This window comes from Arachis ipaensis, chromosome B1, assembly GCF_059453495.1.
Source record: "Arachis ipaensis isolate K30076 ecotype BB chromosome B1, ASM5945349v1, whole genome shotgun sequence".
Taxonomy (NCBI): Eukaryota; Viridiplantae; Streptophyta; class Magnoliopsida; order Fabales; family Fabaceae; genus Arachis; species Arachis ipaensis.
The window spans coordinates 135,660,369-135,732,457 of NC_142436.1; the positions used below are offsets into that span (position 1 = coordinate 135,660,369).

The window sequence follows — 72,089 nt, forward strand, 5'->3', positions numbered from 1 at the left end:
TTAGTGCTTTGCTTTACATCTAATAAAGCATGGTTTCTTATGCATGAACTTGAATCCTCAGGACAACTATTGATTAAGTGCACTAAACCTTGCATGTAAATTACAATGGGTCTCTAAGTTTGGTGTGCCTGATGGCACTCCCAAATCTTACTCAAATTAAATTCCATCTTTCATTCAAGGTGCACAACCAAACATTAAGTTTGGTGTTCTTTTTGAACACAGTTTATGAAAAGCAAGAAGTTCCTCTGGATTTCAAAATTCATGACAAGTATACCATTCACATGTTTTAATACTTTGGTTTCAATTACTTAGGGTAGTAACTTTGTTTAGAATCAAAGAGCCAAGGTGACTATGATTTATTAGAATCATGCACACTCATTAAGGACAACCAATATGGATTTCATGTCATCAGGAGACTTAACCAAACACTAAGTTTGGTGTCCAAATAATAAGTGTGCATACATGTAGAAGTCACGGCTATAAGCTCATAAAGACAAGCATTGATTTACATGTGCAAATACTATTCATAATTCACATGGACCGAAAAATGATAGCAAATTTGTTTGTTTGTGCAGGTACAAAAGAAAAGACAAAAATGGAGGAAAAAGACAAAGGGAGGTACGTGCTTGGTCAAAAAGAAAATTCACAAATCTTTGAAACTAACACATGGGAAAAGGAAGTTCTGCAAGAAAAGAAAGCTACATGTACAACCTAATGCACCCAGAATACTTCCAAGAAAATGAAAAGCAAATCGTCCTTATCCACAATTCATATATTTACCATCAAGCCACCCTTCACAAACCACCCTAACCGTCCATTTTTCACTCATGGGCACTATAAAGAACCACTTGGGGAACGAGTCCCACACCACCAATTCTCCTTCATACACATTTTCCTTCATCATAGCATAACTATCTCTTGCCGAAAACAACCTCACCACACCTCCAACAACACTTCTTGCTTCACCTTGTCAACTTTAGCTTGTCACTTACCAAAACTAAAAAAACCAATGGCAGCTTCATCTAGCCACAAAAGAAGAAAAGACAAGCAGCCAATGGAGGAAAACAGGGAATTCGATGCATGGAGATACAGATCAGTGTTCCATGAGATTCAAGCCGAATGGATGAGACCTAAAACGGTACTAGCTGAGGTTCCCTTTGACCTTGAAAAGGATGAGTTCCCAGGTGTTTGGGAAAAGATCAAAAAGAGGAAGTGGGAGCTCCTAACTAAGCCAATCACTAGAATCAACATCAACTTGGTGAAAGAGTTTTATGCAAATGCAGTAAGGGAGGATCAAACCAAGAACCCCACATACAAAAGCTATGTGAGAGGGGTGGAAGTTGACTTCAGTCCCAAAGCAATCATGAAAACTCTTGGCCTGAAAAACATACATTTCAGCCAAGCAAGTTATGAAGAAAGGATGATAGGAGAACCTGACTATACAACTATTGCTGAAGACCTTTGTGCCATCAGAGCTGAATGGGTGAGAAAAACAAGAGGGGCTCCAAGAGTCTTGAGAAGGGGAGACCTAACACCTGAAGCTAAAGGGTGGTATGCAATAGTTAGGAGATCCATCCTACCCACTGCAAACTCTTCAGAAATAGTCCCTAAAAGAGCCATCTTGCTACATTGCATTATGGTTGGAGGGGAGATCAAAGTTCATAAACTCATTGCTGAACAGATACAAGAGTTTAGTGAGAAAAGTGACCCTGAATCCTGGCTTCACTTCCCTAGCACTATCATTAGACTATGCATCGATGCCCAAGTACCACTTGAGGATGAAAGACCTAATTGGCTATATCCTGGACTGGCCATAACTGCACACAGAATGACTCTTGGCCCAACTCCTCCAAGACATACAAGAAGAAGAAATGAAGAAGGGCAACAAGTGGAAGCCGAGCAAGAAGCAGAACAAGAAAGACAGGAAGGAGAAGATAGAGAAGAAGAGCAAGAAGAGCAAGCAACTCCTGAAAGAAGACAACGAATTCCCAGAGACCCCATGGATATGAGCAGAATGCAGGAAATCATGGAAGGAATGTCTCAACAATACATGAGGTCTCAGGAGAGACAAGAGGACTTTCATCTAAAAATGATGGATATGCAAAGGAACTTTGAATCAAGATTCTTCGATCTGCAAAGGGAACAAAATTTACACTTACAGGAATCCTTCAGCCACATATGCCAACACCAAGATGCCAATGTCTTGGCAATCAAGGAAGCCACCACTTTACAGAATGCAAGATACTCAGTCCAAGCTGATTACAACATCAGTTCGCAAATCAAGCTTAACTACATAGGGGAACATCTACACAAGATGGACCCAGCATTCCCAGCTTATGATGAGTATTTCAAAGGGAGGAAAGAAGGAGAAATAAACAAGGCAATGATCCTTGAAAAAGGAGTGGAAGAAACGATGAAAAAGGCTGGATTTTGGAAAAAGCTCATCAGAAAAGACAAAGGAAGCACAAGTGGTCAAAAAGAGGCAGGAAGCAAGAAGAAGCAGGATCCCAAGAATTAAGAAGAACCAAGCAATAAAGAGGTGGTCTCGTTCCTTAATAATCAAATGATAATTGGTGAATTGTCTTTATGAACGTGTTTTCATCATAAGTCATTTAAGTGTTATGTGGAGTTTTTTTTTATGAGTCGTTTTTTAGTATGTGTGTTTGTTAATTGCTTTGAATAAAGTGAATGCCTAGATGTTTGGATATAACTTCACCTTCTTAAACAAGTGCGTGCCATGCTTGTTCTGTTTCCAAAAAAAAAATAAAAGAAAAGTTTGAACAAAAGTAACTTGGCTAAATTAGTGACAAATCAAGTAGAATTAAGTGGTGGTATGCATGCTTGATTGTTTAGTCAGATCACTAAAATTAGAATGTAGAATTATCATTTTTATGTAGAAAGTGAAAATTGTCTATGGATCTTGATGAATAAATGTCTTTGGCCATGAAAAAGAAAGAAAAAGAAAAAGAAAAAGCCACGGAAAAAGGCAACCAAAAAGCAAAAAAATTAAGAAAATAAGCTAGGTACCAATGGTTTGAACTTCTGAGACAAATGCCTGTGGTGTTTATGTATTAAGGATATGCTTGGATGAATAGGTTCTGAGGAGTGTTTCAACACTTGGTAACTTGGGTTAACTAACCCGGGATTATCAACCAAAAGTCCATTATCAAGAGCAACCTAAATACAAAACATTTAGTCACACAAAGAGGTGCTGGGCACCAATGTCTCAAGAAGAAATGTGAACTAAAATGCCTAAAGTGGATATGTGTAGTGCACTGATAAGAAAAGGAAAATGCCAAAGGCTTGTGCAACACATGACACTAAGCAAACAAGGAGCAAAGGAGCTCTAAGAAAAAGAAAAGAAAACAAAGAAGAGAAAAGTGCCAAAGACATAAGAATAACAAGAGGCCATAGCAATGTTTGATGGATGCAATGAAAAAGTGATAATCCTACCTGATAAGTATGAAAAAGTGATGCTGCAACTTTCTGCATAAAACCCTTCTGATGAACTTCAAATGCTTGCTAATATAGCCAATGTAATTGCTTTCTGTTTCATACTTTCTTCTCAAATAACTCAGGACTTGCTTAGGGACAAGCAAGTATTAAGTTTGGTGTTGTGATGCCAAGGCATCATAGGCTAGTTTCACTAGCATTTTTCTGTTAGTTTTAGTTGTTTTATGCATTTTCTTGAGCTTAAAGTAACCAAAAATGGTTAAATGAAGAACAAAGCAATGAACCATCCAAACAATATGATTTTGATGCAAATTCCATGAGTTTTAGTTATATTACTTAAATGCTATGAATGGAAGATTTCTCATGAAATTTTGCAAGACTTTGATGCAATTGTTTGGATGATTTCAGGGAAGAAGAGGCTAAGCAAGGAAGCAACAAAATCAATAAAGGAAGCTTGAATATCACATGTGGAGTTTAAGTTCCAGTTTAAGCCTAAACTAGAGCTTAAACGCCAAAAATCATGAAGGATAAGAAATGCTGGAATTGAAGTTTAACCTCCAGTTTGACCTCAAACTGGAGGTTAAACGCCAGAATGAAAAGCCTCACTTAAGGAGCATTCCACGTTTAACCTCCAGTTTGACCTCAAACTGGAGGTTAAACGCCAGAATGAGTATGCCACCCAGGGAGGAGTTCCACGTTTAACCTCCAGTTTGACCTCAAACTGGAGGTTAAACGCCAGAACCAGGAAGAGTACCAGGGAGCCATTCCACGTTTAAGCTCCAGTTTGACCTCAAACTGGAGCTTAAACGTGTTCGACAGCTTTTCTACTCCAGGGTTGCTCTCTCCATTTCCACGTTTAACTTCCAGTTTGACCTCAAACTGGAGGTTAAACGTGTTCGACACCTCCAGGGCTACCATTCTAAGCTTCCACGTTTAACCTCCAGTTTGACCTCAAACTGGAGGTTAAACGTGTTCGACCTCCAGTATGCCTCCACCCTTTTCCACGTTTAACCTCCAGTTTGACCTCAAACTGGAGGTTAAACGTGTTCGACCTCCAGTATGCCTCCACTCTTTTCCACGTTTAACCTCCAGTTTGACCTCAAACTGGAGGTTAAACGTGTTCGACCTCCAGGGCTGCCCTTCCTATCTCCACGTTTAAGCTTCAGTTTAACCTTAAACTGAAGCTTAAACGTGTTCGACTACATGACTCTCCAGGGCTACCTTCTTCCATTTCCACGTTTAAACTTCAGTTTAACCTTAAACTGAAGCTTAAACGTGCTTCTACAAAAGGCCTCACTGGAAGTGTCTGGCGTTTAAGCTGCAGTTTAAGCTTAAACTACAACTTAAACGCCACTCTTGGAAAAGGTTTCTGGGCCAAAAATATTGTGAGTTAAGTTAGTCTTTGAGCACAAAGATTAACTTAAACTTACTTTGGTATGAAACCCAATTGAATATCATGGTTTATGGGATTGGGCCTGAAGGATTGATGAGTTTGAAATCTCAATTTATTGAGTCATGTGTCATTATTTGATTATCACTAAGTTGGCTCAATAAATGTTACAGGATTTGGATCAACAACCTCATCAAGATTATGGATCATAAACCCAAGGCAAAAGGAAAGCAAGGAGAGGCCTCAAAGCCCAAGAAGCACAACTGAAGCTCAATATAGAAAGTGTATAAATAGGATAGAAGTTAAGTTAGAGGGGGGATTGAAGGGGAATCCAGCCCCTGATGGGAACTTTTACTTTCACTTCTAGCTAGTTTTCCTTTTCTTTGTAATTGAATTCAGAGCTATGATTCACTAAACCCCCTTTCATTGGGTTAGGGAGCTCTATTGTAATTCAATGAATCAATAATAGTTTATCTTCTTCTTCAATCTTTTCTCTTGAATTTTGTTAGAAAGCTTCTCGATCTAATTCCATTGAGTAGTTGTCTTGGGAAAGAAACTACCCATACTTGGAATCCTTCGGAGCCTTGGGAAAGGAATGGAGGATTCATGCTAGAGAAGCTTTCTCACAGTGAATTGGATTGGGGTTTGGATGGATATTGTGACATGTAATCCTACCAAATTGTGGTTCATGAAATTGTGTGGTATAATCAGTGATCAAGCATCATCTCTTCTTATGAACATTTAAACCAAGGGATTGAGAATTTGTTTGTTTTTAGAGAGAATTGGTGAGCCAAGGGATTGGGATCCAATCATATAAGATTGCCAAGCAAAATTCAATGAATGCATTGGTTGAGGAAGAGATATACATGTTTTGATTCGGAGATTTCAATATCTCCTAAACCCAATGAATTCCCCATTTCTGATTTCCACTTTCTCTTTACATTCTGCAACTCAATTCATGCAACACCCCCATTCCCTTTTAATTTCAGCAATTTAGTTTCTGCTCTTTAATTCATTGCAATTTAAGATTCCGCCATTTCAATTCCTTGTCATTTACTTTTCCCGCCAATTTTACATTCCACAATACTCATCTCAATCTTGATTCCGCTCAACTAGAACACACTTCTAATCCGAATTGCTCACTCAACCAATCCTTGTGGGATTCGACCTCACTCTATTGTGAGTTTTTACTTGACGATAACCGGTGCACTTGCCGGAAGGAATTTTGCCGATCGTGCAATTTCCTAAATCGTAGCATAACTAGTTTATGTGCATCAAGCATATATCAAACCCAGCTCGTTGGCTGGTCCTGAACACAAGCCCTCAACATATCTTCTAAGGTTTGGATTGTCCTCTCAGATTGGCCATCTATTTGAGGATGGTAAGCTGTACTCAAGCTTAATCAGGTTCCAAAAGCTCTCTGAAATGCACCTCAGAACCTTGAAGTGAAACGAGGATCTCTATCAGAAATTATATTAGTAGGCACACCATGAAGTCTCACAATCTCCTTTATGTATAAGCATGCTAGCTCCTCAAGCGTATAGTTCATCCGAATTGGTAGAAAATGAGCCGAATTCGTCAGTCGGTCCACAATCACCCAGACAGCATCAAAACCAGCTCTAGTTCTCGGCAATCCCGATACAAAATCCATCGCAATACTCTCCCACTTCCATTGCAAGGTACTAGAAGGTCACTGATGTTCAAATTTCACCTTCTGACAAGTTAAGCACTTTAAAACATATTTTGCCACATCATTCTTCATACCAGGCCACCAAAACATAGCTTTCAGATTATTGTACATCTTAGTGCTCCCCGGATGAATAGAAAACTCGCTCTTATGTGCTTCCTTCAAGATATCTTGCCATAAAGTCCCTACATCCGGCACACAAATCCTACCATTGAACCTCCATAACCCATCATCATCCCATGATACTCTCCATCACTTCCCTTGTTCAATTGCTGGCCACACCTTCCGCAACTCCTTCTCGTCTTGCTGAGCTTCTTCAATCCTAGACTTACAGTCACTTGAAATTTGCAATTGACTCAAGCACAGAGTTCCAAACTCCTCTCTTACTCCCACTTTCAAACTTTCGAACGCCTTTAGCAATTCCTTCTCTCTAACCATCATGCAAGCCGCATACAATGACTTCTGACTTAATGCATCCACCAGAACATTCGCTTTTCCTGGATGGTAATTCAGCTCAAAATCGTAGTCTTTCAGGAACTCCATCCACCTCTGTCGCATATTAAGATCTTTTTTATCAAAGAGATATTTCAAGCTCTTGTAATCATAGAAAACTCGAAACTTAACCCCATAGAGGTAATGTCTCCACACCTTCAATGCAAACACAATCGCAGCAAGTTCCAAGTCGTGCGTCGGGTAATTAACTTTGTAAGGTCTCAACTGTTGTGAGGCATACGCCACCACATTCCGATGCTGCATCAGCACACACCCCAATCCCTTTAGTGAGGCATCACAATACACCTCAAATGGTTCGTTCGGTTCAGGAAACACCAATACAGGCATAGTGGTCAACTTTTGCTTCAACGCTTGAAAACTCTCCTCGCACTCAGAAGTCCAGACGAATGGCGCATCCTTGCGGGTTAACTTTGTCAGTGGCAACGCTATCTGAGAAAAGCCTTTGATGAATCTCCGATAATAGCCAGCTAAGCCCAGAAAACTCCTTATCTCAGTTACTGAGGTCGATCGTCCCCACTCTATCACTGCTTCCACCTTAGAAGGATCTACTGCTATCCCCTGTTTACTCACTACATGGCCAAGAAACTTCACCTCACTCTTCCAGAACTTGCATTTAGATAACTTGGCGTACAATTTTCTCTCCTTCAGGATTTACAACACAGTCTACAAGTGCTCGGCATGTTCTTCCTCGGTCTTAGAATAATTAGTATGTCATCAATGAAGACGACAACAAACTTATCCAAGAATGGGCGAAAGATTCTGTTCATATAATCCATAAATACTGCAGGAGCGTTTGCCAACCCAAAAGACATTACAGTGTACTCGTAATGACCATAACGAGTCCTGAAGGCGGTCTTAGGGATGTCTTCATCTCTTACCTTTATCTGGTAATAACCGGATCGCAAATCAATCTTAGAGAAAACTCTGGCTCCTTGTAATTGATCCATGAGATCGTCAATCCTCGGCAATAGGTACTTATTCTTTATTGTGACCTTATTCAATTGCCTGTAATCTACACAGAGATGCATACTCCCGTCTTTCTTCCTCACTAGTAACACTGCGGCTCCCCACGGAGAAACACATGGTCAAATAAAGCGTTTACCCATTAAATCTTCCAACTGAGCCTTGAGCTCGGCCATTTCTAAAGGCGACATTCTGTAAGGGGCAATCGAGATTAGCCTTGTCCCAGGCACCAACTCAATCACAAACTCAAGCTTTCGGGCAAGAGGAAATTCATCAATGTCGTCCAGAAACACTTCAGGAAATTCGGAAACAACCGGAATTTGCTCTAAACTTTGTTCATCTCCCGAAACACCCGCAGCTAATAACATAATACCCTGACATTCACATCCAAAATAGCTTATTGTCATAGAGTTCAAATAGTAACTATTCACCACTACTGGTCCTTCTGGCATAAAATACAACGTCTTCTCAGAACAGTCAAGCAAGACGTGATTCTTAGATAACCAATACAGTCCCAAAATGATCCAGACCAGTCATTGGCAAGCAAATCAAGTTTGAACGAAATCACATTGTTGAACCCGAAACAAGACTTGTGGACATCCTAACTTAGTCAAAATGGCTTCATGGGTGGCATTATGCACCTTCAAATCATAGCCTAGGACCACAATTTTTAATCCTAACTCACTAGTTTTTCAAATGCTATGAATGAATGAGTAGCTCCAGAATCAAATAAAGCATTCAAAGTTCTACCGGCTACTTCATATTTACCTCGGATAAGCATATCAGATCCATCGGCAACTATGGTTGAGGTGGTAAACACCCGTCCAGGCTGCTGTGCTCTCTTAGTACATTGCCTCTGCTTCTCCAAACAGTTTGAGGCTTTATGCCCCGCTTTCCCACATGAATAGCACAAGCCCTAACCGGCTTTTCACAGGACCCTCGGATGATGACTGTCACATCTAGCACAAGCTTGCTCATTCAGAGGCTACTTCCCAAATCTTCTCCCAGAGAAATTGTTGTTGTTAGGTCTTCTGAAACTAGCCTGACCCTGTGTCTGCTGTGGTATAAAGCCTCCACGCTTGAAAGTCTGACCCTAGGAGCAAAGCTTCTTCCTCGGTTCTGTTGGAAAGGTCCCCTATGGCTTCCTTTCTCTGCAGCTGTCCTTTTCACACAGTCTTCTGCCACTTTGCTCTTATTCACCAACTTTGAGAAAGTTCTTATCTCCATTTGCCCTACTGAACTGAAGATGTCGCTCCGGAGCCCTCCTTCGTACTTAATAGACTTCCACTCCTCAAAGTCTTCAGGAGCACCTTGACATATGCGGGAAAATCTGCATAGTTTCTCAAACTTGTTTGTATACTTAGATACGGACATAGCACCCTGCTTCAGTTGCAGTAACTCAAGTTCTTTTGCCGTCTTGACAGAATTCGGAAAGTACTTCTTATAAAACTCAACCTGGAAAGCATCCTAGGGAATAGGATCATCACCATGCTGCAGGAGGCGTCGTGTAGCCTGCCACCAATGCAGTGCTTCCCCAGTGAGCTGATAGATAGCAAACTCGACACACTGCTCTTTAGGCACCTGATGTGCTTGCAGTGCTCGCTCCATGGCCTAAAACCAAGTATCGGCTTCAGTTGGATTGGTGGTTCCCTTGAAAACTGGAGGGTTAACCCTCAGAAATTCTGACAATGTCATCAGCCCATTTTCGCCATTTCCCCCATTACCATTATTGTTCATCTGCTGCCCAAGTGCCTCAGCAGTGGTTTGCATAGCAGCAGCCATATTCTCTAATGCCACCATAAAGTTTACCAGGTCATTCATGTTGGTTTTCGGTCCCTGAGTACTAGTACGACCTCTCCCTCGGCCTCGACCGCATCCACGAGGCGCCATCTAGTTTCTATACACACCAAACAATCGATATCAAGTTGATCAGTCTCAATATCGGAAGTCTAGTGCTTCAAAGTCCCAAATGCATGCTCATGAACGTTTATGCCAATTATATCAGTCAGATATCCTAATAGCACATAAACACACACAAAGAGAATGCACAGAAGCATAGTCAGTCCATCCCTCATACTCTACAGGAGCAAACTACTCTGATACCATAATGTAACACCCTACCACATAGAGTCTTATGCTTAAGTTATACAACAGAGGTGGCGAGGTATTATGACCTCTAGAAATAAAATTATATATATAATATTGAAAAAAGATTGCTAACTAGGAGCCCTTGAAGAGAAAGAGGTAAATCAAAATCGTTAAATCGTAAAGCGCAACACTCACAAAGCGGTAAAACAAGCAGAGAAGATAGAGTAAGATAATGCGGATATATATACAATAGAGTGCCAAAATACAGATAACGTTACTGGTGCGTTAGTGAGTCCAAACGGCATCAAAATCACCTTATAGTGCCCCATGTGAGTCCAGAAAGCAGTTTTATTGATGTCCTCCTCCCGCATTCTAATATAATGGTAGCCACTTCGGATGTCAACTTTTGAAAAGAAATCTACACCATGTAACTCATCCAAAATCTCATCAATGGTTGGAATAAAAAACTTATCCTTTATGGTGATAGCATTCAAAGTTCGATAGTCAATGCAAAATCGTCACCCCCCATCTTTCTTCTTCACTAATAAAACTGGGCTCGAAAAGACGCTCTGACTGTCTTTGACTACCACTGTTCGTAACATCTCAGCTACCAAATGCTCCATCTCTTCCTTTTGAAATTGTGGATATCTATATGATCTAATACTTACTAGAGATGCCCCAGGAACAAGGTGGATTGGATGATCTACCTCCCTTGGTAGTGGTATTTGGGTGAGTTTAGCAAATACATCAGAAAAATCCTTAAGTATCCCATGAACAATCTCATCAGTCACTATTGAAGTAGGTGCTACTACCACTGAATTAGATACCTACAAGTGAAACAAAAAGGCAATATTTCCACTGCCAGTTAACATTTTAAACTCTTTAAAATTCAATTCAGCCTCCCTTAATAGTCTTTCCCCCATGAAAATGACCCATTTTTCTTGCACCTTGAATTTCATGAACAACTCCAAGTAATTAATTCAAATGGTTCCTAAGCGCATCATCCAATAGACTCCCAAAACAACGTCTTCTCCTTTTAGGTCCAACACATAGGTATCCACTGTAAAGTTATGCCCTTGCACCAATAGAGAAAAATCATTACACTTTGCAGCACAATTAATTGAATCACCATTACCCACCATTACCTAAAGTGTTAGAGTGAAAGTGAGACTCAGGTTGAGTTTCTTGGCAACTGATCCCTTGATAAAATTGTGAGTACTTCCATCATCAATCAAGATCAGTAACGGTGGGTTGCCATGGGTTCCCCTCACTCTTAAAGTCTCTGGGTGAAATTCGCCCTCCAGGGCATTCAACCTAATGCGCAAAATTTGTTGTTCGCCTTCCATATCATCATCTTCAGAATCAAAATTTGCCACCCTTTCCGGCATTGAGTTCGTGTCGTGCAGCAATTTTGCAAGTTCCTCTTCACCGACGAGGAGTTGATATGATGCCTTGCAATGGTGCCTAGGTGTGTACCACTTGTCACAGTAATAGCAGAAGCTTTTTTCTCTCCGTGCTCAAATGTCGGCGCTAGTCAATTTCTTGACTGCTGGTCATACCCCTTTCAACGTGGGTGAAGTTGTGCTGTTGGAAGCCATTGGTCCTATGGGAGTGGAGTTCGGTGCCGAAGAAGTAAGCTCAGGGGTAGAGTGGGTAGGGTTGAGGGTCCTATTGGGTGTGAATCGGGTCGGGCTCTGGGAGGACATGGGCTTGTTTCCACCACTTCTAAGCAGGCCCAAATGTGATGCATTTTTTCTGCTCATGCAGTTTGGCAATGGAGACTGCCTAAACATATGAAGTAGGTTGGGCTAGGAGGAGTTCACATTTTAGCTAGTCCTGAAGCCCAGCCACAAGAGGGAGATGATCCACTTTTCACTCAACCCATTGACCCTGTTGGTCAATTCCTCAAATTGGGTTTGATACGCCTCCACTGAGCCGCTTTGTTTCAGATCCTTTATGGCGGTGCATGGATCATAGAAGAGGGATTTTCCAAATCTAACTTCCATGGATTCCAAGAAGGTGTCCCAGCTGTAGGGTATGTTATTATTGATGCCCCATCGATACCATGCATACGTCGCCCCAACCAGGTGGAAAGACAATACTCGAATCCGTTGCTCCATCGGTATCTCAAAAGTTTCCAAATATTGGCAGACGTAGAAGACCTAGTCATCCACTCTTCACCGTCAAACATCAGAAGATCGGCAACCTTTACCCTTAGTCGAGGCCATGGTTGTTCTACTCCCAAGCTCATCGCACCAGACTCCAACACTCCATCTCTGGCATTGTCGCCGGTTAGCACATACTCAGAGTTCTTCGTGTTCATCTTCGTGGTGTCACGTAACAACTTCTCTATGGAACGTAACAACGATTCCATTCCAGTGAGACGAATTTATGTATCGGCAATTTGCTCATTCGCCTCCACAGGACCCCGGCTTAGGGTAGTGATTTCTTGCTTATTGGACAAGGTGAGTTCCTCCAATCTAGTCATACGCGTTCCCTCTGCCATGGTGTTGTTAACTCAATGAAACCATCAATAAATAGTGATTTTCACTAAGAACTTCACAATAATCACAGTAATGGCAATTACCAACATTAACAATGAGACATGAAAGAGTATTGATAAGAGTAAAGTACCAAAACTGACCATGAAAGATTATAACGCTGATAAATCAAACCATAAAAGAATTAAAACTAATTTATAACCATGAAAGATGGGGGTTTCAAAAACAAAATTATTCAAATCCTAAAAATCTATCAAAAATCCCTAAATTGTCCCTCTACTTTAACCTAACCGCTCTCCAACTCTATTCACATCTCATCTTCAACGACAATGACGCCACTTCACACCACCACTACAATCTCACTCCCTTCCAATCGAAACCCCAAGATCCTTCTTCACCCACCCAAAATCCATCCTCAACCTTTCCCTCTGAGAAATAGAGATTATGCTGGATCTAAGTCGCTGCACGAGCCCATTAGTTCCGATAGTGACAGCTTAACTTCCAGTAGTTCATCTAGAGCACAGGAATTTTCCAGCGCTAGAGGACAGCGAGGTACACGTTCACTCATTGTTTCGACAAGGTTCTGCCAAGAGGCTAACAACAAGAATGGTGAAAATAGAGTAGTGGAAGTTCCACAGAAACTTCTGCTACCAAATAGAACATCGTTCGATAGTCCTAGACCGTCCTCGCAAGGAGTGGCAAATAGCAAGGGACAAGCTTCTTTTCCAATTCACTATGTAGTTCGACTTGCTTCCCTGGTCACACTCTCGGCTATGCTGTCTTTGGCATTTTATTCACTGTCATCAAGAGGGGTGAATCATGCAAAGGTTAGAAATTGAGTTGCTGCTTGTTTGAGCGACAAGTTCTTCAGGAATGAGCCTTCTGTTCTGAGCTTCGTTGTTGATGTTCTGAGAGGAAAGGTTGGGGATGGGTGGATGAGGAGGGATCTTGAGGTTTCAATTGAAGGGAATGAGGTTATAGTGATAGTGTGAAGTGACGCCAATATCGTTGGAGATAAGGTAGGATTAGAGTTAGAGAGTGGTTAGGTTAGAATAGAAGGGCAATTTAAGGATTTTTGATAGATTTTTCGGATTTTAGTAGTTTTGTCTATGAAACCCCATCTCTCTTGGTTATAAATTAGTTTTAATTCTTTTATGGCCAGATTTGTCAGCGTTATAATTTTTCATGGTCAATTTTGGTACTTTACTCGTATTGATAAACTATGGAAAGAAAACAATGAAAAATATGAAATTGTACTATGTACTCCAAAGAATACTGAGTACTGGACTAACGATTCTTAACCATGATAGAAGATGAGTTACTCCTTTACACTCCTATTCTCCCTTTAACCATGTATTTTCTATTCTGTTGTAACTAACTCACACATCAGCAACGGTAATAATCCTTTGCAATGCACCATTCTCACACCTCATAATCTTTCATCCACAGAGGTGCTTTTCTCACCATTTTGCTAACTGGGTACTCTCTTTAATGCATTCATTCAGGCCATCTTCTTTATCTTTTTGGACTTTCATATTGACATTGTTATTTTTATCTTCCTTAGAAACAAGGATAAATACACATAAATCTTGTGCATCTTCGCAAAACTTTTTCAATAAGGACCTAGTTTGTATTTTCTATCTCTGTTCATGCTCTTCAACAAATTGACATTGAACCTTTGCACACAAACAGAGACCTCGTGCAAGTGTACGGGACTACATAATTGTTTTGCTTAAAGAAAATATACAATTTCTTTATATAGATTCCATGTGATCCTAGTACATTGAATTTAAACACCAAAAGAAACCACAATTTAACATCTAGATGTAAAAACTATAATTATTGTACAAACTACATTTTAACTAAAAAATCATATACAAAGGATATTTAGAATCCCAAATTCAATTAATTACAAAAAAAATACCTTTAAACTTTTGTATTCTTTTTAGAATCCCATGCCATATACAACTTTTGGTAACAAATTTGATTAAAATTTACATGGTATTTTTGTTTTTTTCCACAATATCAACCATAATAATAACAATAGTGAACTTTGACTTCATGATAAGAATTAGTTAGTTTATTTCAAAGCGAAAATTCAAATAGACAATTTGAGTTAAAATAAAATTTATACATGAATATTTTTAATTATAATATCTTGTACAACTATCAGCAAAAATAGCTTCTTTCTTTTACTTCAAATGCACACTTCTTATTAAAAACACACACACATACTTCATGGAATCCTGAAATTGGAAATTAAACTTTAAATGCAACATTTTGGAGCATAATGCTAGACTTGCCCAAATATTACTTAATAAAATAATGCCTTAAAGCTATTATCTCTACATTCCAAAGTTTCGACTGATTCTCCAAAACAAAAGATTTTTGGAAAAGTATAGGTAACCAACAACATTTTTGAACAATGTGTAAACAATGTGAATTAATAGGATTAAAAGAGTAAATTTAATTAGTAGCATTAAATTAGAGTGTAGTGTATTTTCATTTGATTGGTGGTTGTTCATATTGTTCAAAATTTTTATTGTTCCCCTAGCACTCCCCAAGATTTATTTATTCATTATTAAATAGTTTTTCATTGCTGAATGTAACTGTTTCCTTTCATTGAAATCATAGACAAACACAATAACCAAATTAAAAAAAAACGTAATAACCAAAGCAAGTTAGAAAATGAGATGGAAGTGGTGCAGTAAGCAAAATGCATTGAAAGTAATGGACCAAGACAAACAAAACCAAGATTCAAATTCAAATATAAATAGTTTGAAGGGAAAAAAACTCAGCATAACTATCCACACAACCAATCAGAAAGATAAAAAACAAAGAACCTTGTTTGCATAACCTAAATATGAATGTGAGATCCAAATCAATTAACTTCACTAAGAACCATGAATTTTGTATTTAAGAAATGCATTATCCCTAAACAATAAGTTGTTTTTTTCCCTTCCTTGCACATTTCAAGCCAATAATTTGAGTATTTGGTAAGAGACAGTTAAATCAGTTTTCATTCCTCATTTTATTTAGTAGAAAAATTTTATTCTATTTTGAAAACTACCTAAACTATGACTAGTAACAGAGCCAACGTCAGAAAAAATATCGATGAAAGTATAATGTACTACTAAATTATCCATCTTTTTATAGAAAATCAATGAATAGAAGAAAAGGATAAATGAAGCAAAATAGAAAGCAAACTTAATGCAGACTGAAGAGTATAAACACATGAATTAATGAGCATTCGAAATTATAAAGTAAACTGAAATTAAATCTAATATTAGCTATCAATATAAGAAAAGGTTGCTGAATTGCTGTTAATATAAAACATCTTTTCTTTTTAATCCCAACCATTCATCACCTATACTCTCTCCCTTGAATACACCATAAAGAGATAGCTTTACACAAAATATGTATCTAAACCAGGTAAAATGATTCAAATCCATAATACATGTCTTTGATTGACATAAAGCACACCACATATTCTCTTGTAACCTTTTTCCTCAGTATACTTACTTTTACACATTTAGTAATATTAGGTAATAGTCCTATTTGCTTATAGCCATATTGAACTTTATTGGCATGTTGTTGACAATGAGACAAACAGCTACTATGTAAAAGTCTAAAACAACAAACCACCATTTTAGCTTCTAAAACTATGTAGTACTCTCTTGCTGGATTATAGACTTAGATAACTGTTGTACTAATCATAGGTCAATTAAGTTTTTCACTCAATCAAATCAGATCCTAGTAATAAGTAGCAGGTTGTCTATCCCCTGGTAAATCCCTACTAATGGATTCATGTCAGTTTTGTTGTTAGTATATAACACATGCATAACAATTTCATTAAGAATATTGGAATCCATTCAACAAACTAATAGGATCTCTAGTTAGCAACTCAAGAAAACTGTCGCATCATCTTAATCCTTTATAGTTTTCCCATTTTAGTTTAAACATGAATCCTCAAAGAGACATATTCAAAATTCACACTAGAAACTTAGGATCAGAGTCCCTTCACAAACGTAAACTGAAAAAGAAACTTATTAGTCATTTTAAAATAAACTACAAAGCAGCATCAATTGGGGGAACACACTCATTATCTGATGCAAATGATATTTCAAGTTTTAGACACAATTTGCATAACTTCTACAGTTTTAAATACAAATAGTTGGAACTTGGAAGTTGAAATATTCAATTTCCATTTCAAGATATTTTATGAAACCATTTCTATCCTTTGATTCCAAAGGCTATTCATGCAGCAACCTTTTTTTTTTCCTTTAAATAGATCTTTAATATTAATGTCTTAGTAACCAAATACACCTCTAAGGGAAGAAGCTACTCATGTTTAGTTTGTACCCAGGATATAAGACCAAAACTACACTGCATTCCTAAGTTCTGAAAATCTAGAGTGAAATTGCTATAGAAATAAATTATTCATGTCAAATTAAATCTAAACATTCATGGTGTGAGGCTTGGACATTAAGGGCCTAAGAAAAAAAGAGTATGGCAATAGCCAATTTCAAACAATCTAAAGAGAAAAGCAATTCAACCATTATACATGCTGTCAAATGAGTTTAATAAACAGTGGCTTCGAATGAGGATATAAATGCACCTGTACTCCATCAAGAACTTTGTGGTGATGAGCAAAAATTATCATCCTTTTAGAATTCTCTGATCCTGCCTATCAGTGGATGGAGGAAAAGCCATTCACGAAACCCAGAAAGATTTGCAATCCCAAGTTCTTGGACAGAATGGTCCCTTGGCAACATATAGGTGAAAAAGATTAAGACCATATATTCTTCCAATTCAAACAAACAATAATTTCGTGAAGAAGAGAGAGGCAGACAGAGTGAGTGACATTAATGGAAGAAAATTTAGGAATTTGATAATAGAGAATTTGAATAATAGTAAATAATCACCCAAAAAAGGTTGATCCATTGACATAGATTTTTATCAGTTTTCTCCTCATCACTCATATGCTAGTTAGCAGCCCTTTGTAATACATGTCAATTAAAAAGTTTCAATAAAGCTTATAATAGACAAAAACATTCATTCTGGTTGATAATATGAGCAACGTTTGATGAATTTTAAATAATGTAAAAAAAAATACATAGCTAGGTTCAACCGATAATGAAAGTATCGGTACATCCAATCCCGGGAATTAACTCCAGCTAAAGTTCAGGCAAACCTAGTTAAGCAGTTGCGGTTGATAACCGAAGAAAAATAGGCAATTCATTTCAATGGAGTAAAGAAAAAAACACACTAAAACCATCTTCAATAGGCAAATCATTCTACTTTCTATTTATGGCACACTTATCATAAAAGGTAACTCTATATCAGATTTTGTGTCATAAACAATAAATAAGAACTTAAAGCATCTCTCTTCTCTATTAGAAAGAACTAACTTTAGTCCCTATCGTGGTTCTATTTAATTAATTATTTAAAATAATTAAAATTAATGTAATTTTTTTTTACAATAATATTATTAAAATTTATAAATTTATCTTCATTTCTTTAATATACTTCTGAGTTTGTAATTCTTGTTCTTTCATTGCCGCTTGAATTTGTAACTCCTTTTCTTTGACTGCCATAATCTATGTTCCCTCTCTTCTTCTCTTTTTTTTTCTAATCTATTAATTCTTTTTCTCTAACATTCTTAATATTTTACATGAGAGATAACTTTTTAACAACGGATAATTTCTTTTTGCTAAGATCTTTAAACATTTGTTTTTTTTTCTTACTTTTCTCTTGCTCTTCTTTGATCCTTCTGGGCGAACGAGAGAGTTCACACTGGTTTCCTCAACCAACGGTGTTTTTAAATTTGATGATGATGAGTATGCTCCAGTTGGACTAGCTTTGGTTCTCTATGAGCCTCCACTTTGTGTAGGTAGTTGGCTTCTTCATTTTTGTTCCAAACGAAGCATATTCCAATGCCTCTCAAAAGTGTATCTTTTACCATAATTTGTAGAATAAAGTTTATAGATCAACTCCTTTATATCATCAATGTTCAAACCACTCTTTATGTTTTGACTAGCTTGATCGTAGCAACTAGCAAATTGTGCAACTGCCTTGTTAATCTTATACCATCATTTTTTACATGTAACTGCCCTCTTTTTCATGTCGGCACTAAATTCTACACAATAGTTGTGAATTTGATTCCAAATGTTTCGCCCTTTTAGTCAGCACCAAATATAGGGTCAGTTAAAACATTCAATCATGCATAGATCAACATCTCATCCAATGCCAATGTTGAATACTATCTTGCCTATGATTTTTTGTATCATTATTATTGAGGTCGATAACATCTAATCCACGAAGGTTGGCAAAATCTGAAAACTGAAAATTTGGACTAGATTGTATTAAAGTCTGAAGGAATGGGTTAGAAGAGCTACCAACAACAAATGAATCATGTCTCGATGCATTAAATTGAGTTGGAAACGGCAAGGATGTTGGAGTAATATTTCCGATAGAAGGATTAAATATGGATGAAAATAAAAAATGTGGTGTTTATGAATTTAAATATGCGGTTGGAAAATAGAAAATTGATTATCATAAGGATTAAGGAGCTTGAAAATTGAAATTAGAAAGATTTTGTGGATTTGGACCTTGAAATGTATTTGGTAGTGTGAAGTTTTGATTTGGAATTTGAGAGTTTGAAGTTTGAAAAAAGAGTTGAATTAGTTTGGATCTATTTAACAAAAAATAATATCAGTAGAACTTTGATTTCGTAAACTTAAAAGAAGATGAAGAAGAGTAGAAGAAATTGTGAGAATAAAAGTGTATGTTGTAACACCCTACCATACAAAAACTTACGCTATAGTCATAAATCAGATGTGGTGAAGCATTATGAAGACTAAAAAACAAAAATATACATATATTCAAGGAATAATAATATAATTAGGAGCCTATGAAGAAAAGATAACAAAACAATAACTGTGTCACTCATGAAGCGTTAAAGATAAAAACGTTAGATATATAATAAGAGGGGCATAAACATATACAGCAGATTCAGAATAGATACATAATAAGTACTAGTCTCGACCTACGAAAAAAAGGCCGATTAGACAATATTAAAACCCAAAGTATACAAAATATAATCTTGTTTCTCCACAATATAGAACCTCTAAGAGGAATATACAAATACATGTTAAAAAGTGGAGAATAAACATCTAAGTACAAAATGAAATCCAAAAGACAAGTCTTCGCTTTCGCCAAAAGGAGTCCTGCACACTCAGCAAGGTGTGTCACATCATGTATCTGAAAAATCAATAATTTTCACAATAGGTGAGAACCCGAAGATTCCCAATAGGGTAATAATTCTAAATAGAGACAATGTAAAACTACATGAACCCACTAGGCAATCCTAGTCTCCAATTACACAAAGTTCAAGTATAGAGTCTTTTCTAATCTAATCAGGATAAACAGACTAAATCTCAGCTCTTTCCAACACCTCTCATTGTCTCCAATTTCCAATATCATAGTGAACCAGTATTCAGTAATCAATTTAGTAGTAGCAAGCACAAGTAACGAAGTTCAAACACAATCTAGAGCAATTACATCAAATATGGTAATTAGCAGTTAAACAGAAGTAATCACATAAGCAAACCAAATACTGTAAGAACCTGAATTTTCATGAATAAAATAATTTAAATGCCCAAATTAAGTTCCGGAAAGTTAGAATGAGAATTTGATTATTTAAATATGATTTTTGGACTTAGTAGGTCTTTCCAAGTCAGAAAATGTGTTTTCTGCGAAAAATCGTGAAAAACTGCAAACCGGCAGTTGAACCGATCGAACCAGTTTAAATCTGCCCGGTACTGTGCGAAAAAAAGTGAAAACAGTCGAAAATTCTAGAAACATATTAGGAATAAAAAATCGGGCGTTAGTGTTAAAAGTTTGGCCCAAAGTTGAGCCGAATGGGCTAAAAACACTAACGGGTTGGACCGGACCCAAGTTGAGCCCAAGCCCAACATATAAAAGCACATTTTAATGAGCCTTAAGCTCATTTTCAGCAACTCACAAAGAGAGGGTCGCTGGTTATGAAAGAAGAGAGGAAGAAGGAAGTAGCACTATTCATCATCCACTTCCGGGAGCCATAACTTGAGCTACGGACCTCCGATTGACGAGCCGTTTGCAGCCACGTGAAGCTCTCGACAAGCTCTTCCTTTCTATCTAAAGAAATCTGGTAAGATCTCGCATCTCACTTCCCAGTTTCGTGCCCTAAATTTCTACGCGTTTTAGGTTTAGTTTTTGAGCAAGTTTTGTGGTTTTGCTTGTTTAGGTGATCTCTAGTAGCAGATAATTGTTGGATTTTACCCCTAATCTCGTTGGGTAAGGTAAGATTTCACTAAACCCTTGTGTTTAGTTGTTTTATGCATCTTAGGTTTTAATTTTAGTGATATATGTGTTGTTAGTTTGAGCTTTGGTATTTGTTGGAGTTGGTTGAGGCTTTGGATCGAGTTTGGTGGTTTTGTTTTGGTGTTTTGAGCGTTTGAGAATCTGCCAAGGTATGGTTTCGGTTTTCTTTATGTAATATGTAATATTTTTGAAAACTTAGGCTAGTTGACCCTAAGATAGGAATGAATGTTATTGGTGTATGAATAATTATATGTGAATTGATGTAATTGTTGGTTATATTGGATTAGTGTGGTTGATGGTGATTGTTGGGAATTTTGTGTATTGATGAGTATTTATGGTGATTAGTTATATTGGTGAATAATGAGGATTATGAAAATTTAAGGTAATAAGTTAATGTAAAATGTTGTGGTGATTTGGAATAAAGGATATTGATGATTATGATGTGTGATGATGTATATTGATGATGATTTTTGGATATTGAGTCTTGCGGTTGATGTTATGTTAAGGTTGGTGGTTTATTGTTGATGTGTAATGTTGTTGAGAGTTGTGGGTGTGGTTGATAATTGATGAGGGATTGTGGAAATGATATTGATGAATGAAGAGAATTAGGATTGTTTGTGATGATTTTTTATTGTTGGAGAATAATGATTTTGATGGTGTGGGATAGTGTAAATGGGAGATTACTGATGGTTGAGATTGAGGAATGAGTGGTATGAGCTTTTGTGTTGATTTGGTAGTATTTGGATTGTGAGTAGTTTGGTTTTGAAATGAGAGTTTTGGTAAAAGTAAGTTTTTAAGGTTTTTGGTAAAAACAGATTTTTGGTGAATTTTGATGGATCATAACTTGAGCCTCAGTTTTCAAATTTGGTTGGGATTTTTCTTAAATTAAAGTTCATTGAAAACCCTTCAAGTCGATATAAAATTTGCAAAATTTGGATTTTTGTAGAGTAAGTTATGATTATTCAAAATTTGGTGTCAAAATCTGAAATTCTGCAGAGTTGCAGAATTTTGTGATTTCTGGTATGTGCGCACACACAACCCTGCAAGATTTTAAACCTGTGCGGACGCACAAACCTGTGCGTATGCACAGACCTGTGCGTACTCATAGTTAGGGATGGGCGTGCTGTTTGCAGCGCTAGCACAGCTTGTGCACGCACATACCCAATGAGGTTTTACAACCTGTGCGCACGCACAGCTCTGTGCGCACGCACAGCTCTGTGCGCACGCACAAGTTAGGAAAGTTAATGCCTATGCGTACGCACACCTTTATGCGTATGCACACATCATGAAAATCTTCTAGACGTGCGCGCGCACACCCCTGTGCGTACGCACACGTCCTATTTTATAACTTAAACTTTATTTTTAATCTATTTCACTTTCCCAACAAGCTTGTAAGCTTCTGTGACACCATTTTAAGACTCTTGGGCTCAATTTTGGATATTGGAACATGGGAAAGGTCCTAGGAGGTTTAGTTTGGGTTTACTTTGAAAAGTTAGCAAACGGAGGTTTAAGTTTCTGATGTATGGATGATGAGTTAGGTTGATAGATAAGGAAGAGTGGTGAAATTGGTGATTACTGATAATGACTGGAGGAACCGATGAACTAATGAGTTCGGAATGGAAAGTTATGAATTGAGGATAGTTGTGACGAGTATGAGTAGAAGTGTGTTTAGAAGAGTGGCCTCTAAGATTGAATGTGTAATTACAATATGCATTGTTCTCCGTCGGAGGGGCTGTGGCAGTCTCCCGCCTACGTTCGGATGTGAGAGTTGAAGCTGGGCTTCTCACTCACTCATATTTCTCACAACCAGAGGAAGGTGGTAGGGAACGCTCCCTCGGAATATTTCCCTATGAAAGGAGAAGGTGGTAGGGCACTCATCCCTCGGAATTATTCCTCCTGAAAATGATTCGATTTCTCTCTGATTGCAAGGTGGTAGGGCACTAACCCACGAAATCATGCGGCAACCAGAGGAAGGTGGTAGGGCACGCTCCCTCGGAATATTTTCCTCTGAAAGGAGAAGGTGATAGGGCACTCATCCCTCGGAATTATTCCTCCTTATGTGCAATAGAGAGATTGATCCGGGAGTTGTCGACCAAATTTTCTGTCGGGTTTGGCAATAACCGACATGTGATATCACCGTCAATAGGACAGACATGCATCATCTGCATCTTCTATATGCTTGCTTGCTTTGTTCACTTGAGTTTGCCTAATCGTATAACATGCCTACCTGCTTCTTGAACTACTTGTTGTATATGAATATTATCTGTATTTTACTTGTGTGCATTAATTGTGATTGTCTGGTGCTGAGGAGGTTAGGTAGGCGGTGGCGATGGGATCGCACGGAGGTTAGGTTGGCGAGGGCTGTGGGATACAGCGGTGTGATTAGTATTAGTTAGAATTCTAGTAAGTTTAGATAACCCGGTTTATGGTTTAAGTTCTTTAAATATTTATTTATTTTGCTCTAAGCTTGAATATCCGTATGTGATGTGAAGTTCTAGGATTGCCTTCGACGTCCCGAAGCCTTACATCTTACATCATTGCGCACTGTTACCATACTGAGAACCTCCGGTTCTTATTCCATACTTTGTTGTTGTTTTTTAGATGCAAGTCGCAACCCACCTCGGTGAGTTGTCTGGTGACAGAAGCGGAGGATCCGGATACCTTTTGAGTCTCCTGATTTATTTTGCTATACATCTCTCACTTTTGTATTTGTTTAGCCTAAAGTCATGTATTGAGAGAACAAAACTTGTATAAGCTGTTTTTACTGTCTGGTTTCATGTATGGTCTGTATATGGCTAGCCGGCTTAAACTCCGCAAGCCGTGGCTAGATTCTTATGATATTATACTATGATATTTTGTTATATGATATCTATTTCTTGTACTTTAAGTTAGTAGCTTCGCTGGTACGTTTTGCGCTTTTCAAATCCTATTAAATAAGATATATCCTTCATCAGACTTCTAGAATATATTATTTTCTTCTATATATAAATATGTATAAGCCTTAGGACTGTCGTAACCTCTGATTAACCTTGGCTTTACGGCTAGAGGTAACGCTTAGGGTAATTGGGGTGTTACAAATACAATATGCACACTCAAATAATTTCACATAGATGCATATGATGCATACCTGTCCTACTGATCATGAGCTCACATATCAGTTATACTGCAAAACCCGACATAAAATCCGATTGACACCCCAGATCAGTCTCTCGGTGCGCATCCCCAGGAGAAATTATACAAGTCATGGTACCATTATCTCAATGGAGAATGTTGTCTCACCTTGCTCTAAAGGTATAAATCGTGCCAAACAATGGAGAGTGACGTCTCACATTAACGGAGTGTGCCATCTCACCTTTCATCTGAGAAAATATGGTTGTTACGTATCACCGTCCCTACATCACACCACAACCAAGGACAAGCAGGATGAGACTTCCGTCCTTGCCCGGTGCAGGTGCCAAAACAATTATCAAATCGACATACAAGCAGGACAACACCCAGACCTTGTCACGCAAGAGGGACAAACCTCTGTCCTTGCCAATCTAGCCATTTAGGCTATAATTAATCAATATCGATGTCTTTTAGCAATATCATAAGTTATTAAAATCATTAATCACAATCTTTTGTCAATTTGCCAATTCCATTAACACGTGAGCGGGATGACACCACTATCCTTATCAAGGACGAGATAAAACTACCATCCCCGTAATATTTTCTTTGGTCAACTAAGTGTTTATTCATAAATTAATCAATTTAATTCATTGAACTTAGCCACACTCTATCCAGAGCTTAAAAACTATTTATCAGACATCATACGGGGTTTACAAAGGCTTACAAGCCTGCCGAGAAAGCTAAACAGTGGTAAAATCAGAGTTCTTCCAGAAAATAGGGTGTGTGCGCATGCACAACCTACAAAAATTCCTTGGTGTGCATACACACGGGCCTTTGCACTCGCTCTGTGTAGTGCGCACACACGCACAGGTCAAAAATCCTAATTTTCTGCATAATCTCATAATTTAGTTTTTTACACCAGTTTTCAAACCTTAATAATTTTTTCTATAAAATCCCATTTTCCTACGTTCTTCGACAGTTTTAAAGCTTTTATTACTGGCTTTAATTTAAGATATATTTCATATAATTTCACACTCTTAGTGCCATGTTATGACCCGTCGAAGTTGGTTAAAATTCTGTTTTTACCAAGTTTTATATAATCATTAATTTTACTAACTTCTTTATTCATTTCGTTTCAAAACAACCCCAAGTTATTCCTCGACACTTATTTATCAATTCCTAACCATTCAAAACCTAATCAACCCGATTCCAACTCATATAGCATAAACCATCACAATATCCATTTACAACAGCGATCACTACTCATCAATTATTTATCCAAACTCATCAATTATTTACACCAACTTACCAAATAGGGGATACCTCGAGTAAATCCCCATAGTGGTCCCCGAGATTGACGCCATACACCAAAATCGTCCATAAGATTCCAATTGCACCAATTACGTCCCTGAGATTAGAAAAATTGCACCATAGTAGTTCCTGACCCATTTTCCGTTAACGACGCGCTGACGTGGCTTGATGACGTGGATCTTTAGTGACACGTGTCACCTCATGGTTTGGTCACGTATAACAGTATGATGACGTGTCGGTCAATGACACAGGGCATGCTGACATGGATGTGTATGCCACGTGTCACAATGCTATTTTGCCACGTGTCAGATTATGCCACGTGTTGCAATGCTATTTGTTCACGTGTCATCCACTATGTCATCGTTACATGTGCACCAAATTGGTCCCTTACTTTGCATCAAATGACTCATTTTAGTCCCTGAAATTGAATGTTGTGCACCAAATTAGTCCTTTCATCAGTTTTTAGTCCCTGAAATTGAATGGCATAATCTGACACGTGGCAAAATAGGATTGTGACATGTGGCATACCCATCCATGTCAGCATGCCACGTGTCGTTGATCAACACGTCATCATACCGTTACACGTGGCCAAACCATGAGGTGACACGTGTCACCAAAGGTCCACGTCATCAAGCCACGTCAGCGCGTCGTTAACGAAAAACGGGTCAGGGACTACTATGGTGCAATTTTTCCAATCTCAGGGACGTAATTGGTGCAATTGGAATCTTATGGACGATTTTGGTGCACGGTGTCAATCTCGGGGACCATTATGAAAATTTACTCGGGATACCTCACTCTATTACAGCTTTCAGCCCAATTTTCATTTCATAGCCTTAATAGGCAATCAACCACAATTTTTATATCCAATTTCATTCATATATACATTTATGACTCATCAATACCTCATTTCACACAATCATGGCAATTCACATCATTTCATACAAGCATTCACACTAATCAATTACCATCAACAACAACCTATCATCCAACACTATCTTAAAGGCAATTAACCTAGGTTTTCACATAATTTTACATAATGCCTACCTGAAATTAAGACTCATACCTCTTTGACGGCAGTTTTTCCAACACTTGAATTCTCACCCTTCCGGCCAATCCAAACTTGCTCAACGTCAATCAAGCCTCAAGAATTGCTCCGCAACCACACCAAGCATTCAAAATCAACTAAGCAACTCTAGCAACTCTAATTTTACCAATTTTACACATATTTCAAACTACAGTTTGTAAGTTACGTGAATTTGAGTGTATATGGTGAATAGTGAAAGCTAGAGCTTTACTCTCACTCATCTCCTCTCTATCCGCTGCTCTTTCTCACTCAAATGGAAAAGAGTGGCTGAAATTTCACTAAGTGGAGTTGGCTAATAAGTCTTGGGTTTCGACTTGGACACAATTGAAGGCCCATTTTAATTTTGTGTCCGTTTGGCCTCACACGGGGCCAAAACTTTTAAGATAAGTGTTTGGATTTATGTTTTAAATATTTTTTTGTCATTTTTATAATTTTAGTTTTCTCATTTGCAATACCGGACAAATTTAAGCCGGAACATTTGATTTTAATGTCGATATACGTTTTTCTGGAATTAATTATATCTTTGCGCTCAATTTTATTTTCTAAGTTTAATTCTCATAAGTAATTTCCAAATTAATAAATTTTTAATTTCTTAATCCTTTTTTCTCATAATTAATTTATTATTTATTATTTAATTGAATTTTACATATGTAAGTAGTATATGTAAAATAATAAAATATTAATTTATTAATAATAACAGTAACATAGTAACAGTTATATATATATATATATATATATATATATATATATATATATATATGCAACGGTCAAAATAGACAACTTAAATTTGGTTAGCATTTTAAATTTTATGAATAAAAATAAACAACTCAACTAAAAATTATTTTATAATGTTGAAAAATTAAATTTATTTTTTTATTTAAACAAATGTAATTAATTATAATTTAATATAATTAATTATTAAATAATTAATATAAATTATTAATTAAATAAAAATATAATTATTTAGTTAATTATTATTTCATATAATTATTTGTTTTTAAAGTTATTATTGGACACTAAAATTTTTTTCTAAAAAAAAAATATCCCCTATTAAAATGCGTGCAAAAACTCACCATCTCCTTTCTTCAACGGCTGGCCCTTCTTTTTGTCAGAAAAAGTGAATTTGAAACGTTTTGAAAACCATACCGTTAAAGTTGCTCTAACATTTTCCTGTCATAACCAACAGAAAAAAGAGAAAGTATAGACAGACAATGAATTTAGTGTACAATGTGTACAATAGGAATAAAATTAAAATTATAATCAATTAATAATTAATTTAATTAATTCCTAATAATTTAGAATTTTAAATTTTAAAAACATAAGGATTTGGTTATGCGAAAGTTACGTATTCCTCCATTTTACGCGTGCAAAGAATGTGCTGCAGTTTCTTCCTCTCCGGCAATCTCTTCCACTCTCTCCGGACTGACGCCGCGAAGATCACCACTGTCCGCCGCCTAGAACGCAACCCGACATCTCCCAACTGTCGGAAAACGTTCGACGAAGACACCCTCTTCGCGCACGTTGCGTCTGTCGTGTAGCCCAAGACCGCCATGGCCGCCGCTGCCGCCTTCAACGATGTCGCGGCCTGGATCCTCCTCGCCCTTGCCGTAGCACTCGCCGAAAAGGCCAACGGTAGCGGTGGCCACAAGAGCCCCCTGGTGTCTGTGTGGGTTCTCCTCTCCGGCTTGGCATTCGTCATCTTCATGATTACGGTTATCCGACCGGCAATGAAGCTGGTGGCGCGGCGGTGTTCGCGGGAGCAAGATACAGTGGATGAGGCGTATATCTGCTTAACCCTCGCCGGAGTGATGTTCATCAAGGTATATACATCAATGGACGAATTTAGATGCTGGATGTTCAATTCACTAGGTATGCAGATGGTTATTTTAATTCTTAATTGGATAGTTATTTTATTTGATTCAGTTTAAGTATATACAATTAACAAATGTTAGATGGTATTTCACTAGGTAGTTGAATGATTATTTTAATAATTACGTAGATGGTTGTTTGATGGCCGGTGAAGGAACTTCTAACGCTAAAGAGGTGGGATGATTGATGAGGATGGAGTAATAGACAGTTGTGGGAAAAGAAGGTATTTAAGTAAATTTCATTGATAAATTAAGGTTGAGATGATTAATTTTTTGAAATAACTATTTGAGTTTTTCTTTTCCTTGTATTAGGCCAAATTTAAAATCTATTGTACACGTTATCAAGATTTCTCCTTATCTTCCTAACGAAATTCAAAGAAAAACATAGCACTTCAAGCTCTAACTTACTCCCTCACATCAGATTTTGCATCAATATAATAATTTTTTATCTAAACAAGTTTTTTCCCGTAAACCAAATAAAAACAAAAGAAAAATGATCATTCGAAAAAAAAGAGAGGATAACAATTAACATAGAAGAAAATATCAAATTGGAATAAAGTAAAGAGAAGTTCAAAAATTAGAAACGAACCAATATTAAAATTAAAATTGCTCCACGACAACCAATTCAGCTTTAGCACAAGAGAGAACCTGCCTCCTCTTCATTTTCTATACCAAAAAAAAAAATTATAATTATAATATGATACAATTGAAAAAATATAGAGTAAACTACCATTTGTATCCACAAAAATTGAAAACGTTGATATATCTACTCATAAAAAAAGGAAATTACCATTTGTACCCATAAAAAATAATTTTTACAAGCAAAATTATCCAAATCCTAAAAAATTACCTAAAATCCCTAAATTACTCTTATCTTCACCACCACACCACCTCCTTCACCCAATCACCTTTCTAACCCTAACCCTCTTCACCCAGCTACCACCCCCTTTTTCCTTTCTAATCTCAAATCCCACTACCATCTCATTTCTTTTATCACTACTATCACCACCACCACCACTATATCTCCATCATCATCTTCTTCACATGCAGCAGCAGCAGCAACAACAACAACAATAGAAAAAACAGAGAAAAAACGGTTCTTCCTCACTGAACAGCGTCGACGACGATGGTGGCAGTGACACCCACCGGCGCTGTCGCCCTCTCCTCCTTCTCCGATCTCTTGCGCGCTCTCTTCCTTCCAGACCAGCGACAACGACAGCGACGGACTCAATCAATGGCGGCGACAGATGTGACGGAGCCGGCAGCAGCAGGGCGCGACGGCGGCGACAGCTCCCCCTTCCTTGGTTCTGGCTTGCATTTTCTCTTGGGCACCCTCAACAACGGCGACGATGATGCGATAGCGGCAGCGAGTCCCCACGTTGCCAGTGCGGTCTCGCTCCTCCTCCTCTTCTCTTCTTCTTCCTCGGGTGGGGGTGTGTGTGTAATGTCTCCGTGTGTGAATTTTGGAGGGAAAGGGGGTGGTGGCTGGGTGAAGGGGGTGGTGGTGGGATTTGAGATTAGAAAGGGAAAGAGGGGTGGTGGCTGGGTGAAGAGGTTTAGGGTTAGAAAGGTGATTGGGTGAAGGAGGTAGTGTGGTGGTGAAGATAAGAAATTTCGCAGATAAGAGAGAGTGTGGGGGCAAAGAATCTGAAGATGGTTCTGTTGTTGTTGATGATGGTGAAGCATTTTTCTGGGTTGAGAATTCGAAGAAGTATAAGAGAAAGAGAAAAGCAAAACACAGAAAGAAAGCGAGAGAAAGAGAAAGAGGAAGGAGTTGGCAGAGTTGACGAATTATGGCGGCGTCGACGAGCTCAAAAAATGGAAGGAGAGAGAGAGAGGATGGGTTAGTGGTGGTGGTGTCAGTGGTAGGAAAAAGATGAGAACATTGAGAGAGAGAGAGAGAGGAGAGGGGGAAAGGGGAGGAGATGATAGTGGTAGTGGTGGAGAGAAGGGTAATTTAGAAATTTTATTTAATTTTTTAGGGTTTGGATAATTTTGCTTGTAAAAACTATTTTTTATAGATACAAATGGTAATTTCCTTTTTTTATGGGTAGATATGTCAGCGTTTTCAACTTTCGTAGATACAAATGATAGTTTACTCAAAAACATAATATCATCTAATATCACATAACCATTACATAAACATGATTTGCAATTAGAAAGTAGCAAAAAAATCCTAGCAAATCAAAATAAATACCTTATGCACACCGGTTGAAGTGATTTTAGACCGCCGGAAGCCGTCATAACAATCTACCAATCTAGTCCTACCTCAACCTTCAGCCAAAACAAGAGCAGATTAAGCATACATAAATAAATAATTTTGTTTTAAAAAAAGAAAATATAAAATAAATTTTTGCTTTTGAAAAAAATTACCTCAACAGAAGTGCAAGACAAAAATATTAAAAAATCAATAATAGAATTGTCAATATAATGACTCTACTAATATCAAAGAAGGTGCTTCACAGAAACTCACTTGTCTTATTCCTTCAAAGAGATATGGATTCCTATCAGTAATAGACAAAAGGTCAAAAGCAAATGCTTGAGTTGTGTAAAGGCATCAATATCTACACTCACTTCAAGTTCTTGTGCCTTAACATTAGCTGAACTGCAAAAACAATAAATGAATTTTTAATAAATAAATTTAAAAAAAACTTTTAGAATTTCACTAAAAAGGGCCGCTGTTCATATCATCAAATGCAATTTCTTGAATGCAAGTATAAAAACTAAAAATTGCCCACATAATTACGGGTTATTTTTATTTAAAAAGTATAAAAATTAAAAAAGAAAAAACATAATTAAAAGTATATGAAACGACATATGAAATATTCCGATACAGATTATAAATACATGTGCAACTATTTTAAGACTAATTTAAGTACCCAAAGATCATAGTTAAAAAAGGATATTTCCTTAGACTAAATTCAGAAATTGGCAACCTCTAGGAAACCTTTCATTACATCTCAGAATCATCTTTTGTCGGGAATGGATCCTTTTCAATTTTTTTGATACTTGAGAGAATAAAGTGTAATTTTTTATTGTTAATTTTATAAATGGGACCAAAAATAAATATGAGAGAGAATAATAAAAGATGAGATTAAACAATTGACACTATCCAATTTTTTCTCCACTCCCTCTTTTGTTATCCAAAACAGCAGCCTTTGCCGGAAAGTAATTATGATGATCACACAAGGGGAAAATAAAATAAAAACAAGATTCCAAAGTTGCAAGATTCAACAATCATGAACATTATGCACAAAAAATCCTAAAATAAATATATCTCATTACATTAATCAACAAACCTTGAAACTCCACGTAAATTTGATCATATAAAGTAATTAATTTGAATAAAGATACACAAAAATATATGTAATGTAATTGAACAAATAAAGAAATTCAAATTGTTCGTATTTATCTCGTGGTACGTACTTAAGAGAATCCGAGATTTTCGAGTTAAAGTGTTCACGGACCAGGCCGAAAAGACAACTTGCAATGACACTCCAAAACTTATATTAGAAGTGTATTTTTCGTGGAAAATGATCATGATCCTACTATTTTAGAGCCCTCGTTTTATATATTTCTTGAATTGAGCATTTAATGTCGGATATGCGTTCATATCGAATTCCAGTCATTTTTTTTAGGGCAAAATACTATAATAAGCCAACATGAATCCAAATTTACCTATATGAGCCAAAATGAAAATCGATACAGCAATGAGCCAGATCATATTTTTATGTAATTCGAACCAGGCTAGTTCGAACTTCATCTTCAAATAAATCAAACCAGAGCATTTCGAACTTTAAAGAAAAAATTGAAAGTAAATCGAACCAGACTGGTTCGAACTAGGTATGCAAGTAATTCGAACCACTCCAGTTCGAATTATGGGTAAATGAGGTCTTCATGTAATTCGAACCACCCTAGTTCGAATTACGCTTAAGCTAGGTTGTTAGTAATTCGAACCACCCTGGTTCGAATTACTAGTGATTGGGCTATATAAGGAGTTCGAATCAGCCTCATTCGAACCATTCTCATCTTCCCCTGCCCCACCAAATCTCAGAGAAAACGACCCAGATTCTCTCCGAGAAAGACCTGAACGGAATACTCTGCTCATGGGGGACGATCCGGCACGGTTATATCGCTTGGACGGAGTCGCCCATATAGCTGGGGTCATCAACGAAGAGGTTAGTACGGAAATAACTTTATTTTACCGGTACATGTGAGTTAGTGGTTTGGCATGCGGGTTAGATGTTGGTTTAGTTGGTGGTTTATTTTAGCGGTTTATGTTAGTGATTTCTGTTAATGGTTTATGTTAGTGGTTTTTGTTAGTGGTTTATCTTAGTGGTTTATCTTAGTGGTTTATCTTAGTGGTTTATGTATGTGGTTTATGTAAGCGGTTTACATTAAGTGTTTACGTTAGTGGTTTATGTTAGTGGTTTATGTAAGCGGTTTAGTTGTGGTTTTATAATGTTAGATCTTTGATGTCAGTAGGCTATGGTGGTTTCTAATTTAAGTTTCTTATGCAAATGGTTCTCGTTCTTGGATTTTTAAGCGGCTATGCATAGTAAGATTTTTGGGTTTAGGGATTATCGTGTTGATTATGTTTGTCACCGGTTATTAAGTTGGTTCTAATAATGCGGTTCATTTCTTCCGCAGCCTCAGCGATGCATCAGGAGCATGCGGCGGCAGCAGGGCATGGTCCTGGATGACAGATACGTTCCGTACCTGCAGATGGCTGGTCTTTACCATCTTGCAAGGCTGAACGATAGATGGTTCCGATTGGACGAGGCCCTTGTCAGTGCGTTTGTTGAGCGATGGCGTCCGGAGACGCACACGTTTCATATGCCGTTCGGAGAGTGCACTATCACACTGCAGGACGTGGCATACCAGCTGGGTTTGCCAGTGGACGGGCGTTACGTCAGCGGCTGCCTATCAGAGTTCCATGTATACATCGATGGTGGCCGTCCAGCCTGGGTTTGGTTCGAGGAGTTGCTTATAGTGGTACCTCCTCCTAGCCAGGTTCAGAAGTACGCGGTCAACTGCAGCTGGTTTCAGGAGACGTTTGGTGATGTCCCGGAGGGAGCTGATGAGGATACTGTGCGTCGTTATGCCCGTGCGTACATCATGATGTTGTTGGGCACGCAGCTTTTTGCGGACAAGTCGGGCAACCGCGTTCACATCAGATGGCTTCCGTTTGTAGCTAGGCTGGAGGAGATGGGGACCTACAGCTGGGGTTCTGCAGCACTGGCATGGTTGTACCGGTGCATGTGCCGTGTGGCGAACAGAAATGTTATCAAGCTAGCGGGCCCACTTCAGCTACTTCAGTCATGGATTTTCTGGCGATTTCCTCGGTTTAGGCCTGCAGGATTTGAGACGTTCAGCTGGCCATTGGCCTCGAGGTACTTTACTAATCTTTGTCTATTTCAATTTACTACACATAACCGCGTGTTCATTCATAATGTATTGGATACCCTAAGCACACATATAAGTAGCGGTAACACATGTGCATGTTGCAGGTGGTCAGGTTACATCCCTTCCAGTAGCGAGAAGGGTCCTAGAGTTCAGACGTGGAGGCTCTGGATAGACCGGTTGCAGGATAGAGAGGTCAGTATGTTACTTAATAAGTTTTTTTATTTAACCACGATTTACGAGTTGGGATCACGAGTTGCCATGACATCGTATCGTTCCGGGTGCAGTTTATCTGGATGCCGTACAGTAGCCCTGACGTACTTCAGGTCGTGCATCCCGAGGTTTTGGAGCCTCGGCATATGGTGCTGTGTCGGTCTGTTACATCGCTTATCTACTTTGCCGTCATAGAGTGGCATCAGGTAGACAGGGTTCTTCCGCAGTTTGGAGGGGTGCAGCCCCGTCCACAGGCCGCCCTGAACATCGACTTTCTGATGTCGAAGGACGGCAGAGGCGGCGATCGATGGTTCCCGTCCCATTTGCAGAAGTGGCATCAGTATTGGGACGACCGTACAGAGAGCGTGCTGAGATTCGATGTTGTTGCTGACCCTGGTCCGTCGTATCAGTTCTTGGATTGGTGGAGTCAGCACGGGAAGAGGTTTTTGTCTCCGGATCCGTAGTTGGGCGATCCGAGAGCCGTTGCTATTCCTGTTGAGGCCTCACAGCGGGGAGCTGGGCAAGTACCTGAGATGGATCGGCCTGACGACGTGCCGGACAGGAGGCGGGTTGATAGGAGAGCTCGCGTGGGCACACGTCGTAGCCAGCGTGACTGGGGGTGGCGTGAGCGTGCTATGGAGGCTGGCGACGAGGCCGGCCCCGCTAGGGGTCGACGACGACATCATCCTGGCAGAGGTAGAGAGCGTGCCGTACTTCATGCCGCTGCACCTGACCCTGAGGACGATGACGATGATCAGCATGGGCCTGAGGGCGGGGATGGTGCAGGGGCGGCTTCAGTTGCTGGTGGTATTACCCAGGATGGGGTTCACGGAGGTGAGTGGTATGGCTCCGGGATGGGTGACGGGGCTGAGCCTAGTGACGCTGGACTTGGGTCCGGTCCTTTTGGACATTACTTTGTTGGAGTACCCACCGACGACCAGCCTCAGCAGGACGGTACTCCATCGGTTATTCCCGGATCACAGTGGCAAGACTTCCTTGGGGCAGATACGCTTGATGCGGACTTCGGCAGTCCACGGTTTCTAGCGGAGATTTCGGCTATCATGCAGGAGGACGAGCCGGGCAGGAGGCGTCCTCAGACCCCTGGCACGCAGGCACCCTTAGATGTTGATCTGAACGAGCCTGCTACGACACCTGTTGGTGACCAGTTTGCTTTGGGAGGTACCCCACATTCCGCTTACACCGCTGCATCACAGTCTGTCGCCGAGCCGTCTGCCGCACCACTCCATTTTACGCCACCCGCACAGCCTGCCCCGCATGAGGACGCAGATGAGATAGAGGATGAGGAGCCGTTTATCCGCAGAGGTCAGAGGCCACGGGTTCCCCGTCGTTGTGGGACAGGCTCCCACTTGTTTAGATGATTTACATTTCATGTATTTTGGACGTTAGGGTTCACTCATGTACCAGACCGATGTGGACTACTGTTGTTACTTTAGAGCTATTTTTCCTTGTTGTGTCCTCATCTTATTGTACTTAAAAATCTGGTATTTACCTAGTGGATTAGTGACTATGTATTATCATTGAATCATATAACACTTTAGTTATCAACTTTTGCAGTCATGGGATTTCTAATTATATTCAAATTCAGATGCAACTTTTTCATTACTAGAACGTAAAAAGATAAACAGATTACATAAGTCATCTTACATAACAAGTAACAGGAAAAATAAAATCAATAAACACTAACAATAACAAGATCGCTACTACTGGCCCCCCGTGTGAGACGGTCCTCCAAGCTGTGGGCAACTCCTGTGGGTGTGTCCGGGTTGTCGACAAAGGCCACACCTCTTTGGCCGATTCGGATCTGCCTCGTCCATATTCGTCCGTATCCTGGTGGATCTCGGACGACCCTCTCTCGAACGCCTCTTGGCAGGATCCGGGATCACGGTTGGCCCGTCGTAAGGTGGCCAGAATCCTTCCGGTATCGGCGGTGTGAATCCCATCTGGTACACACGGAACACTGAACTAATCTGATACACGCTGTGAACATAAGAGGACCAGGTAACCCGTGAGTAGGCGCAGCATGCAAGTGCGTGCTGGCACGGGAAATGAAGTGCCTGGAAGTACCCGCAGTCACAGGTCCGGGACACAAGCGATACTCTGTAGGTACCCAATGAGAAAGAGCCCGTCGGAGTGGTCTCGGCTACGGTGAACTCGGAGTTATCCCGGTCATACAAAGTCACCGTGAAGCACCGCGAATTCTTCAAGTTGGCCTCTATACACTTCACCAAGTACTGACTGAATTGCTGTCCGGCTCCCATCTGGGCCTCAGCCTCTCTACCCTTGCGAACAAAGAGTTCCGCAAGCCTTCCATATGTTGCCTTCACCAAAGAGCATACAGGGAGGTTTCTGACACCCTTTAGGATTGAGTTCACACACTCCGAGATATTCGTCGTCATGTGACCGAATCTCTGTCCCTCGTCACGATGCTGAGTCCATAAGGAATAATCAATCCGGTTCGCCCACTCACACATCGCCGGGTCTTCAGACCGAAGAATATCAAACCAGTAATCAAACTCAACCTCGGTCTTCGCATATGCGGCATTCACTAGAAGCCTACGTGCATCCTTGCCCTTGAAGGTAAGGGCAAAATTAGCCGCTACGTGTCGAATGCAGAATGCACGGTATGCAGATGGAGGTAACCAACCTCCGTCCGGAGCCTCAAGCGCAGCCTTTATGCCGTTATGCCTGTCCGATATAACCAGAAGACCGGGCTGCGGTGTCACGTGCTGTCTAAGGTGGGAGAGAAAGAATGACCAAGACTCTGCATTCTCACCTTCTACTAGTGCGAATGCAACGGGTAGAATGTTGGAGTTCCCGTCCTGTGCAATCGCGATGAGCAAAGTACCCCCGTACTTCCCATAAAGATGGGTCCCATCAATGCTAACTAAGGGCTTGCAATGGCGAAATGCCTGGATGAGCGGTGGAAACGTCCAGAAAAGTCTGTGGAAAAAAGCTTGAGACTCGTCTACTTGTCCACTAACTCGAACGGGACTCGTCCGTAGGATTGCAACAGTACCCGGCATCGTCAACTGGACTCCCAAAACCCACCTGGGGAGCTCATTGTATGACTCATCCCAGTCACCGTATACGAGGGCAAATGCCTTCTGCTTCGCCATCCAGACCCTCCTGTAAGTCGGCCTAAACCCGAAGTGTGCTGCCGTGGCATTTAGGAGCACCTTGATGCTGACGGATGCATCAGCCCTAACCATTGGCATAACGAACGCGGAAATCACATGATAATCCAAGCTCCTGTGGTCACTCGAGATGGAGGTCGCAAGACAAATGTGAGGTCCATTGTACCGCTTGACCTCCCAAATGCCCTTGCGCTTCCGCAGACTCAGTCGAATCAACCAGGTGCACCCATTCCCAAACTCAGAACACTTGCCCACATAACGGCGATGATCAGACTCCACAACCTTGTACTGTACCCCTCGCCGGATGCTGTAAGTCTTCACACTTACCAGGGCCTCGTCTTTATCCTGAAATTGCTGACCAACCTGGAACTCTGTCAAACCAGCAGTCCCTTCAGCATCTCTAGCTCCGAATCCAACAGAGTGCCCTGAAACACCTTCTTGCCTTATGGCATCTAGGTCCAAAGAGGAAAAATGTGGTGGATACTGCTGTGTGCCAGAACTAGAACCACCGACTACCAATGCAGGCTCAGTCGCTCCAACCTCGTCGCCGCTGTCATCCTCAATCATATCCAGCTCGACGTCGTCCTCCTCTACATCACCCAACACTCCGTCTCCGACGCCAACCGGTGGAACTCCCTGTAAAGCGTTCGGCAGAATATCAACTGATCCTACCACGTCACCTACTCCATCATTCAGATCAACAGCAAAAGACGGGGAGGCGACTGGTTCGACTGCTGGCTCGTACACAGGGACGGACGAAGAAGCAATGGCAGGCCTGGAACTCGAACCGGCTGCTGCTGCTTCAGTGGTGGCATTCCGGTTCGAACCCCCTGAGCTGGATACCACATCAACCAACTTTGCCAACAACTCTGGTGTCCTAACCTCGGGAAACTGCCTCCGACATAGAAACATGACTTGCAGGTCCTCATCACTACCAATCGTGAAGCAATCATACTTCACTGTATCCTGCAAGACAGTGATTGGAATGCGATAGAAAAACTTCTTCACTCGCTTCGCACCTTCCAGACCAAGTTTCATCAGCACAGATCTAACAAGATCATCATAGCTCGTCGTTGGTTTCACGACAATACAGAGAGGATCCTTATCTGGGAACTTCACACCGGAGCGAGTTTTCCTCTTAATGGATCCTCTATGGTGAACCAAAACCATAAAACTCTCCTCACTAGCCATATTACACCCTCTATGAGGGCAACTCACGTTTAGAACCATATATATACTGCACTGTCTACCACTAAATCGAACCGGACTGGTTCGAATTCAGTTTGTGTAATTCGAACCGGACTGGTTCGAATTACTTGATGCAGCTTCTCCCCATATAATTCGAACCAGCTTGGTTCGAACTATGTGCTACGTTTTCCTCCCAAGTAATTCGAACCACCCTGGTTCGATTTACTTGAATGAATTTCTCTCTTTATAATTCGAACCACCCTGGTTCGAATTACTCATGAATAGAGTTCGAACCACACTGGTTCGAATTATATAAATATAGGGTTTGGCTCATTACAGAAACGAATTTTACTTTGGCTCATTTAGGTAATTTGCAACTTCCCTTGGTTTATTCTAGTTTTTTGCCCTTTTTTTTATCTGGAGTTATATTTGTATCTTGCGTTATACGTGTTTTCTGTGTATGTCGTCAACGCATGATTTGGTATAGTCATTTTTTTCGCTATCTATTATTGTCCATAACAGTGCCCCCTGCTTGAGTTTCTTAACTCTGTGACTTCATTAAGTATGCTCAAGCTGAATGGATCGGGTCCACTTTTGATATTTTTGGAAGATTTTTTCCTTTTTGCAGGGTCTTTTTTAGTGCCAAAAACTCCTTTGAAAAGACCGCCCAGTTCCTTCAGGCAGCTTTTGCTTCCCCTTAGTTTTTGAATTGTCGCCCACTTTCTTTTTCTCTCCATCAATCAACTAATTTAATGAAGCATTTGCTTTTTATTAGGAGTGCATGTGGCCAGGTTCAGTCCGAAGACCTGATTCGATCTCAAACATTTTAGAGGTTAATTTAGTGTGATTTTACCGAATTTAGGGTTGAGTAAGAGTCTCAAAAATATACCCTCTCATTAGGGGTGGCAAACGGGCCTAAACCCGTCAGGCCGGCCCGCATAACCCGCAAAAAAAGCGGGCTGGGCTGGAAAATTGAGACCGCCAAATAGCAAAAGGCCGCCTAACCCGCACCGCCTAAACCGCGGGCTTTGGCGGGGCAGGACGGGCTTCTCCGCCGGGCTTAGTATTTTTTTTTTTTGCCAAAATCCAACTTTCCACAACCCAACTTAGAAGAGAATGAAGATGAAAATTGAGTATTTTGGATTATGTTTATTTTGTTTTAGAGACAATATTTATAATTATGTTTTGGATTATGTTTATTTTGCTTTGGGAACAATATTTATAATTATGTTTTGGATGAAAACTTGGTTTCTAATTATGTTTATTAGATATTTATAATTACAAAGACTTTAATGTTTGTAAATATAAAAATTATAATTTGTTTATACTTTTAGAAATTATAATAGTTAAAAATAAAAAACAGAAGAAATTTTTTTATGCGTTTATATATATTATTTAATAGTTAAGAGTAAAAAAAAGATATTTGGCGGGCTGGGATTCTGGAACCGCCTCAATAGGCGGGGCGGGGCGGGGCGGGCCAGCCTGCCAAAGGGCGGGCTTCTGGCGGGGCGGGGCGGACTTCCCCGCTTGCCACCCCTACCTGTCATTATTTTGAATCGCGTCTGGGTCGAGGCAAATCCGACTTTGCCCGACCCATGTGCACCTTAAGGAAATTAAAAAGGATATATATTTTTTAAATTAATTTCAATATTATGTTATATAATTATAAGCTTATTGTTTTATTTTTAATCACACTTATTGAATTAGAAAATAGATCAAAGAAGCATCAAATTAGAATTTATGAACAAATTCAAGTTTAAATATGAATATCAACAAATTTCTTCTTTATAGAGTGTCATAAATAATTTTTTTATAAATTATTGTTAAAATTTTAAAGACCCAGTTTTCACTCGATTTAAACTTGGTATAATTGTAGCCCGAAAATATAAAAAACAGACTTGATATATATTTAAAGTCAAATCTGAATCAAGACAAACCCAATTTTACCCGGTCATAAATACTCTACTTTTTATTAGTCCCAAATTTTAAATTTGTCTCTACCTTAAAAAATTATTGTTTACCTTGTTGAATACTCATAAACATAGTTTGCTGAGTAACTTAATACAAAACCAAAGTTTAAATGTGACAAGTGTTACTTTTTTTTTAGTTAATAGTCAAATTTGTCCCTAAAAGATCATCGATTCTTCAAATTAGTCCTCAAATAATTTTTTTAGTCATTAATCCTTGAAAAATAAAACGTAAGCTAAATCAGTCCTTCCATTAGTTAGAGGATAACGTGTCACGTTAAGTGCCACGTGGCATGATGATGTGTCACGTTAAATGCCACATGTCACTAGATGATTGGTTGACATGTCAGGTCAGTGACACTTAGCACGCCACGTGTCACTTGGCATGTAAAAAATATATTTATAAATTATAATCAAAATAATCCCTGAAAGTCCAAACGTAAGTCATTTTCATCCCTAAAATTTTAAAAATTAATAAAATTAGTCCTTATATAATTTTTATTTTTTCATAATATTAAATTTAAAATATTTTTTTATAATACTAATTTTAATATTATTTTTAGACCTTAATAAATAAAATTCTCTTTACATAAAATAATAAAAATATTTAAATTATTATAAAATTACTTTGTCATTTGTATTTTAAAGTTTTATATTTTTAAATTGTAAGTTTTTTTATAGTGAAATTTTTATTTAAATAAATTTATCAAATTATTATTAATTATATATTTAAAAATTTAATATTTTAAATTTTATTAAATAATATAGTAATTATTTTAAAATTCAAATCTTTTAAATTTTTTAAAATTATAATTTATATTATTGTTTAATTTATATGATAGAACTCAATAATTTAAAAATTGATTAAGATGATAGAACTTAATATGTTTAAAATTCATTTTGTATTTTTTGGAGGCCATCCTGAGGTATATAGTAGTGAAATGAAAATCTTTAGTTTTCTGTTGCTTCTAACTAGTAGAGCAGGGGTAAATTTTTTCTCAGTGATAATTATGAAACCAGAAGTTAGTTCTGAAACTAGTTTTTGATTTGTTTCTCATATTATATGCACGATGTATTCCTTTTGTTCATGTAATCATTTTATTAGTATGTAATCATTACTAATTAGAAGCTAATAGCTCATCCAAAATTATGAAAATTTATTGAGTTTTATCATATAAATTAAATAATAATATAAATTATAATTTTAAAAAATTTAAATTTTAAAATAACTACTATATTATTTAATAAATTTTAAAATATTAAATTTTTAAATATATAATCAACAATAATTTGATAAACTCATTTAAATACAAAATTTCACTATAAAAAAATTTACAATTTAAAAATATAAAATTTTAAAATACAAATAACAAAATAATTTTATAATAATTTAATTATTTTTATTATTTTATGTAAAGAGAATTTTTTTTTATTAAGGTCTAAAAATAATATTAAAATTAATACTATAAAAAATATTTTAAATTTAATATTATAAAAAAATAAAAAAATTATATAAAGACTAATTTGATTAATTTTTAAAAATTTTAGGTATGAAAATTACTTACATTTGAATTTTCAAGAACTATTTTGATTATGAATATCTTTTTTACATGTCAAGTGACACGTGGCGTGTTAGGTGTCACTGACCTGACACGTCAACCAATCATCTGGTAACACATGGCACTTAACGTGACACGTCATTATTTAACTATCGGAAAGACTAATTTGACTTACGTTTTATCTTTCAAAAACTAATATGACTAAAAAAATTATTTGAGAACTAATTTAAAAATTTGATAATCTTTCAAGACAAATTTAGCTATTAACCCTTACTTTTTCAGTTGATGGTCAAAATATGAGCAATCTATAGTCACGGTCATCCAAAGCTTAGCCATCAACTTGAGCCTTAATAATAATATTATATAGAGGAGAAAAGGAAAAATCCAAAATTCTAAATATAGACTTGATCATTCAACCATGTTAATTATTGATTTATTAATTTAATCGATTCTACGACAGTTTAACCAAAATAACTATTTTATAATAAAATAATAAATAAAATAAATAAATATATTAAAATATAATTATAATTTAATATAAATTTTAAAATATTATTCAAATTAATAATACTACATCAATCATAATGTTATAATTTTATTCAAATACAAATTTAAAAATTAAATAACAAAAAAATAATTAAGGTCAAATATGAACTAAAAATATTCACGTATCAAAGTATATATAAAACTCATAATATTATATGTTATAAAATAATAAAAAATATTCACACAAAAATATTTTGTCAACTAAATTTTATTTTAATTTTTAATTTTTATTTTCTATTTGAAAAAAGTATTTATATATCTTTTAATTTTTAATATAATTAAATTAAATATATTATATTAAAGTTTCGAGATAGATATAATTTATTATAAAATTAATGAAATAAAATAAAATAAATCTGTACAAAAATTATATATATATATTCAAAAACTCTTATGAATTAAAAAAACAGTGTGTTTATTGGGCTAGAATCATGGGCCAAATACCAAATATTACTAATCCTAATTTGCCACTAAACCACATGGTAACGGTAAAAGTAGCAGCAAGGGTTTAGTGGTGTGAGCAACCCTTCTTCCTTAATTGTATTCATTTTACTCATTAATTACATACTGTTTCGCCACTGTACTCGTCTTCTACATTAGTTTTGCTTCTAATTTTTTTAATTATTTTATTTTTGTGTTTTTCCTATTTAATTAAATTGTGTTTAAAATACTATTAATTATATTCATATAAATGATTGATTGATGTTAATATAATATTATTATTTCAAGATAAATATACAAAAATAAAGATATAATAAAAAAATAAAAATTAATATAAAAAAAATAATATTTCGATCTTTGATGCACTGCAAACAAATTGACGTAAATAGCAATGATTTTTTTATGCAACACATTTGTTTCAAAAATTCTCTAGAATTACTATCCTATTCTTTTATAACTGGTTTAAAATGTGTTATGGCCCAGCCCAGCTGGTGTTCAGTCTAACCCGACCCGGGCGGCCAGATCAATGGACGTCGAACCTGAGCCGGGAAACCGATCCTGACACCTGTTTTCCAGCTCACCACACAACGACTGTGCAGGAAAATTTCGAGGAAGGTGGGTCTATCTTTGCGAGACCCACTTCTGACATGGTATATATAGGGAGGGCCCTACCCCTCCTCCAATGTACGTCATTACCACCCTCACTCCCGTAGCCATCTATATCATCTCCTGACTTGAGCGTCGGAGTATCATTGCAGGTGGCGCCCTCCTCCTCTCATCGCAACAGCTCGTGAAATTGTGAAACCTCAACACCCCTTTTCTGGACCCATACCAAGGCTGGTTTCTATCACTCTACTTTCAGAGCTCCACCGACCCATCTGGAACCCGAAGAATCGAACATTAGCGCCGTCTGTGGGAACCAGCCAAGATGGACTTTCTGTTGGGTCCTGTAGAGGCAGAAGACGGAGGCGAACCACGCGGGGAGGAAATGGTCCCCAGAACAAGCAAGGTAGCCTCCGTGGTTTCCTCTCGTGAACGCACAAGATCCCCACTGCGCAACCCAAGCTCCCTTCGCGCTCCCACAAGAGGCGACCCTTTGGAGGGACAGGTAGTGACAGCGCCAGAATAATACAGGAGCTGCGCCACAGAGTGCAAAACCTGGAGTGAGAGGTGGCTAGCAGAGAGCACCACCAACCAGCTCCGAGGCAAGAGCGTTCTCGATCTCCTCAAAGGAGAGGGAGAAGCCCTCGAAGGAGCCGCTCCAGACGCACCTCGAGCCCCCGATCGGAGTTAGAGAGCCAAGGAGAAAGCAGGGAAGTGCCGAGAAGACGGAGAGATCCCGTAATTTACACCCGACCTCCGACAAGAAATAACGTGAAGGAAAATCGAGAGGACAGCAGAGAAAGACCAAGGAGAAGGCGACAACCTGTAATCATGGGGGCAACCCCGTTCCACCATTCGATCCTCGAGGTCCGGCTACCGAAGCACTTCGATAAGCCAACGAACATGAGGTATGATGGGACCCAAGACCCCCAAGAGCATCCAACGGCCTTCGAGGCCAGGATGAACTTGGAAGGGGTAGGCGATGAAGTGAGATGCCGCGCCTTTCCCGTCACCCTAGCGGGCCCGGCAATACGTTGTTTCAACGCCCTCCCCCAAGGCTTCGTGACGACCTTCGCGGACATCACCCGCGCCTTCCTAGCTTAGTTTACCACACGTATTGCTAAAGCGAAGCACCCGATCAACTTGCTCGGGGTGACACAGAGAACTAGCGAACCGACCAGGAAGTACCTGGATAGGTTCAATGATGAATGCTTGGAGATTGACGGCCTAACCGACTCGGTGCCCAGTTTGTGATTGACGAACGGGTTGCTGAACGAGGATTTTAGGAAACACCTCACCACCAAGCCCGTGTGGACAATGCAAGAAATCCAAAACGTGGCTAGGGAGTATATCAATGATGAGGAGGTTAGCCAGGTCGTGGCAGCCAACAAGCGAGAGCCCGCCTACAGCCATGCCCGTCAGCCCAGAAAAGGCCTAGGGAACACTCCAAGGACGAAGCTCCAGCTAAAATCTTCAAGCCATTCCCCCGAGTAGGAAAGTTTACCAACTATACCCCCCTTGGCAGCCCCAATTATTGAAGTTTATCAGCAGATCGCCGACAAAGGCATCCTGTCGAAGCCCCGACAACTCAATGATAGGACGGGAGGAAACAAAAACCTCTATTGCAACTACTACAAGAACTACGGCCACAAGACCCAAGATTGTTTCGACCTGAAAGATGCTCTAGAGCAGGCGATCCGGGAAGGGAAGTTGGCCGAATTCTCCCACCTTATAAGAGAACCCCGGAGACAGGATCACGATCGATCTAGCGACAACAAGAACCGCGCCGTGAGACAGAAGCAAGAACCCGAGGAGGACAATGAGCGCGGCCTCACTATTGTAAATATTGTAGCCGGGAGAGATGTTCCGCCCAGGTCGAAGTCGGCAAGAAGAAAAGACGCAAAAGTGTTAGTCGTGTCATTATCTAGCCCCGCGCCTCCCTCCAGGAGGGTACCATCGATATCGTCCGGGCCCGAGGACCAATGGTTCGACGACTTACTGGAGAACCCTCCCATGGTAATCACAGCTAGAGTTGGAACCGGCCTAGTAAAGCGAATTCTAGTAGACACTGGAGCTTATTCGAACATCATGTTTCGCAACATGTTTGATGCTTTAGGCCTCCAAGACGCCGACCTGAAGACCCACCAACACGGTGTGGTTGGCTTGAGCGACAACTTTATTAAGCCTGATGGGATAGTCTCCCTACCGATCTCAATAGGAGAAGGCCGAGAGAAAAGGTCGGTAATGGCGGAGTTCGTCGTTTTAAGGGACTCCACGGCCTACAACATCATCTTGGGTAGAAAAACCATCAATGAGTTTGGAGCAGTAATTTGTACTAAGCTACTGGTGATGAAGTTTGTTTCTGATAATGCGTTAATTGGATCTGTCAGGGGAGATTTGAAAACGGCGGTCGCTTGCGACAACGCCAGTCTCTCCCTAAGGAAGAAATCCAAAGAAGCATCCGGGTCTTCTTGGCTGACCTAAACGCACGAGTCGACGACAAACCAAGACCAGAATCTGAAGGAGACCTCAAGAAATTTAGGGTCGGCGACTCGAAAAAAAGTTCACATTCATAAACAGGAACCTCCCTCATGACCTAAAAAAACCATTGGTGGAAATGATCCGGGCAAATGGCGACCTATTCGCCTGTACACCAGCCAACATGCAAGGAATCGACCCCCAGATCATGTCGCACCACCTGTCTGTGAAGACAGAGGCTAAGCCCGTGGCGCAAAGGAGGAGGAAAATGTTCCAAGAAAGAGCTAGTGAGGTGGCCAGGCAAATGGCCAGCCTGCTAGAGGCAGGGTTCATCCGGGAACTCGACTACTTGACTTGGCTGTCGAATGTAGTCCTATTTAAAAAGTCCAGCGGAAAATGGATAATGTGCGTGGACTATTTCGACCTCAACAAGGCGTGCCCCAAGGATTCTTTTCCCCTCCCTAATATTGATGGTCTTGTTGACGTGACTGCGGGATACCGGTATCAGTGTTTCAGTGTTTCATGGACGCATATTCTGGTTACAACGAAATACCGATGTACCGGCCAGATGAAGAGAAGACGGCGTTCATAATGCAGGGGGAACATACCGCTACAAGGTGATGCCGTTTGGGCTGAAGAACGCAGGAGCTACGTACCAAAGGCTGATGAATAAGATATTCAACGATCTTATCGGTAAGACGGTGGAAGTGTACGTAGAGGACATTCTGGTAAAGACCACCAAGGTTGGGGACCACATCGGCGATCTAGAGAACGTGTTCGCATCTCTTCGGCGACACGGCATGAGGCTTAACCTGCTCAAGTGCGCTTTTGCCATGAAAGTTGACAAATTCTTGGAGTTTATGATAACCCAAAGAGGAGTAGAGGCAAACCCGAAGAAATGCAAGGCAATCTTACAAATGAAGAGCCCAGGATGCGTAAAAGACGTCTAGAGATTAGCAGGAAGACTCACCGCACTATCTCGCTTCCTCGGCGCATCGGCCGCCAAAGCTCTGCCATTCTTCAACTTGATGAGAAAAGGGGTAGTGTTCGAGTGGACTCCGGCATGTGAAGAAGCCTTCAAGCACTTCAAGGAGATAATCTAGGCACTGCCTGTCCTCGAGAAACCTATAAATGGAGAAGCACTGTACTTGTACTTAGCAATAACCGATGAGGCATTAGCAACAGTCCTGGTGCGAGAAGAAGGAAAGATCCAGCAACCAATCTATTTTGTAAGTAAGGCGTTACAAGGCGCGGAATTGAGGTACAGTAAGCTGGAGAAGCTAGCATATGCACTCTTGACCTCCTCTTGCAGGCTGCGACAGTACTTCCAATCACACCAGATAATCGTCAAGACGGACCAGGCAATCCGCCAAGCACTCCAAAAACCCGATCTGGCAGGCAGAATGATGACTTAGGCAGTCGAACTGTCTCAGTACGACTTGCAGTACGAACCCAGCCAAGCGATTAAGGCCAAAGCCATGGCTGACTTCCTGGTAGAGGTAACGAGAAGACTCCCCGAGACACCGAGCACGCGGTGGAAGCTCTATGTGGACGGAGCCTCCAACCAAACGTCCGGGGGAGCGGGGATCATCCTGAAAAGCCCAACCGGGGTCATATATGAGCAATCAATCAAGTTTGAATTTCTGGTGTACAACAATCAGGCAGAATACGAGGCCCTTCTTGGCGGCCTAGTTCTGGCAAGAGAAGTCGGGGCCACAAGAGTAGAAGTGTGTAGTGACTCTCAGGTCGTGACTTCACAGATCAATGGAACGTACCAAGCCAGAGATTCACTGTTGCAGAAATATTTGGAGAGAGTCAAAAAGCTGAGCGAGCAGTTCGACGAGGTCACGGTGCAGCACGTTCCGAGAGAGCAGAACTCCCGGGCGGACCTCCTCTCAAAACTGGCGAGCACAAAGCCAGGAATAGGCAACCGATCCCTGATTCAAGGTTTATTGAAAGAACCAACGGTGACCCTGCATGTAACACGGGCAACCGACCCTCCCTCCTTGGTGGACCCAATCATTGATTTCTTAGAAATGGGTAAGCTCCAGGATGGCGACAAGACGGCAAAAGCGCTAAGAAGAGAAGCGGCCAAGTAAGCGATAATACAATGCTAACTGTTTACGAAAGGGCTCAGCCAGCCCCTATTGAAGTGCCTGCGCCCCGATCAAACGGACTAAGTGTTAAGGGAGGTCCTTGAGGGATGTTGTGGCCACCACATCTGGGGAAAGGCCCTAGCCCGAAAGCTCGTCAGTGTCGGCTATTATTGGCCCTCCATGATGGCGGATTCCAAAGAGTTTATGAAGAAGTGCAGAAGATGCCAGGAGAACACCAACTTCCACAAAGCGCCTGCGACCAAATTAAGCTTACTGATGGCCTCTCGACTATTTTCACATTGAGGAGTCGATCTGTTAGGGCCTTTCCCAGTCGGACCGGGACAGGTCAAGTACCTGATTGTCGCCATCGACTATTATACTAAGTGGGTAGAGGCCGAGCTGCTGGCCAGCATATCCTCGGCTAATTGTCAGAAGTTCATGTGGAGACAAATAATAGCCAGATTTGGAGTCCCGGAGGTCGTCATCTCGAACAATGGGACATAGTTTGCCGATAAAAAATTTGGAGAGTTTTTCGCCGGCTTGGGCATAAGACAGAAATTCTCGTCTGTTGAGCACCCCCAAACCAACGACCAAGTCGAAGCTGCGAACAGGGTCATCCTACAAGGCCTCAAGAAGCGACTTGACCAAAAGAAGGGGGCATGGACAGCGGAGTTAGCCTCGGTCCTCTGGTCCTATCGCACAACTCAACAGTCGTCTACTGGGGAGACACCCTTCCGGCTCACCTATGGGGTGGACGCGATAATACCCGTGGAGATCGGAGATCGGAGAACCGAGCCCACGACCACTCTTGGGAGGATTAGAAAAGGCCATGGAAAAGTACTTGGTGTATGAGGCTAGAGAGATGGCCCACTTGTCGGAAACATCGTTGAAACAAAGGATAGCCCTGCGTTACAACGCCAGAGTACTCAAGAGAGAGTTTGAGCAACGCGACCTGGTCTTACGACACAATGATGTCGGACTTAAATTGGCAGCGAATTGGGAAGGCCCGTACAGGGTAAAGGAAGTGCTCAAAAACGACGCATACAAACTGGAACGATTAGACGGCAGAGAAGTGCCGAGGACCTGGAACGCGAGCAATCTAAAGAGATTCGATTCCTAGTGCCGGTCTAATCGGTTTAGTAAGACACGTATCACTATGTTTGGATTATTTACCATTAATTGTTTAATTGGAATTCGTCGTTCCCTTTTCTATCGTTATTTAATTGTTTCATACTTATTGGAACCATTAATTGGACGCATTAACGACACGGTATCCCAAGACTGATCACCTCGGGAAAGACTGGAGTAGCAAGTGCTACAATAGACGGCCACTAGAACGGTAAAAGCCACGACCTGGCTACATTAATTACTAACAGAACATTAAATAAGTATAAACAAATAGCTAATTACCAGTAAAGCGGTAAGAAAACATCAAACAAGTTAATTACCGATAAAGCGGCGAATGAACAGTTTGTTGCATACCGACAAAATGGCGAACAAGTTTGCCAAAACTACAAAGTATTCAAAGATGTACAAGTTACAAGGTCCAAACAAAAGTACAAGTGAGATCACATCATTTCTTCGGAATATCAACTAGCTTGCCATCCTTGATGGTCTTGAAAACGCTAACGGCAGAGGTGTCGAAGTCGAAAGCTAACAACTTCACCTGAGCCTTGATAGCCTCCTCGGTCATCAAGATGGCATTCTTACCTTGTTTCACGGTCTCTTTGTACTTCTTCTTCAGATCAGTTGCTTCGGTCTTGGCCGCGGTCGCCGAGGAAAGAGCCTCCTCACGCTCCTTCACCCGACCTTGAGCGGCGTTGAGCTGACCCTCCAAGGAAAGCTCCCGCTCGGTAAAACGCACTACGGCAGCATCAGATGTCTTAAGCTTCTCCTCGGTTGTAGCTAACTGTGTCTAGAGTGACTTGACCTCAACCTTATACTTTTTATTAGCTTGGACAGATCACTCAAGCTTATTCTCCAGCGATCGTTCCCCAGCCAAAACGTTCTCCATCTGGCCTGAGAGGAGAGATCCCCACCGTGAAAGAAGTCCTCTGTGCCAAGGAGCAGCTGGGAATCAATGAAGTTTCCGGCATCGAAGTTCTTCTCTATCATCGTGAGGACTCCCTCGGGGCTAGAAGACAGTTTCCTCTTCTTTGCGTTGTGAATAACAATCACATATTCATCCTCCACCTCAACCTCTGGTTGGAGACCCGGACCAGCACTGTTTCCGATCACCTCACCTTGGGTGGGTTAGGACTGAACCTCGGCCTCGACGGCGTCATTGAGAGGCACCTCGTGGTTAGGAGTAGCAGAGGCATCATCATTATCATCAGCAAGGAATGTATTAAACAAAGCGTCAAGTCCAACTTGCTCACCAGCCATCGATACTGAAACAAAACATGGAAGCTAGTTAGTCGTTAAACTAAAAAAAAGAGGGTAATAGCAAACACGGGTGCACCACTAGACAACTACTCACATATATAACTCCTAGTCATATCCTGATCGCCCATGAGGAGATGGGGATTAACATGATTCTTCTCGAAAACGGCTAACAACACGTCGACGACCCTCTTATTTTCGGGAGGCAACCCTTTATACGTCACCTTGGTAAAGGCATTAGCTCCCGCCCAGAAACTCCCGTGGGTCGAGACGCGACGTTCTCCCTCCAATGTCAACCAAAAGTTGGACTTGACGCTTTGCTTAATACGTTCCTTGCTGATGATAGTGATGATGCCTCTGCCACTCCTAACCACGAGGTGCCTCCCAATGACGCTGTCGAGGCCGAGGTTCAGTTTCAACCCACTCAAGGTGAGGTGATCGGGACCAGTGCTGGTCCGGGTCCCCAACCAGAGGTTGAAGTGGAGGATGAAGAGGTGATTGTTATTCACAACTCGAAGAAGAGAAAACCGTCTTCTAGTCCCGAGGAAGTCCCCACGGTGATGGAGAACTTCGATGTCAAAAACTTCATTGATTCCCAACTGCTCCCTGGCACGGAGGACTTCTTCCACGGTGGGATCTCTCCTCTCAGGCCAGATGGATGTACCGCACCTTGCTCCGAGGAGCCGCCATAGCGAGAAAAGCGGAAACCGCTTTAGCTGGGGCATGATCGCTGGAGAACAAGCTATGGGATGCGACGTTCTCCCTCCAATGTCAACCAAAAGTTGGACTTGACGCTTTGTTTAATACGTTCCTTGCTGATGATAGTGATGATGCCTCTGCCACTCCTAACCACGAGGTGCCTCCCAATGACGCTGTCGAGGCCGAGGTTCAGTCCCAACCCACTCAAGGTGAGGTGATCGGGACAAGTGCTGGTCCGGGTCCCCAACCAGAGGTTGAAGTGGAGGATGAAGAGGTGATTGTTATTCACAACCCGAAGAAGAGGAAACCGTCTTCTAGCCCCGAGAGAGTCCCCACAGTGATGGAGAACTTCGATGTCAAAAACTTCATTGATTCCCAGCTGCTCCCTGGCACGGAAGACTTCTTCCACGGTGGGATCTCTCCTCTCAGGCCAGATGGATGTATCACACCTTGCTCCGAAGAGCCGCCATAGCGAGAAAAGCGGAAGCCGCTTTGGCTGGGGCATGATCGCTGGAGAACAAGTTTGAATCATCTGTCCAACCTAATAACAAGTATAAGGTTGAGGTCAAGTCACTCCAGACGCAGCTAGTTGTAGCCGAGGAGAAGGTTAAGACCTCCGATGCTGCCGTAGCACGTCTTACCGAGCGAGAGCTTTCCTTGGAGGGTCAGCTCAACGCCGCTCAAGGTCGGCTGAAGGAGCTTGAGAAGGAGCGTGATGAGGCTCTTTCTTCGACGACCGCGGCCAAGACCGAAGCAGCTGATCTGAAGAAGAAGTACAAAGAGACCATGAAGCAAGGTAAGAACGCCATCCTGATGACCGAGGAGGCTATCAAGGCTCAGGTGAAGCTGTTAGCTCCCAACTTCGACACCTCTGCCGTTAGCGTTTTCAAGACCAAGGATGGTAAGCTAGTTGATATTCCGAAGAAATGATGTGATCTCACTTGTACTTTTGTTTGGACCTTATAACTTGTACATCTTTGAATACTTTAGTAGTTTTGGCAAACTTGTTCGCCGTTTTGTCGGTATGCAACAAACTGTTCATTCGCTGCTTTATCGGTAATTAACTTGTTTGATGTTTTTTTACCGCTTTACTGGTAATTAGCTATTTGTTTATACTTGTTTAATGTTCCGTTGGTAATTAATGTAGCCAGGTCGTGGCTTTTACCATTCTAGTGGCCGTCTATTGTAGCACTTGCTACTCCAGTAGTTCCCGGGATCAGTCCCGGGATACCGTGTCCAAAATGCATCCAATTAATGGTTCCAATAAGTATGAAACAATTAATAAGTATGAAACAATTAAACAACGATAGAAAAGGGAACGGCGAATTCTAATTAAACAATTAATGATAAATAGTCCAAACATAGTGATACGGGTCTTACTAGACCGATTAGACCGACACTAGGAATAGAATCTCCTTAGGTTGCTTGCGTTCCAGGTCCTCGACACTTCTCTGCCGTCCAATCATTCCAGTTTTTAGGCGACATTGCCACATCCCTCATGGACCTCCCTTAACACGTAGTCCGTTTGGTCGGGGCGCAGACACTTTAATAGGGGCTGGCTGAGCCCTTTGTTAAACAGTTGGCCTTGTATTATCGCATACTTGACCGCTTCTCTTAGCGCTTTTGCCGTCTTGTCGTCATCCGGGTGCTTACCCATTTCCATGAAATCAATGATTGGGTCCACCCAGGAGGGAAGGTCGGTTGCCCGTGTTACATGCAGGATCACCGTTGGTTCTTTCACTAAACCTTAAATCAGGGACCGGATGGTCCCTCATGGACCTCCCTTAACACGTAGTCCGTTTGGTCGGGGCGCAGGCACTTCAATAGGGACTGGCTGAGCCCTTTCTTAAATAGTTGGCCTTGTATTATCGCATACTTGGCCGCTTCTCTTCTTAGCGCTTTTGCCGTCTTGTCGTCATCCAGAAGCTTACCCATTTCCAAGAAATCAATGATTGGGTCCACCCAGGAGGGAGGGTCGGTTGCCCGTGTTACATGCAGGGTCACCATTGGTTCTTTCACTAAACCTTGAATCAGGGACCGGTTGCTTGGCTTTGTGCTCGCCAGTTTTTAGAGGAGGTCCGCCCGGGTGTTCCGCTCTCTCGGAACGTGCTGTACCGTGACCTCATCGAACTGCTCACTCAGCTTTTTCACTCTCTCCAAATATTTCTGCAATAGTGAGTCTCTGGCTTTATACGTTCCATTGATCTGTGAAGTCACGACCTGAGAGTCGCTACACACTTCTACGCTAGTGGCCCGGACCTCTCTTGCCAGAACTAGGCCGTCAAAAAGGGACTCGTATTCCGCCTGATTGTTGGACACCGGGAATTCAAACTTGAACGATTGCTCATTTACGACCCCGATTGTGCTTTCTAGGATGATCCCCGCTCCCCCAGACGTTTAGTTGGATGCTCCGTCCACATGGAGCTTCCACCGTGTGCTCGGTGTCTCGGGGAGTCTTCCCGTTACCTCTACCAGAAAGTCAGTCATGGCTTGGGCCTTAATCGCTTGCCTGGGTTCATACTGCAAGTCGTATTGAGACAGTTCGACTGCCCAGGTCATCATTCTGCCCACCAGATCAGATTTCTGGAGTACTTGGCGGATTGCCTAGTCCGTCCTGACGATTATCTGGTGTGATTGGAAGTACTGTCGCAGCCTGCAAGAGGAGGTCAAGAGTGCATATGCTAGCTTCTCCAGCTTACTGTACCTCAATTCCGCGCCTTGTAACGCCTTACTTACAAAATAGATTGGTTGCTGGATCTTTCCTTCTTCTCGCACCAGGACTGTTGCCAATGCCTCATCGGTTATTGCTAAGTACAGGTACAGTGCTTCTCCATTTATAGGTTTCCCGAGGACAGGCGGTGCCGAGATTATCTCCTTGAAGTGGTTGAATGCTTCTTCACACGCTGGGGTCCACTCGAACACTACCTTTTTTCTCATCAAGTTGAAGAATGGCAGAGCTTTGGCGGCCGATGCGCCGAGGAAGCGGGATAGTGCGGTGAGTCTTCCTGCCAATCTCTGGACGTCTTTTACGCATCCTGGGCTCTTTATTTGTAAGATTGCCTCGCATTTCTCCGGGTTGGTCTCTACTCCTCTTTTGGTTGTCATAAACCCCAAGAATTTGCCAGCTTCCATGGCGAAGGCGCACTTGAGCTGGTTAAGCCTCATGCCGTGTCGCCGAAGAGATGCGAACACGTTCTCTAGATCGCCGATGAGGTCCCCAGCCTTGGTGGTCTTTACCAGAATGTCGTCTACGTACACTTCCACCGTCTTGCCAATAAGATCGTTGAATATCTTATTCATCAGCCTTTGGTACGTAACTCCTGCGTTCTTCAGCCCAAACGGCATCACCTTGTAGCAGTATGTTCCCCCTGGCGTTATGAACGTCGTCTTCTCTTCATCTGGCCGGTGCATCAGTATCTGGTTATAACCAGAATATGCGTCCATGAAACACAGATACCGATATCCCGCAGGCGCGTCAACAAGACCATCAATATTTGGGAGGGGAAAAGAATCCTTGGGGCACGCCTTGTTGAGGTCGGAATAATCCACGCACATTCTCCATTTACCTCTGGGTTTTTTAACTAGGACTACATTCGACAGCCAAGTCAAGTAGTCGAGTTCCCAGATGAACCCTGCTTCTAGCAGCCTGGCCGTTTGCCTGGCCACCTCGCTAGCTCTTTCTTGGGACATTTTCCTCCTCCTTTGTGCCACGGGCTTAGCCTCTGCCTTCACAGCCAGGTGGTGCGACATGATCTGGGGGTCGATTCCTGGCATGTCGGCTGGTGTCCAGGCGAACAGGTCACCGTTTGCCCGGATCATTTCCACCAATGGTTCTTTTAGGTTGTGAGGGAGGTTCTTATTTACGAATGTGAACTTTTCTTTCGAGTCGCCGATCCTAAATTTCTCGAGGTCTCCTTCAGGTTCTGGCCTGGGTTTGTCGTCGACTCGTGCGTCTACGTCAGCCAAGAAGACCCCGGATGCTTCTTTGGATTTTTTCCTTAGGGAGAGACTGGCGTGTCGTCGCAAGCGACCGCCGTTTCCAAATCTCCCCTGATAGATCTAATTGACCCATTATCAGAAACAAACTTCATCACTAGTATCTTAGAACAAATTACTGCTCCAAACTCATTGATGGTTTCCTGCCCAAGATGATGTTGTAGGCCGTGGAGTCCCTTAAAACAACGAACTCCGCCATTACCGACCTTTTCTCTCGGCCTCCTCCTATTGAGATCGGTAGGGAGACTATCCCATCAGGCTTAATAAAGTTGTCGCCCAAGCCAACCACACCGTGTTGGTGGGTCTTTAGGTCGGCGTCTTAGAGGCCTAAAGCATCAAACACGTTACGGAACATGATGTTCGAATCAGCTCCAATGTCTAGTAGAATTCGCTTTACTAGGCCGATTCCAACTCTAGCTGTGATCACCATGGGAGGGTTCTCCGGTAAGTCGTCGAACCATTGGTCCTCGGGCCCAAACGATATTGACGGTACCCTCCTGGAGGGAGGCGCGGGGCTAGATGATGACACGGCTAACACTTTTGCGTATTTTCTTCTTTCCGACTTCGACCTGGGCAGAACATCTCTCCCGACTACAACATTTCCAATAGTGAGGCCGCGCTCATTGTCCTCTACGGGTTCTTGCCTCTGCCTCACGGCGTGGTTCTTGTCGTGGCCAGATCGATCGTGATCCCATCTCCAGGGTTCTCTTATAAGGGTGGGAGAATTCGGCCAACTTCCCTTCCCGGATCGCCTGCTCTAGAGCATCTTTCAGGTCAAAACAATCTTGGGTCTTGTGACCGTAGCCCTTGTGGTAGTCGCAATAGAGGTTTTTGTTTCCTCCCATCCTGTCCTTGAGTTGCCGAGGCTTCGACAGGATGCCTTTGTTGGCGATCTGCTAATAGACTTCAACAATTGGGGCTGCCAAGGGGGTATAGTTGGTAAACTTCCATACCCGGGGAAACGGCTTGAAGGTTTTAGCTGGAGCTCCGTCTTTGGAGTGTTCCCTAGGCCTTTCCCTGCTACCGGGCTGACAGGCATGGCTGTAGGCGGGCTGCCGCTTGTTGGCTGCCACGACCTAGCTAACCTCCTCATCATTGATATACTCCCTAGCCACGTTTTGGATTTCTTGCATTGTCCACACGGACTTGGTGGTGAGGTGTTTCCTAAAATCCTCGTTCACAACCCGTTCGTCAAGCAGAAACTGGCCACCGAGTCAGTTAAGCCGTCAATCTCTAAGCACTCGTCATTGAACCTATCTAGGTACTTCCTGGTCGGTTCGCCAGTTCTCTGTGTCACCCCGAGCAAGTTAATCGGGTGCTTCGCTTTAGCAATACGTGTGGTAAACTGAGCTAGGAAGGCGTGGGTGATGTCCGCGAAGGTCGTCACGGAGCCTTGGGGGAGGGGGTTGAACCAACGTATTGCCGAGCCCGCTAGGGTGACAGGGAAGGCGTGACATCTCACTTCATCGCCTACCCCTTCCAAGTTCATCCTGGCCTCGAAAGCCGTTAGATGCTCTTGGGGGTCTTGGGTCCCATCATACCTCATGTCCATTGGCTTATCGAAGTGCTTCAGTAGCCGGACCTCGAGGATCGAATGGTGAAACGGGGTTTCCCCCATGATTACAGGTTGTCACCTTCTCCTTGGTCTTTCTCTGCTGTCCTCTCGATTTTCCTCCACGGTATTTCTTGTCGGAGGTCGGGTGTAACTTATGGGATCTCGCCGTCTTCTCGGCACTTCCCTGCTTTCTCCTTGGCTTTCTGACTCCGATCGGGGGCTCGGGGTGCATCTGGAGCGGCTCCTTCGGGGGCTTCTCCCTCTCCTTTGAGGAGATCGAGAACGCTCTTGCCTCGGAGCTGGTTGGTGGCGCTCTCTGCTAGCCACCTCCCGCTCCAGGTTTTGCATTCTGTGGCGCAACTCCTGTATTATTCTGGCGCTGTCACTACCTGTTCCTCCAAAGGGTCGCCTCTCGTGGGAGCGCGAAGGGAGCTCAGGTTGTCGCAGGGGGGATCTTGTGCGTTCGCGAGAGGAAGCCACGGAGGCTACCTTGCCGATTCTGGGGACCATTTTCTCCCCGCGTGATTCGCCTCCGTCGTCAGCCTCTACATGACCCAACAGAAAGTCCATCTTGGCCGGTTCCCACAGACGGCGTCAATGTTCGGTTCTTTGGGTTCCGAACGGGTCAGTGGAGCTCTGAAAGTGGAGTGATAGGAACCAGCCTTGGTATGGGTCCAGAAAAGGGGTGTTAAGGTTTCACAATCTCACGAGCTATTGCAATGAGAGGAGGGAGACGCCACCTGCAATGATACTCCGACGCTCAAGTCAAGAGAGGATACAGATGGCTGCGGGAGTGAGGGTGGTAATGACGTACCTTGTGGGAGGGATAGAGCCCTCCCCATATATACCCGCAAGGACAGACCCACCTTCCTCGAAGTTTCCCTGCAGAGCTGTTGTATGGTGAGCTGGGGGACAAGTGTCAGGGTCGGTTTCCCGGCTCGGGTTCGACGCCCATTGATCCGACCGCCCAGGTCGAGTTAGGCTGAACACTAGCTAGGCTGGGCCGTAACAATAATAATATAATTTTTTTAATACACCATTAAATAAAAGTAAAAAGATAGATATAAAATTAATATTAGTTACTATCATAGAATAATGGACATAACAATCTCATACAAATTTAACAAATTGAACAAATTGAAGTGAATCAGTGGTATCATATTGCCGTCGAGATAAAATATTCCTCATCTCATTAGACTATACATTGGTAGCCCAGTTTTTTAAATGTAGGTTTTCTTTCTAGAGACAATAAAAAAGCCAACCTGACATTTTATTTTTCTGTTCCATTGTTAGTGTTATTTTTATACAAATATATATCAGCCATCAAAAAATAAAATATTTTGTCTCTGCAATCGTCTATAAAATATGAATGTTGGAAAATCTATTTTCAATGCAATTATTTTATGAAAAACAATATAATAAAAATAAAAATAATAATTTACAAAAACTAATAATAATATACTAACAATTGATCAATTTACTTATTAAATTTCATAAATATCTTGAATAGTTTAAAGACAGATTTAAAAGGACCGTCGGTTGTAAACGCACCAATAACCCAGTTTTCACTTTTCAATAGTATGTTTTTTTGGTCTTTGTTCTTCCTTAAAAAATAGACAAATTTATTTCTCAAATACCGATGAGACACCTTTTTCTTAATGTATCATAATTATTTTTATTTTGTAATATTCCATAAATCATTTCTTTTATCTCATATAAATAAGCTAAAGTATTTATAAAACTTTTTAAATATTTTTTAAATTGGTCCAATTTTCTCTATAAAACTCAAAATTAATAAAATTTGCTTCATAATATTTATAAATAAATATTCCACATGTTTTCTCGTGTCAACAATATCTAGATAATATTCTAAACCGGCTATAAAAGAATAAAAGAATAATTTTAAAAAATTTTCGAAACTCATACGTTGTTCAAAAAACCTAATGCTGTTTACGTTAACTTCAATCAATTTTATTTTTCGTCTTATATTTATTTACATCACATTAAAAACCAAAATATCATTATTTTTTTATATTAATTTTAATTTTTTTTATTTTTTTTAATTCATATTTATCCTAAAATAATAATATTATATTAATAAATTAAATTAAAAACTAACTATAATATAATATTATATTAACATCAATCAATAATTTATATTAATATAATCAATATTACTTCAAATACAATTTAACTACGTAAAAGGAACAAAAGAGAAAAAATTACCTCTGCACTGGAGAAACAGAACTAAGAAGGCGAGTACAACGGCGAAGCACACTGCAGATGGAGCCGAGGCAACGAGTCAGGGACAAGCAGAGGCTGGATCGACGCAGATGAAGACTAGCACGGCGAAGCACACCGGGGCAGCACACAGACGAGCAGAGGAGCTGGAAACGAGACAGTGACCGTGACCGTGACCGTGGGGTGAGTTAGAAAGGTGAGGTCCTCTGCTTGTCTCAAACCAAAGATGGTCTTCATTGCTCCTTCCCCTTCTCCTGAAGTTACTGATACAATGACGTTGCCTGCAGGATCCTGTACAATCAAAGATTTTTCCAATTTTTGAAAAATAGGCTAAACGATGGCGTTTTGGAAAGAATTAAGAAAAAAAACAAAAACAGTGCCAGAAATTTATATTATTAAAAAAATCCCTGGATTTCTAAATTGAAAAATTGAATGGTGAGGGAAGAAGAAGGTGAAGGAAAGGGAGAGGTAGTGCCATGGAAGACAATGGTGACAAGGAGTATGTAATTGATGAGTAAAATGAAGAGCAGTTAAGGAAGAAGAAGTGTTGCTCACACCACTAAAAACTGGAATAAAAATAAGCGAATATTATCCAAGAATAAAAACCAATAGCCCACTTTTTCATCAGATCTCCAGTTATTATCCAGTATCACTTACATATCTAAGAAGATTGAGACTTTGATTTGGGATGCAAAAACCTCTGTTATTCCTACTACAAGTGACTTCGAGCACAATCACACCAAAGACAAACACATCCAATTCATAGCAAAAAAATCATAACAGAACCAAAACCTTAAACCAAGAATCTCAACCAAGAAAATAATGAATTCAGAAATCAGAATAAACACAAAAAAGATAAATAAAATCAGAATAAACCCTAAAATCTAATAAAAACAGAACAAAATCAAATAAACCAAGAACAGAGCTATAAAACATAATCATAAACAACCCCCCCCCCCAAATAAATGTTATTACCAATAATCATAACAAACTGAAAATTATCATAACAATCAGAAAATCAAAACCACTAACCAATAATCATAACGAATAGAAAAATCATCATGTCGAAACATAAAAAAATTAGAAGTCAGAACAGAAAAAAAAAGTTCAGAAAAATCAGATTAAACAAGAAATCAGAACAAAAATTGAACAAATCATACCTGAGGCTGAGAGACTGAGAACCATGGAGCACAACTGAGAATGATGGAGAACCACGGCACTAAGGATGATGCAGCTGCTGAGATCAACGGTGCTGAGAACGAAGACGCTGAGAGACGCGGCTTCTGGACGGCGTGAGGCATCGACGGACGACGAGACGGAAACGGCTGTTGCTAGACGGCTGGACAGCGACGGAGAGAGGAGTGTGGGTGAGTAGAGACAGCAGTTTGTGTGTGAGCGAGAAAGCAGCAGGGCTCGGCGGCGCTGGGAGGAAGGGTTCGCCGGCGCTGGGAGGTGCTAAAAGGAAGTGGGTTTGCCAGCGGTGGGAGGTGCTGGGAGTGGGTTTCTTTGAGAGTAGAGAGTGCAGAGTGAGAGTGGATCTGTTTTGGGGTATATATATATATATATGGATATAGTTTTTGTATAGATTTATTTTATTTTATTTCATTATTTTTATAATAAATTATATCTATCTCTAAACTTTAATATAATATATTTAATTCAATAAATAGATATTAAAAATTAAAAGATATAAAGATTTTTTTTCAAATAAAAATTGAAAATTAAGAATTAAAAATATATATACAAATATATATATAAGAAGATCAAATATTACAATAAAAGAGTAAGTGCGCAGCCATGGGTTTAGAAAGTAGAAATATAGTAAAATAGTGATACTTGAGTGACGAAAGAAGAAAGTTCTGCAAATATTATAAGTCAATTAAAACTTAAAAGAACTCTTTCTGTTTCTATATCTTTGCTATCACATGTTTCAAATATTTAAAAAAATTTAAAATATTTCTTTATGCATGAAGACAAAGTTGTGTGGCTATATATGAGGACAAAGTTTTCATCAAATTAAAATAGCAAACATTAATATTTTTATAAAGGAAGTAATAGCCAGGTTTGTTAATCATACACAGGCAATAAAACTAAATTTCACAATTCTTTAAATGTAGATAGTTATAGAAGATCAAAAGTATTGCATACCAAATCTCATACAATATGAAAATTTAAACACATTAACCAATAACCAATACATCCAAATGAAAAAGTGTGAACAATCTCATTTCAAATGAAAGCTTAGCATTTTCTTTTCCTTGGTATGGCAAAGAGGTACAAGTAGAATTGAATTAAAAGGGTGGCCGCTGGCTAGAATAGCTAACCTATTATACAATATAAGATGTACAAGAACGAAAATCACTAATGCAAGGAAAGAGAAAAGAGAAGAAGAAAAATAAAAAAAAAAGATTATTTTTTATTGTTTAATTGAGGAGAAAAATTAGAAAGAAAAAAAATTAATAGAACTCACTAATTTTTTTTCTAACATTAGAAAGAAAATAAAAAAAAACTAATTTTTTCTCTTTATTTTTAATGTTATTCTTTTACTTTTTTAAATATATTTTATAGTACAAAAATAAAATTGTCTCTTTATAATTTTTTTATTTTTTTATTTAAATACATCTAAAAAATTAAAATTCACTTAATTTTTTTTAATTTCTTTTTTTTTGTTTCTTTCTTTTTAACCAAACTAGTGTAAGACCCGCGTGTAAGCCAATTGTTTAATCTCTTATAAAAATTTGTTGGTACCGAATTATTAATACGAGTAAAGTATCGTTTTTGTCCTCAATGTTTGGGGTAAATTCTATTTGTGTTCCTAACATTTAAATCGTCCTATTTGTATTCCTAACGTTTATAAAAGTGATTCAATGTTATCCTGCCGTCAATTACACATCATGAGTGCTTTAGTTTGAGTTTTAAAAATCTCTTCTTGAAGTTAGAATACAAACGTCTGGGATAGAATCAATAATCAACTCCGAAAAATAGCTCATCAAATGTTGAAACTAATTCCTACAATATTTATATAATTCACTTTTCTATGGACATAATTGATCTAAACACAAATAGTGGGTATAATATTAAAATCGAAAACATCCAAGTGAGACCTAACTAAGAATGAATACATCCAAGTGAGAATAATTGAAAAATATAATCTTATTTGTTAGTATAATTGATAGTAGGATAACATTGAATCACTTTTATAAACGTTAAGGATATAAATAGGACGATTTAAACGTTAAAGACACAAATAGGACTTACCCGAGGACAAAAACGATACTTTATTTTATTAATATTAATATTTATTATTTTTAATTTGAACAAATTTTTGTGTATAAAAATTTATTATACAGTGTATAAGACTGTTTTATTATTTATTTTTCTGAGACTGAATAAATTATCATTTTTTTAGTCCATATTAGTGAATTTTACTTAAATATAAAAGCTATTATGTTTGTGTGTTTAAAACTTTAATAAAAATAATTTATATTATCACTATACAAACAACAAATACTAAGTGATATTTAGTTATATTATTAGATCCTATTATATGACATATGTCTTTAATATACTTTGTTGTATTTATGTATAATTTGTTTATAAAAAAATTAATATATATTTAGGGCAAATCACTATAATAAGCCAAAGAGAATAAAAATTTACACAAATTCGTTAAACCGGATTCTGTTTCAAGAATCCACCAAAGCACGTTTCTATGTAGTTCGAAACAATGCAATTCGAACTTTAAATTCATATAATTCGAATCATGTTTATTCGAACTAGTTGACATGCACACACCCATGTAATTCGAATTCGTCTGATTCGAATTACACACTAATAGTAATTCGAATTAGAGTGATTCGAATTACTCCCTAGCACGCAATCCTAAGTAATTCGAATCACTCTAATTCGAATTACTATTAGTGTGTAATTCGAATCAGATGGATTCGAATTACATGGGTGTGTGCATGTCAACGTAATTCAAATCAACATGATTCGATTTATATGAATTTGGAGTTCGAATTGCACTGTTTCGAACTACATAGAAATGTGCTTTAGTGGATTCTTGAACCAGAATCTGGTTTGACGAATTTGTGTAAATTTTTGTTCTCTTTGGCTTATTATGGTGATTTGCCCAAAAGAATTAACTTATTTAGTATACAAATTAAATGATTAATTTAATTAGTATATAAATAAAATAATATAGTTAATATTCTTTAATATTTTAGTTTATATTAATTTATATTTTTTTAATATTTTTTGTAAATGATAACTTTTAAAACATATTTTAACTAAATTTAAAAAAAAATAAATTAACAATTATGTGGAAGTGAAAATTAACTATTCAAAATATTTTTCTAATATATTTTCTATTCTTCGAACATATTTTTTCATAAATCAATTTTATTTTGTTTTCTTAATCTATGCACAAAAGAGCTCATATATGAATATATAACACAACATAAATCATTCTATACATCCAATACATTGTCCATGAATAAATAAAGTGCTTTCATAGTCTGAAACAAATACAAAAATCATCGATCAAGAAGGGAAGACATTCAAATTAAAATTTTTCATAGATAAATGATTATGGTTTTTCTCCCAAAAAGGAATCATGTTTGAAGCTTACACTCTATTAATATGGTTACCTTTCAAAAGGAAAATAAACAAAATAAAATCTGAGGCAAAATTCACATTTATAAAGGTTAATAGATAATTAAATCCTTACCACTATTATCCTTGGCAATATAACTTGCAGAACCACATTTGAAGAAACCACAACCTGCAGACAGAAATTATGGCAGAGATTACAAAGAAGATGTAGTTGCAATCACTTCCATAATGCTACCACAAAACATAACTATATCATTTACCTATTGCCCTTCTACTTTCTCCTATATTGCGATCACATTCTTTCCAATCCACATGTATTCTCCAATCATCAATCAAAGCATCATCCATCTATTATGGGGGCAATAAAAGTAAAATGATTAGAGGAATCAGTTTTCTATTCATCCCAAACTGTGGTTTTTAAGTATATAAGATGATATTAAAAGTTAAATGCAAAATTGAAAAGAAAAGAACAATTATACAACTCGAAACATCTAAGAGGCCAATTAAAATTAAACCAAGAAAAACTCTTTAAGAAAAAAAACAGGTAAGCAAATTGATCTTTGTTTTTTAGAGAGATAAGATGCGAGATTCTTTTAATATAACCACCTTCAGATTTGAAATTTTAAATGTACTAAATCAAAATGCAATTCTATATGACAATCTATATATATTTGCCCTCCAAATTCGCACACGAAAGAATGGTCATAGCTCATAGCCATACGTGGCATGCATGAATGATCATAATTTACTTATAGAGTTAAATAAGATTCATCTCTAGAATTTAAATAAAAGTAATTTGGTTTCCAATTTTCATGTTTAAAAAATGGTTTATTGGTATTCAATTTTCATACCTTTAATTTGACCAACAGATGAACCTTTGTTTGCTTCCATATATTCTCACATGTAAAATATTTCAGTTTTGAAGGTGAAATAAAGTCTTAAGACTTTTGAGGTGAAATTGAAAGTTAGGAACTTTGAGAATAAGTCGGACTTTTGATAACCTTATCTTATATTGCATAAAATTGTTATTAATAGATTTAATTACTAAGTTAACTTCTTCTTTCAAAAGAACCATGGACAACTCCAATGAAAAAAGATTGTTTTTAATCTGTTTTTTCTGAAATCAAACACATAAAAACAAAAAGAATTAGTCTCCTTCTCAAGAAATTATTCTTTCCAAAGCAGTTCACATATAAATCATCTATACTTATGCAACCTCCTCATAGTGCATTAGCCAAAGATTTCTTTTTACCAAGAAAAATATCTTTATATAAGTTGATTTAGTATAAATGAATTAAACTCAACACTTACATGAATTAGCCTCCTTTTACTGCCAAGAGCTATTAAAGTTGTTAGTAACTTGAAATAAAGAGTTTCTTACCTCTAACTAACACATGAATTAACGTTCAGGAGTTCTTTTATCTTGTCAACTTTTTTCTCTGAAGCATTAAATATAGAAATAATGGTTTTAATAGCCTCCACAAAATGTATATATGTATATTAAGTATATAAAGTAATGTTATTGAGATATTTTATGAAATAATACTAATTAAAAACATGATGTTGTTAAAGAGCTACTTTAAGCTTTCTAGCTACTTGAGATATTATATATTCTCCTTAGATTATCAATAAAACTAATTACACCGTTGGTTCTTTGGCTTTGGATTGCAGTAAAAGGAAGCAATTAATAATTTTTTTCCTTGAGGCTAATGATATTAAAAGGAATTGTATATTTACATGATATTTGAATTGCATTCATAACCTAATCACCAGTATAAAGCTACATTGAATAAGTGGCTGATGAACAATCACAATGATGATACAGTTTAATCAAATATCAATCATGTGTATGAATATCCTTTACAATTTTTAATTTTCAGTTTATTAAAACCTGAGGCATAGGCCTATTTGATGAAAACCTGAAGCTTATATCACCAAAATAAAAAAGAAGGAAATGAAACAAAACAACAATATCTAATGGCAGAAAAGAATAGGGAAAGAAAAAAATAATTTAAAACAATTCCAGGAGATCTAGTTAAACTATAAAACAATTTAAAAAGAATCAAAATAAAAAATCAAGAGATACGTGAACGATGCTTTTAACCAAACAGCTCAAACTATGATATGCTATTCTACAAAGTATTTTATTTATTTTTTAAAAAAAAATATTTAACTGATCTAGAATCTTATATAGCCATCCAGAGATAACAGCATATTTCATCAGATTCATCACTAAGTTGAATTAAAACTAATGCAAATTGCAATTCAATTACCAATGCCAACAGGTTGGGTCTCTCATTCATAGATCATAAGTTTCTTAAATGAAAAAATAAGTCTTAGATATTGCTTTCTAATAGAATAGCAAGCAGTATTGATACCTACCAATTTGATTAGAGACATTGCAAGCTCTCTGCCTCTTCAATGAGGCTACTTGTTAAGTGTATAAACAATAGTAATACTGAGATAACTTGACTAAGCAAGAAAATCTGTTATCAATTAGTTATTGGGTCAGGATTGAGTTCTACATATAGGGTTTATGTGGCCCATTTCTTGTACAATATAAAACTTCTTCTATTTCATTGAATAATGATACAAAAATACCAATTTCATTGTTAATTGCAAAATCTTCTCTGCAACGTTCTTCTTCAATCTTCATCTTCTTCACTCTTGATCTCTGGTACCTAACATGGTATCAGAGCAAGACTCCGATCCAGAAGTAAATTCACCAGAAATCACATCTTCCAAAACCCTAACCATGACCAACAATCTTCCTCTTCTCACAAATAATTCTCAGAAATTCATGCCGATTGGTGACAAGCTTGATGAAGCAAGCTTCTTTACTTGGGAACAACTTGCTTTATTCACAATAGGAGCCAATGATCTTGAAGATCACCTCCAGAAAGAATTGGTCCCCTCCATGTTTGATTCTGAAGCAGATCGTGCATCCAACACAGTTTCAAAGAGCTACAAGCAGTGGAAACAACGTGATAATCTTCTCACTACATGGCTTCTTCAATCCATGGATGAATCTTTCAAAACAAAAATGATTGGTTGCAAATTTGCTTATCAGATGTGGGAAAGAATTCAAGAGCACTTTGAAAAATTTTCGAAAATCAAAATCAAGCAATTGAGGACAGAATTGAAAAGCATCAAGAAAGGAGGAAGTTCAGCTAGTGAGTATCTCAAGAAAATTAGAAAAATTGCTGATTCTTTAGCTGCCATGGGTCATCATTTAACACTTGATGAGCACTTTGAAGCCATTACTGAGGGTTTAAATGAAGAATACAAAGTCTACATCTCGATGATGTCAAAATCAGACTCTATGAGTCTAATAGATGCTGAAGCATTACTGATCTCTCATGAAAGTATGTTGGAAAAATTCAAGAAACCTGATCTTGGAATCATACAATCAAACTTCACTCAAACCAGCTATCAATTCAACAATAGAGGAAATGGTAGAGGTTTTGCAGCAAGAAGGGGACGAGGAAGAACCTTTAGAGGTGGCAGATCGAATTGGAATTCCACAAATCGTCCTCAATGTCAACTCTGTGAAAGATTTGGCCACATTGCAGCTTCATGTTTTCATCGGTTCGACCAGAGTTTTCACACAAATTCAAACAACAATTCCAATTCCTCATCCTCAGTAACACCACCACCAAACTCTTTTCACAACCCCAGAGCCTATTTTACAACACCTAAATCTGATGTTGAATCCTCCTGGTTCCCAGACACGGGAGCCTCACATCATATCACTAATGATCAGACCAATCTTTACTCCTCTTCGGATTTTCAAGGGGCAGAACAGGTAGTGCTAGGTAATGGTTCTCAAACTCCTATTACACACATTGGTCATTCCTATCTCATCTCTTTAGACAATAATCACAGATTTATTTTAAAACAATTACTTCATGCACCAGATATCTCTCATAATCTAATCAGTGTGCATCAATTCACAGTTGACAACAATTGCTATTTTGAATTTCATCCTGATGCATGTTATGTAAAATCACAGGGCACCCACCAGATTCTGCTCCAAGGATCTCCTAAGCAAGGAGTGTATGAATTTGAGAGGGTTGCTATAACTAAATCATCTAAAATTCAATCCAATCCTCTTGCTTGTACTGCTGTTTGTACTGATTTTCAGGTCTGGCATCAAAGATTGGGTCATTGTACCCCTAAAATTGTATCTTCAGTACTTAATTCTTGTAATCTTTCTTCGATTCGTATGAATAAAAATGATATTAATCATTCATCTCTATGCAAGTCTTGTTGTATGTCCAAAATGCACTCACTGCCTTTTACCACTGACAATTTTAAATTCAATCATCCATTAGAAATGGTCTACACTGATGTTTGGGGACCCTCATCAGTCATTTCTCATCATGGTTTCTCATATTATGTTTCATTTCTAGATGCATGCACAAGATATCTTTGCATCTACTTGATATCCTCAAAGTCACAAGTGTTCGCTGCTTTTCAGCAATACAAAAATCAGATGGAAAATTTTACTGGTTTAAGAATTAAACAATTACAATCTGATCATGGTCAAGAGTATATGTCTCATTCTTTTAAATCCTTTTTAGCAACAAATGGCATCATACATCGATTTTCATGTCCCTATACTCATCAACAAAATGGTAGAGTTGAGAGGAAACATAGACATTTAGTCGAAGTAGGCCTTTCATTATTAGCTACTGCATCCATGCCTCTTAAACACTGGGATGATGCATTTTTAGCTGCTGCATTCATTATAAATAGATTACCTTCCACTGTGACATCAAATAAATCACCATTTGAACTTTTACATAAACAAGTGCCAGATTATAGTTTTTTTAAAGTGTTTGGATGTGGATGCTATCCTCTACTTACACCTTATAACTCTACTAAATTTCAATTTAAATCTGATTTGTGTGTCTTTATGGGATATGCCCCACATCACAAAGGCTATAAGTGTATGAATTCTCAAGGTAAGATATTTATTACTCGTCATGTGCTTTTTGATGAAACAATTTTTCCATATAGTTCTATGTTTTCAGCACAGTGCAACATGCCAGCCAGAAATCCTACTGTCACTTCTATATTGCCGGTTCCTATATTGACTACCACTACCGATTCTACACCTAATTCAGTTTCTCCTTCACTTATCACTCACACATCTACCACACCAATTCTTAGTACTAGCCCTCCAGCCTCCTCCTCAGATACAATAGCTAATTCCCCAACCCCAGATCCTATCTCTATAGGGGACATTGAAATTCCACCTCCGCCCATTGCCAACTCCAACACCACCAATGTTCATCCTATGGTCACACGCTCAAAGACTGGGTCCCTAAAGCCTAAAGCTTTACAATCCACAGTGAAAGCTCCTCCTGATCTTCTCAATGAAATACCCCCCAATACTAAACTTGCTCTTACAACACCACATTGGACCAAAGCCATGGAGGAGGAGTTGGCTGCTCTGCATCGAAATCAAACTTGGAAAATGGTTGAACCACCAAAAAATAGCACAGTGATAGGTTGCCGTTGGGTCTTTGCTATCAAACGACATCCCGATGGAACAATTCTCAAATATAAAGCACGACTAGTGGCCAAAGGCTTTCATCAACGAGAAGGAATTGACTATGATCAAGTTTTCAGCCCTGTCATCAAGCCAGCAACCATTCGTATCATTTTAACACTTGCAATTTCTCAATCTTGGCCAATTCGACAATTCGATTTCAACAATGCTTACCTCAATGGTGACCTTCAAGAAACTGTTTACATGCAACAACCTCCCTCTTTTCCCCAAGGCTCCCCAAATCAGGTTTGCAAACTTCATAAGTCAATTTATGGTTTGAAACAGGCCCCTCGAGCCTGGTTTACTAAATTGGCTGCCACTTTATCTCGATTTGGCTTTCAGAATACCAGGTCAGATCCTTCTTTGTTCGTACGATTTACTAAAACTTCTACTATGTATGTTTTAGTGTATGTTGATGATATTCTTGTTACTTGTAATAGTGATTCTGAGATTGTTCAACTTATATCCCAACTTAATTCCATTTTTGCTTTGAAGGACTTGGGAGAATTCAATTTCTTTTTAGGCATAGAAGCAACAAAAACAACATCAGGATCTTACATATTATCACAATCAAAGTATATTAGAGACCTTTTAGTTAGATCTAAGATGCATGAATCTCATCCTATGCCTACTCCCATGATTACTAGTACTAAACTTTCAGCTCATGGCAGTGATGTATTTGATAATCCAACTCATTACAGATCAATTGTTGGAGCCCTTCAGTATGCCACTCTAACCAGGCCTGACATTGCTTATGCTGTGAATAAAGTTTCTCAGTATATGCATAAACCTCTTCTCCCACACCGGAAGTGTGTTAAGAGAATTTTGAGATATTTAGCAGGTACCATTGATCAAGGACTTTTCTTTCAATCTTGTACTGATTTGACTTTGTTTGCCTTTGCAGATTCAGATTGGGGCTCGGACGTTGATGACCGTCGATCCACTACTGGCTTCTGTGTCTATCTTGGCACCAATCTGGTCTCTTGGGCAAGTAGGAAGCAACATTCTGTCAGCAAGTCCAGTGCTGAGGCTGAGTTCAGGAGCATTGCTGCAGCCGAAACAGATCTTCGGTGGATATTGAACTTGTTCACTGAACTTCGACTCCAATGTTCAAACACTCCTGTGATTTACAGTGATAACATCAGTGCTGTCATGCTCACAGCCAATCCTATCCTCCATAACAAAACCAAACACTTTGACCTTGATCTCCATTCAGTACGGGAGCGAGTAAATCGCAATCAGCTTGTTGTAGTTCACATCCCAGCCACAGACCAAGTTGCAGATCTTTTGACCAAGCCTCTGTCCCTTCCCACCTTTGATCGTTTCAAGAACAAACTCAGGGTCTTGTCTAAAACGACCATGAGTTTGAGGGGGGGGTGTTAAGTGTATAAACAATAGTAATACTGAGATAACTTGACTAAGCAAGAAAATCTGTTATCAATTAGTTATTGGGCCAGGATTGAGTTCTACATATAGGGTTTATGTGGCCCATTTCTTGTACAATATAAAACTTCTTCTATTTCATTGAATAATGATACAAAAATACCAATTTCATTGTCAATTGCAAAATCTTCTCTGCAACATTCTTCTTCAATCTTCATCTTCTTCACTCTTGATCTCTGGTACCTAACACTACTTTTGCTCCCTAAAAGCTCAATAAGATCCTCAAGAACACTAAACGCTAGTGACATAGAATTCGTATTATGGAATCTGCAAATGAAATTTGTGATATAAATATCTCTGTTAGTATCAAACACCAAAATGCAAATATAAAATAGTAAAGTAAACTACATATTGATCTTCTAAGAAACATAAAAATCAGAGACCAAATAGCCAATTTATAATTTTCTTCTGCCTTTTCAAGTAGTAAACTACAGATTGATCTTCCATTTGGATATAATCAGTATCAAACAGAAAATACAAATTCTGATTCCATGAAAAAGGCTACAACTTGCACTAACCCAATGGCAAAGAAAAATATGGTGGCAAATATTCAGTAGAAGGCATTTTTGTATAAAGGAAAACACATGTTGTATATGGGTTAGTGCAAAAGATTTGTTTCATAAATCTATTTTATCTTTTAGTTTTTTTAATTTATGAGCAAAAAATTGATCACGCTAAAATAGAACATTATAAATACTTAATCACGATAAAATAAAACAGCAGAAGCATCACATAATATTTTTCAATATCTCTTGCAAAATTGAAATGCCGAGAGAAGCTTAATGAGAAAGGAGCGCAATTTTAAAAACTGGTGGCAGCTTAACTCATACTACAATAGTTGGTCATGAAGTCGCAAATCTAGATAAACTAAACACTTAATCAGAACTTTTGGAAAAAAACACCAAGATAGTTTTGAACATAATGCACGTAGTAATCATATCATGACTCATTTCCATCTGAAAGATAAAATAAGTAAATAAACATCATTAGCCACCCAGAAATAAAATCTATCAACATAAGCATTAAGGCCAAAAGGATGAACAAAGTTTCATGTCAATAGAAGATGTTAGTATCCAAGCTAGACAACACAACAATGCCAACATTCATTGAACATTATCTACCTAGCTTTCACTTATATTTTATTAGTATTCAAACAAAATAAAATAAAATACCTCATTGGTGAGTTGCTCAATTTCCTTCCCACCTTTGAACTAAGCCCCAAAACCTTGACATCTCACTTTAAGACACTATCAATAAGAGAAGCCTTAAGACAAACTTCAAGTAACTATCTTCTACTTACAATGACTATCATTACTAAAAGCAAAATATATCTAAATCCCCAACTGCAACATGAATGTCGACAACCCAAGCAATTTGAGATAATAATGAAAATCTTGGTTATAGTTTTAGCAAAATACATCACAAGTAAGCAAAATTGATTATAGTCTTATATTTGTAAATATATATTTACCAAAAAACTTGACAGTGATATTCTCAGATGTTAATATGTAATTCTTAATTGCTAGACACAGCTAAAGATGGAGGAAATTTCAAACTTTAAAGAACAATCACATAACAAATATTAATCATGCAACAGAGAACATTCTTATACTGAATATTTTT

At 39.2% G+C, this 72,089-nt stretch overlaps 2 protein-coding genes across 2 annotated transcripts; one reads left to right on the plus strand and one right to left on the minus strand.

The window, feature by feature from the left end:
- Positions 1-19,617: 19,617 nt before the first annotated feature.
- Positions 19,618-40,730, minus strand: LOC148578500 (uncharacterized). Its single transcript, XM_088501804.1, has 5 exons — positions 30,804-40,730; positions 30,528-30,604; positions 28,920-28,996; positions 27,536-27,632; positions 19,618-19,858 (listed from the first exon to the last, which is right to left on the minus strand). Exon 1 carries the CDS (start codon positions 38,329-38,331, stop codon positions 35,668-35,670), a length of 2,664 nt encoding a protein of 887 aa, XP_088357930.1. The 5' UTR covers positions 38,332-40,730; the 3' UTR covers positions 19,618-19,858; positions 27,536-27,632; positions 28,920-28,996; positions 30,528-30,604; positions 30,804-35,667.
- A 3,992-nt stretch (positions 40,731-44,722) lies between these two features.
- Positions 44,723-45,889, plus strand: LOC107612046 (uncharacterized). The gene is made up of 2 exons (XM_016313883.1): positions 44,723-44,822; positions 44,931-45,889. The coding sequence occupies exons 1-2, from the start codon at positions 44,723-44,725 to the stop codon at positions 45,887-45,889; spliced, it is 1,059 nt and encodes a 352-aa protein (XP_016169369.1).
- The last annotated feature ends 26,200 nt before the right edge of the window (positions 45,890-72,089 follow it).

Excerpts from the sequence above, each read along its gene's own strand:
- LOC107612046 (XM_016313883.1), top strand. The coding sequence starts at position 44,723 with ATGCAAGAAATCCAAAACGTGGCTAGGGAGTATATCAATGATGAGGAG. Across the intron at positions 44,823-44,930 it reads GCCCGCCTACAGCCATGCCC|CCCCAATTATTGAAGTTTAT; the intron begins GTCAGCCCAGAA and ends CCCCCTTGGCAG.
- LOC148578500 (XM_088501804.1), bottom strand. The coding sequence starts at position 38,331 with ATGGTTCTAAACGTGAGTTGCCCTCATAGAGGGTGTAATATGGCTAGT.